Source organism: Phoca vitulina, unplaced genomic scaffold (genome assembly GCF_004348235.1).
Source record: "Phoca vitulina isolate PV1807 unplaced genomic scaffold, GSC_HSeal_1.0 scaffold15, whole genome shotgun sequence".
NCBI lineage: Eukaryota > Metazoa > Chordata > Mammalia > Carnivora > Phocidae > Phoca > Phoca vitulina.
Window position 1 is genome coordinate 14443875 of NW_022589718.1, and position 72089 is coordinate 14515963.

The window sequence follows — 72089 nt, forward strand, 5'->3', positions numbered from 1 at the left end:
CTTACCAGGGACAAGATGTATCACAAAACCATAGCAAATCAAACAGTGTGGCATGGCGGTAAAAGAGCAAATAGATCAATGATAGAGGGCAAAGAGCTCAGAAGCACATCCGTGCACAGCATGGAAACTAGATTTATGATAGAGATGGCTTTATAAATCAGTGGAGGAAAGGATCTATTGTTGAATAAATAGTATAGGGACACTTGGTTTTCAAAACAAACAAAAACTTGGGGTGCCTGGGTGGCTCAGTTGGTTAAATGTCCAGCTCTTGATTTCTGCTCAAGTCATGATCTCAGGATTGTGAGATCAAGCCCCGGGTTGGGCTCCACACTGAGTGTGGAGCCTGCTTAAGATTCCCTCTCCCCCTCTCCCTCTGCCCCTACCCACCTCTCTCTCTCTCTCTCTCTCTCTCTCTCTCAGTCTAGAAAAAGAAATTATCCAAACCTCACAACATACATACATACACAATTGCAGATAGAATAAGGTTTTAAACAAGAGAAAAAAATAAATTTAAGGCAATTAGAATAAAATGTAGAATATTTTTGTAATAAATAATATAAGGAATAATTAATACAGTAAGTAATATTAAAAGCATAAGCTCTAAAAAAACTTAAAATTTGACTGCATCAATACTGTAGAAATCTTTTGGTATCAAAGACATCATCATAAAGTGAAAAGGCAAGACATAAATTAGAAGGAAATATTTACAGTTAGACAAAATATTAGCATCTGGAGGACCACTGCCCAACAGAAAGCTAAGGAAAGCCATGCATACTTTTTCATTGTGATAAAAGATCATGTAACATGAGATCTACTCACTTATCAAATTTTTAAGTGTGTAGGACAGTATTGTTAACACTGTATACATTTTTGTACAGCAGATCTCTAGAACTTTTTCATCTTGTGTGGCTGAAACTCTATACTCACTGAATAAGAACTCCCCATTTCTCCTCCTCCCACCCCCTGTCAACCTCCAGTCTACTTTCTGCTCCTATGAACTTGACTACTTTAGATACCTCATATCAATAGGATCATGCATTATTTGTCCTCCTGTGACTGGCTTATTTCACTCAGCATAGTGTCCTCACAGTTCATCCATGTTGTAGTATATGACAGGAGTTACTTCTTTATGAAGGCCGAAAAGTATTTAATTGTATGTATAAATCACATTTTGTTTCTGCATATATCTGTCAATGGACATTCAGCTTGTTTCCACCTCTTGACTGTTGTAAATAATGCTGCAATGAGCACAGGAGCACAAATATCCTTCAAGATCTTGTCTTCAATTCCTTTGGATAAATACCCAGAAGTGGGGTTGCTGATCGAATGGTAGTTCTATTTTTTTTTTTAATTTTGGGAAGGAACTCTATGGTGTTTCCCCCGTGGCTGTACCAAATTTATATTCCCACCAACAATGCACAAGCATTCTAATTTCTCCACATCCTTGCCAACACTTGTTGTTTCTTGTTTTTGATTTTAGCCATTTTGACAGGTGTGAGGTGATACATCTCATTGTGGTTTCGATTTACATTTCCCTGATGGTGAGTGATACTGAGCATCTTTTCATATTACCTGTTGGCTATCTCTATATACTCTTTGGAGAAATGTCTAATCAAGTCTTTGCCCATTTTTAAATCGGATTATCTCTTTCTTGTCACTGTTTCTTATTTCTACAAAAAGTGCCACTGGGGTTTTGATGTAGATTGAATCTATAGATTGCTCTGGGAAGTATGGACATTTTAGTCCAATATTAAATCTTCGGAACAATGAACACAGGATATCTTTCCATTTCTTTACATCTTCTTTAATTTCTTTCAGTAATGTGCAGTTTTCAGTGTGTAAGTCTTTCACCTCCTTGGTTAACTTTATCCTAAGTATTTTATTATTTTTTGGATGCTATTGTAAATGAGATTGTTTTCTTACTTTACTTCTTGGGTTATTCATTATTAGTGTATAGAAACATGACTGTATGTTGGTTTTGTATCCTGCAACTTTGCTGAATTTGTTGACTAGTTCTACTAGCATTTTTGTGGAATCTTTAGGGTTGTCTTTATATAGGATTATGTCATCTGCAGTGATACATCTACTTCTTTCTTTTGGATTTGGATGACTTTGCTTCTTTTGCCTCATTGCTCTTGTAGGACTTGTAGTACGATGTTGAATAGAAGAGGTGAGAATGGGCGTCCACCCTTTGTTTCTGATCTTAGAGGAAAACCTTTCAATTTTCACCACTGAACGTGATGTTACTTGTGAACTTTACATATATTATTTTTATTATGTTAAAGTAATTTCCTTCTATTTCTATTTTGTTAAGTGTTTTTATTTTTATAATGACTGGATGTTGAATTTTTCCAAATGCTTTTACTGCACCTATTAAGTTGACCATGTAATTTTTATTCTTTGTTCTGTTAATGTGGTGTTATCTCATTAATTGGTTGTCTTGCAGATGTTGACCAATCTTTGCATCCCAGGGATAAATCCCACGTAGTCATAGTCTATGATTGATATGCTGTTGAATTAGACTTGATAGTCTTTTGTCGAGGATTTTCGCATCTATATTCACTAGGGCTATTGGCCTGTATTTTTCTTTTCTTGTAATGTCTTTGTTTGGCTTTGGTATCAGAGCAATGAAGGCCTCATAAAATGAGTTTGAAAGTGTTCCTTCATCTTCAAATTTTGGGGAATGTTTGAGAAGGATTGACATCTTTTTTAAAACAATGTTTGGTAGAATTCTCCACTGAAGCCATCTCGGCCCTGGTGTTTCTTTGTTGGGAAATTTTCGATTACTGATTCAATCTTCTTACTCAATATGGGTCTGTTCAGACTTTCTATTTCTTCATGACTCAGTGTTGGTGGGTTCTATGTTCTAGAAATTTATCTATTTCTTCTAGGTTATCCAATTTGTTGGCATATAATTATTCATAATAATTTCTTATAATCATTTTTATTTCTGAAGCATCAGTTGTAATATCTTCTCTTTCATTTCTGGTTTTATTTATTTGAACTTTTTCTTTTTTTCTTAGTCTAGCTAAAGATTTGTCAATTTCGTTGATCTTTTTAAAAAACTCCACTCTTAGTCTTATTTATTTTTTCTATCGTTTTTCTAGTCCCTGTTTTGTTTATGTCTGCTGTAATATTTATTATTTCCTTTCTTCAGCTAATTTGGGCTTAGTTTTTTCTTACTGTTCTAGTCACTTGAGGTGTAAAGGTAGGTTGTTTATTTGAGAACTTTCTTCTTTTTTAATGCAGACATTTACAACTATAATCTTCCCTTTTAGTACTGCTTTTTGCTACATCCAACAAGTTTTGGTGTTTTCATTTTCATTTGTCTCAAGATATTTTTAAATTTACCTTTTGATTTCTTCTTTGACCCAGGGGTTGTTCAAGAATGTGTTGTTTAGGGATGCCTGGGTGGCTCAGTTGGTTAAGCATCTGCATTTGGCTCGGGTCATGATCCCAGGGTCCTGGCATCAAGTCCCACATTAGGCTCCTTGCTCAGCAGGGAGCCTGCTTCTCCCTCTGCCTGCAGTTCCCCATGCTTGTGCTCTCTCCCTCCCCCATCCCTTCTTCCCTCTTTCTCTCTGACAAGAAAATAAATGAAATCTTAAAAAAAAGAAAGAAAAAAGAATGTGTTGTTTAATTTCCACATTTTTGTGGATTTTCTGACTTGCCTTCTGCTATTGATTTCTAGTATCGTTCTATTGTGGTCAGAAAAGGTGCTTGGCATGATTTCAATCTTCTTAAATTTGTTAAGACTTGCTTATGATCTATGTGATCTATCCTGAGGAATGTTCCTTGCATGCTTAAGAATGTGTATTCTGCTGCTATTGTGTGGTATGTTCTCTGTGTTAGATCCATTGGGTCTACAGTGTTGTTCAAGTTTTGTTTCCTTATTGATCTTTGGAATGGAGATTCTATCCATTATTGAAGGTGGGGGTGTTGAAATTTCTACTGTGTTGCTGTCTATTTATCCCTACAGTTCTGTCAATGTTTGCTTCTCATATTTGGGTGCTCTGATGTTGGGTGTATATACATTTATAAGTGTTATATCTTCCTGGTGAATTGACCCTTTTATGATTATATAATGTCCTTCTTTGTCTCTTGTGACAATTTTTGATGTAAAGTCTATTGTGTCGATATAAGTATAGCCACTCCTGCTCTCCTTCAGTTAACATTCGTATAGAATACTTTTCTCCATCCTCACACTTTCAACCCATGTGTGTCCTTAGATCTAAAGCGAATCTCTTATAGACAGTATATAGTTAGATCTTCTTGTATGTTTGGATGTTCTTCTATCCATTCAGCCACTATATATTTTTTTGACTGGGGTGTTTAACCCATTTACATTTAAAGTAATTATTGATAGGGAAGGGCTTAATATTGCCATTTTGTTAATTTTCTGTCTACTTGTAGCTTTTTTGTCCTTCTTTTTGTCTCTTGCTATCCTCCTTTGCATTCTGTTAATTTTTTTTGTAGCAACATGTTTTGATTTCTTTCTCAATTTCTTTTATGTATTTCCATACTGTTTTTCTTTGTGGTTCCCCTGGGGCTAACATAAAACATCTCATAGTTATAAGGATCTATTTTAAGCTGATAACAAATTAACTTCAATTGCTTACAAAAACTCTACTTCTTTACCCTCCCCTTTTGTTATTGATGTTACAAATTACTTCTTATATTGTGCATCCATTAACATATTTTTATAGTTATGGTTATTTTTGTATTTAACTCTATACCACAATTAAAAGTGATGTATGTACCACCATTATAGTATTACGGTATTCTGTATTTGTTGAGATATTTACCTTTGCCTGTGAGCTTTGTGTTTTCATATGCTTTCATGTTGATGTCTAGCATCCTTTCATTTCAACTTGAAGGGCCCATTTTAAGCATTTCTCATAAGGCATGTCTAATGGTGATGAATTCCTTCCGGTTTTGTATCTCTGGGAAAGTATTTCTCCTTCATGTTTGAAGGACTGCTTTGCTAGATAAAGCATTCTTTGTTGGCAGGTTTTTTCTGGAGGTTTTTGTTTGTTTGTTTGTTTGTTTTGTTTTGTTTTTTTTCTTTTAGCACTTTGAATATATCATCCCATTCCCTTCTGGCCTACATTGTTTCTGCTGAGAAACTGGCAGTCTTATGTGGTTTCCTTGTATGTGGCAAGTTGGTTTTCTCTTGCTGCTTTTAAAGTTTCTCTTTGTCTTTGACTTTTAAGAATTTGATTGTGATGTGATTCTATGTGAACAATTTGGGGTAAAATATACTTAGAGTTCTTTGGACTTCTTGGATCTGAATGTCCAGTTCTTTTACTAAATTTGAAAAGTTTTCAGCCACTATTTCTTCAAATAGGTTTCTACCCTTTCCTCTTCTTCTGGAACTTTCATAATGTATGTGTTTATCCACATGATGGTGTCCTAAAAGTCCCATAGATTTCCTTCACTCTTTTCCTCTTGTTTTTCTTTCTACTCCTTCTCTGACTGATTAATTGCAAATGACCAACTTTTGAATTTACTGATTCTTTCTTCAGTTTGATCAAGTCTGTTGAACCCCTCTAGTGAATTTTTTTAATTCAGTTGCTGTATTTTTCAGCTCCAGAATTTGATTCTTTTTTAAAAATATATTTTCTGTATTTTTGTTGATATTCTCATTTTTGTTGATGCATCATTTTCCTGAGCTCATTGAGCTTCTTTACAACCGTTATTTTGAATTATTTTTCAGGGAATTTAAATACCTCCATTTTTTTAGGGTTGGTTTTCAGAGATTTATTTTGTTCCTTTGATTGGATCATGGTTTCCTGTTTCTTTAGGTGCCTTGTAACTTTGTGTTTGTATTTGAAAAAATAGCCACCTCTCTTAGTCTTTATGGATTTACTTCATACAGAAAAAGACCTTCACCAGTCAGTCCAACTAGAGATTCTGGAGGCCTCTCAAACCTTTTCTGTGAATGCATCCTTTCTGGACTTATGTCCAATTCCAATTAGTTAATTTTCAATTAGAAGGATTTGCCAGTCTCTTTTTTCAGGAGCTCATAATCCCTTACTCTGGTTCTCTGGAGGTTCTCTGGAGCTGCCACACACTGCCCAGCTTTCTATTGTTCTCAGCAGTCCTCCAGCTTCTGGAGCATTCCAACTCTGTCAGTACTCTGGGTCAGATGACACAGAAATCAGTCCCTCGGGGTGCCTGGGTGGCTCAGTTGGTTAAGCGACTGCCTTCAGCTCAGGTCATGATCCTGGAGTCCCAGGATCGAGTCCCACATCGGGCTCCCTGCTCGGCAGGGAGTCTGCTTCTCCCTCTGACCCTCCTCCCTCTCATGCTCTCTGTCTCTCATTCTCTCTCTTGCAAATAAATAAAATCTTAAAAAAAAAAAAAAAAAAAAAGAAATCAGTCCCTCAAGTAGCCTGTGAGAAGCCAGAATGTTGGACACATGCTCCACTCTCTTCTCCCCTCCTTCCACTCCAGAGAGAGGCCCCTGAGCTGTAGCAGTCTCTGTCTGCTATACAATGGGTCCTTTGGAGCTGCGGCAGGCTACCCAGATCTCCTTTGTTTCCCACAGCCCCCAGGCATCTAGAGTATGTAGGATTCCATCTGTGCTCTGAAACAGGTGTATCAGAAAGCCGTCCTTTGGGAAGCCCTCTGAACAGGTGGGGCATTAAATGGGTGCTCCCACTCTTTCTCTCCCCAAAGACAAGCTACAGTTTAGAGGTTTCTTCCACTTGCTCTGTGCTGATCTGAAGAGAGGGGCAATGGCAAGTGAGGGAGTGATAGCCCAAACCTTCGCTTTTGTTCGCAGCTACCACCAACTTAGCACCCTTTCCTGTTACATGCTTGGATTCAGGCAAAACAGGAACCAGTTCCTTAGGCAGCCCCTGGAAAGTCTGAACGTTAGATACGTACATGTTCCAGTCTTCTATTTCCCTTCCCCAGGAGAAGCCAGGAGCTGGGAGTTTCTCCTGTTTGCACTAGGCTGAGCTGGGTGGGAGGGAATATGGTGAGTGATCGCCCTGCATTTTCCTCCCGGCTTTGGTGTAACTAGTTTCACATTTGCCTGAGATGCAGGGGTCTCTGAGCTATTTTCTAGATTCCTCACAAAAGGAATTGGTCCATGTATTGTTGAATTAGTGTCTCCTTGGGAGGCAGGAGGGGATGGGGCTCCTCTTCCCCCCATTTGCTCACCGTGTATATTTTAAAATTTTCTAGTAACCATGTGAAAAAGTAGCTTTAAAAAAAATTATTCTAGCAGTCCCTTGTGAGAAGAAACAAGTGAAAGATGGCGGAGGAGTAGGAGACCTGGATTTCGTCTGGTCTCAGGAATTCAGCTGGATAGGGATCAAACCATTCTGAACACCTATGAACTCAACAGGAGATCGAAGAAAAGAATAGCAGCAACTCTCTGAACAGAAAAGCGACCACTTTCTGGGAGGTAGGATGTGCGGAGAAGTGAATCCAAGGTGATATTCGGGAGGATAGACAGCTGGGGAGGGGGCCTCCCTCGGCTGCTTCTGGCAAGTGATAGAGCCACGGAGCACAAAATTGGAACTTTTAGAAGTCTGCTCCGCTGCGGGACATCGCTCCAGTGGCTAAGCGGGGGGTGGAACCCTTGCAGGACAGTGTGGTCTCAGGACCCTCAGGGTCACAGAAAGACCAGGGGTGCCTGAGTGCGGCAGAGCTCCCAGGTATCAGAGCGGGGAAGCCGGCTGCAGAGACGGAGCCGAGGCATGGGCTCTCAGCTTGGGGTTGTCATAAACCGTGATCCACGGCACAGTCAGGCCACTGCTCCTCCAGCAGGGACCCAACAAGCAGCAGATCCGGGGACACTCCCCTTCCTCCCCTGGGAGGAGCAGCGCGGGAGCGCACTGCAGGGATCTGCTGGGTTTGGAGACTCCACACGGGGTCGGGTGCCAGAGATAGAAACACTCAGTCACAGGCCGGGTGAGCACAGAGTGCGGCCGGAGACCGGGGAGACGGGAGTGACTGACTGCTTTTCTCTGGGGGCTCACTGAGGAGCGGGCCCCAAGTTCTTGGCATCTCTGGGGAAGAGATTGGGAGGCCGCCATTTTCACTCTCGGCCTCCAAAGCTGTACGGAAAGCTTGCAGGGAACAAAAGCTCCTGAGAGCAAACCTGAGCAGATTACTTAGCCCGGACCAGCAAGGGCGGGGCAATTCCGCCTCCGGCAAAGACATTTGGGAACCACGGCAACAGGCCCCTCCCCCAGAAAATCAGCGAGAACAGCCAGCCAAGACCAAGTTTACCCATCAATGAGAACGGCAGACCTCCAGAGCTAGGGGAATAATGCACATAAAATCCATGGCTTTTTTACCATGATTCTGTAGTCTTTCAAAGTTAATTTTTTTTAACTGTCCTTTTTTTTTTAATTTTTCTTTTTCCTTTCTTCAACCAACATCTTATCAATCCCTTTTTTAAAAAATATTTTTCGGGCGCCTGGGTGGCTCAGTTGGTTAAGCGACTGCCTTCGGCTCAGGTCATGGTTCTGGAGTCCCGGGATCGAGTCCCGCATCGGGCTCCCTGCTCAGCGGGGAGTCTGCTTCTCCCTCTGACCCTCCTCCCTCTCATGCTCTCTGTCTCTCGTTCTCTCTCTCTCAAATAAATAAATAAAATCTTAAAAAAAAAAATATTTTTCATTTTTCATTTTTAGAGTCATATTCTATCCCTTCATAGTAGTTACCCTTATTTTTGGTATATATATATATAAGTTGTTCTCTCTTTAAAATTTTGAGATACAGTTTCTTTTAACAGATAAAAATATACCCTAAATCTCTAGTGTATGGCTTTGTTCCAGTCTCCTGCCTGATCACATTCTCTCCCTTTTTTTTTTAAATCCTCTTCTTTCTTTTTTCAACCAACTTCTTATCTTATCAATTCCTTTTATAAAATCTTTTATAATTTTCATCTTTACAGTCATATTCCATCCCTTCACCGTATTAACCCTTATTTTTGTACATATATAAGTTTTTCTTTCTTTAAAATTTTGGGAGGCAATTTCTTCTAACAGACCAAAATATGCCCAAAATCTAGTGTGTGGCACTGATATATGCACCAGCCTGATCATATTTGATCATATTCTGTTTTTTTTGTTTTGTTTTGTTTTTGTTTGTTTTTATCTTTATCTTTTTTTTTTTCTTTTTCTTTTTTCTTTCTTTCCCTTTCTTTTCCCCTGGTTTCAGGTCTTTTCTGATTTGTTTAGTGTATATTTTCTGGGGACGTTTTTACCCTGTTAGCATTTTGTTCTCTCATTCATCTATTCTCCTCTGGACAAAATGACAAGACGGAAAAAATCACCTCAACAAAAAGAACAAGAGGCAGTACCAACTGCCAGGGACCTAATCCATATGGACATTAGTACGATGTTGGAACTAGAGTTCAGAATGATGATTTTAAAGATACTAGCTGGGCTTGAAAAAAGCATGGGAGTTATTAGAGAAACCCTTTCTGGAGAAATAAAAGAACTAAAATCTAACCAAGTCGAAATCAAAAAGGCTATTAATGAGGTGCAATAAAAAATGGAGGCTCTAACTGCTAGGATAAGTGAGGCAGAAGAGGGAATTAGTGATATAGAAGACCAAATGATGGAAAATTAAGAAGCTGAGAAAAAGAGAGATAAACAACTACTGGATCACGACGGCAGAATTTGAGAGATAAGCGATACCATAAGACAAAACAACATTAGAATAATTGGGATCCCAGAACAAGAAGAGAGAGAGGGGCAGAAGGTATATTGGAGGAAATAATAGCAGAGAACTTCCCTAATTTGGGGAAGGAAACAGGCATCAAAATCCAGGAGGCACAGAGAAACCCCCTCAAAATCAATAAAAATAGGTCAACAGCCCAACATCTGATAGTAAAACTCACAAGTCTCAGAGACAAAGAGAAAATCCTGAAAGCAGCTCGGGAGAAGAGATCTGTAACCTACAATGGTAGAAACATTAGATTGGCAACAGACCTATCCACAGAGACCTGGCAGGCCAGAAAGGACTGGGATGACATATTCAGAGCACTAAATGAGAAAAATATGCAGCCAAGAATACTATATCCAGCTAGGCTGTCATTGAAAATAGAAGGAGAGATAAAAAGCTTCCAGGACAAACAAAAAGGAATTTGCAAACACAAAACCAGCCCTACAAGAAATCTTGAAAGGGGTCCTCTAAGCAAAGAGAGAGCCTAAAAGCAACATAGACCAGAAAGGAACACAGACAATATACAGTAACAGTCACCTTACAGGCAATACAATGGCACTAAATTCATATCTTTCAATAGTTACCCTGAATGGAAATGGGCTAAATGCCCCAATCAAAAGACACGGGCTATCAGATTGGATTAAAAAACAAGACCTATCGATATGCAAGAGACTCATTTTAGACCCAAAGACACCCCCATATTGAAAGTGAGGGGGTGGAAAACTATTTACCGTGCTAGTGGACACCAAAAGAAAGCTGGGGTGGCGATCCTTATATCAGACAAATTAGATTTTAAACCAAAGATGGTAATAAAGATGAGGAAGGACACTATATCCTACTTAAAGGGTCTATCCAACAAGAAGATCTAACAATTGTAAATATCTATGCCCCTAACATGGGAGCAGCCAATTATATAAGGCAATTAATAACAAAAGCAAAGAAACACATTGACAACAATACAATAATAGTGGGGGACTTTAACAACCCCCTCACTGAAATGGACAGATCATCTAAGCAAAAGATCCACAAGGAAATAAAGACTTTAAATGATACACTGGACCAAATGGACGTCATAGATATATTCAGAACATTCCATCCCAAAGCAACGGAATACACATTCTTCTCTAGTGCCCATGGAACATTCTCCAAAATTGATCACATCCTAGGTCACAAATCAGGTCTCAACCAGTACCAAAAGCTTGGGATCATTCCCTGCATATTTTCAGACCACAATGCTTTGAAACTAGAACTCAATCACAAGAGGAAAGTCGGAAAGAACTCAAATACATGGAGGCTAAAGAGCATCTTACTAAAGAATGAATGGGTCAACCAGGAAATTAAAGAAGAATTAAAAAAATTCATGGAAACCAATGAAAATGAATACACAACTGTTCAAAATCTTTGGGATACAGCAAAGGCAGTCCTAAGAGGAAAGTATATAGCAATACAAGCCTTTCTCAAGAAACAAGAAAGGTCTCAAGTATACAACCTAACCCTATATGCAAAGGAGCTGGAGAAAGAACAGCAAATAAAGCCTAAACCCAACAGGGGAAGAGAAATAATAAAGATCAGAGCAGAAATCAATGAAATAGAAACTAAAAAAACAGTAGAACAGATCAATGAAACTAGGAGCTGGTTCTTTGAAAGAATTAACAAGATTGATAAACCCCTGACCAGACTTATCAAAAAGAAAAGAGAAATGACCCAAATAAACAAAATCATGAATGAAAGAGGAGAGATGACAACCAACACCAAAGAAATACAAACAATTATAAGAACATATTATGAGCAACTATATGCCAGCAAATTAGATAATCTGGAAGAAATGGATGCATTCCTAGAGATGTATCAACTACCAAAACTGAACCAGGAAGAAATAGAAAGCCTGAACAGACCCATAACCACTAAGGAAATTGAAGCAGTCATCAAAAATTTCCCAACAAACAAAAGCCCAGGGCCAGATGGCTTCCCAGGGGAATTCTACCCAACATTTAAAGAAGAATTAATACCTATCCTTCTGAAGCTATTCCAAAAAATAGAAATGGAAGGAAAACTTCCAAACTCGTTTTATGAGGCCACCATTACCTTGATCCCCAAACCAGACAAAGACCCCATCAAAAAGGAGAATTACAGACCAATATACTTGATGAACATGGATGCAAAAATTCTCACCAAAATACTAGCCAATAGGATCCAACAGTACATTAAAAGGATTATTCACCACGACCAAGTGGGATTTATCCCTGGGCTGCAAGGTTGGTTCAACATCCGCAAATCAATCAATGTGATACAATACATTAATAAAAGAAAGAACAAGAATCATATGATCCTCTCAATAGATGCAGAAAAAGCATTTGACAAAGTACAGCATCCTTTCTTGATCAAAACTCTTCAGAGTATAGGGATAGAGGGTACATAACTCAATATCATAAAAGCCATCTATGAAAAACCCACAGCCAATATCACTCTCAATGGGGAAAAAACTAGGAGCTTTCCCCCTAAGGTCAGGAACACGGCAGGGATGTCCACTATCACCACTGCTATTCAACATAGTATTAGAAATCCTAGCCACAGCAATCAGACAACAAAAAGAAATAAAAGGCATCCAAATTGGCAAAGAAGAAGTCAAACTCTTACTGTTTGCAGATGATATGATACTTTATGTGGAAAACCCAAAAGACTCCACCCCAAACCTGCTAGAACTCATACAGGAATTCAGTAAAGTGGCAGGATATAAAATCAATGCACAGAAATCAGTGGCATTCCTATACACCAACAACAAGACAGAAGAAAGAGAAATTAAGGAGTCGATCCCATTTACAATTGCACCCCAAACCATAAGATACCTAGGAATAAATCTAACCAAAGAGGCAAAGGATCTGTACTCAGAAAACTATAAAATACTCATGAAAGAAATTGAGGAAGACACAAAGGAATGGAAAAACTTTCCATGCTCATGGATTGGAAGAACAAATATTGTGAAGATGTCAATGCTACCTAGAGCAATCTACACATTCAATGCAATCCCCATCAAAATACCATCCACATTTTTCAAAGAAATGGAACAAATAATCCTAAAATTTGTATGGAACCAGAAAAGACCCCGAATAGCCAGAGGAATGTTGAAAAAGAAAAGCAAAGCTGGCGGCATCACAATTCTGGACTTCAAGCTCTATTACAAAGCTGTCATCATCAAGACAATATGGTACTGGCACAAAAACAGACACATAGATCAATGGAACAGAATAGAGAGCCCAGAAATGGACCCTCAACTCTAGGGTCAACTAATCTTCGACAAAGCAAGAAAGAATGTCCAATGGTAAAAAGACAGTCTCTTCAACAAATGGTGTTGGGAAAATTGGACAGCCACATGCAGAAGAATGAAACTGGACCATTTCCTTACACCACACACAAAAATAGACTCAAAATGGTTGAAAGACCTAAATGTGAGACAGGAGTCCATCAACATCCTAAAGGAGAACACAGGCAGCAACCTCTTCGACCTTAGCTGCAGCAACTTCTTCCTAGAAACATCGTCAAAGGCAAGGGAAGCAAGGGCAAAAATGAACTATTGGGACCTCATCAAGATAAAAAGCTTTTGCACAGCAAAAGAAACAGTCAACGAAACCAAAAGACAACCGACAGAATGGGAGAAGATATTTGCAAATGACATATCAGATAAAGGGCTAGTATCCAAAATCTATAAAGAACTTCTTAACCTCAACAGCCAAAGAACAAATAATCCAATCAAGAAATGGGCAGAAGACATGAACAGACATTTTTCCAAAGAAGACATCCCAATGGCCAACAGACACATGAAAAAGTGCTCAACATCGGGGCGCCTGGGTGGCTCAGTTGGTTAAGCGACTGCCTTCGGCTCAGGTCATGATCCTGGAGTCCCAGGATCGAGTCCCACGTCGGGCTCCCTGCTCGGCAGGGAGTCTGCTTCTCCCTCTGACCCTCCCCCCTCTCATGTGCTCTCTCTCTCTCTCTCATTCTCTCTGTCTCAAATAAATAAATAAAATCTTTAAAAAAAAAAAAAAAAGTGCTCAACATCGCTCGGCATCAGGGAAATCCAAATCAAAACCTCAATGAGATACCACCTCACACCAGTCAGAATGGCTAAAATTAACAAGTCAGGAAACGACAGATGTTGGCGGGGATGCGGAGAAAGGGGAACCCTCCTACACTGCTGGTGGGAATGCAAGCTGGTGCAGCCACTCTGGAAAACAGTATGGAGGTTCCTCAAAAAGTTGAAAATAGAGCTACCATACGACCCAGCAATTGCACTACTGGGTATTTACCCCAAAGATACAAATGTAGGGATCCAAAGGGGTATGTGCACCCTGATGTTTATAGCAGCAATGTCTACAATAGCCAAACTGTGGAAAGAGCCAAGATGTCCATTGACAGATGAATGGATAAAGAAGATGTGGTATATATATACAATGGAATATTATGCAGCCATCAAAAGGAATGAGATCTTGCCATTTGCAATGACGTGGATGGAACTGGAGGGTGTTATGTTGAGCGAAATAAGTCAATCAGAGAAAGACACGTATCATATGACCTCACTGATATGAGGAATTCTTAATCTCAGGAAACAAACTGAGGGTTGCTGGAGTGGTGGGGGGTGGGAGGGATGGGGCAGCTGGGTGATAGACATTGGGGAGGGTATGTGCTATGGTGAGTGCTGTGAATTGTGCAAGACTGTTGAATCACAGATCTGTACCTCTGAAACAAATAATACATTATATGTTAAAAGAAGAAGAAGGAGAAGAAGATAGCAGGAGGGGAAGAATGAAGGGGGGGAAATCGGAGGGGGAGATGAACCATGAGAGATGATGGACTCTGAGAAACAAACTGAGGGTTCTAGAGGGGAGGGGGTAGGGGGATGTGTTAGCCTGGTGATGGGTATTAAAGAGGGCACGTTCTGCATGGAGCACTTGGTGTTACATGGAAATAATGAATCATGGAACACTACATCAAAAACTAATGATGTAATGTATGGTGATTAACATAACATAATAAAAAAAATAAAGTGAACTACAAAAAAAAAAAAAGAAGAAACAAGTGAAATTAGTTTTAATAATGTGGTTTAGTGAAACCACTATATCCTAAATAGTATTATTTCAACAGGTAATCAATAGAAAATTATTATAAGATATTTTACATTCTGTATTTTGTACCAAGTTTTTGAAACCCAGTGTCTATTTTACACTTGGAGCACATCTCAATTTAGACTAACCACAGTTCAGGTGGTCAACAGGCATTAGCAGCTACTATATTGGACAGCATTGATTTATAATATAAAAGTTACTCCTATGAACAAATTTTAAAAAGCCAACCAAAATGATAATTTCAGGCCATTCAGAAAGCAGAAAATCTGAATGACCACATATGGAAAGATGTTTTTCTTCCATGGATAGAGAAATACAAATTAGAGCAATAAGATACTCTTTTTCATTTACTGGATTATCAAGGAGTTTAAGGGAGAAAAAGCATTGTGGAACTTTTGTGTGATTCTTTCTGTGGCTGCCTTTTTTCCAACAGAAAGGAGCATTCTTTCCCCCTTCCACCTGATAATGAGCTAATCTGCATTTACATCTTTATTGGAAAGTAGTGATAAGATGGTCATATTACTTTCTTGTAATTGCTGATGAGTCTCTGATTGTATCGTTTGATCCATCAAATTTCATCAACATCTAGTTTTTTAAAAACAAAAATACAGTTTAAATTTGACTTTAAATTTCTCTCAAAATTAGATTTTCTTCTTTAGTAAAATTTCCACCCATCTTTAATTGTAGTGAATGATCTGTAAGCAATTGCGTACAGGAATCAGTCTTGGGAGAATTCTTTTTGTAAGCAATCCCTTTAAATGCTATCATAATCCGTTTGAAAATTCAGGCTTCCACAGAGTGAGTATTTTTAGACAGGGGCTCACCTACAATGGGTAAAATGTATCAGGCTACCAGCTTTAAGATCTGTCCATACATCTGCCTGTGTTTAGTCTTAGTCAAGCAGAGCCATTGATGAGAACAAGAATTCCTTTTGGTGGTTGAATAAAAGGAGGAAGGGAATTGCCCTTAAAGTAAAGACAAAAAGAAAAAAAGAAGGGAAATGTTTTATCCCCTGGGTATTGTCATTCGAGAAGAGACCAGAATACAACCATGCTGAAGAAAGGATGTCATTGAAATAAGAAATCTGGGCCAGACCAGCCCGGGGCACAAGGAATTGTGGGAATCCAATGTTTCTGAATATCACTTAAAAGGGCTCCACCAGGCACACACACCTTAAAATCATGTTCCTAATTGTTCTTCCTTTTCTTTTTTTCTTTCGCAAATCACAAAGAAGAAGGGGGAAAAAAGCCCAGCAGGAAGAGCCAGCTGCTGAGCCTGTTAGGAGAAGAAAGAGCATGGATATGATATTAATTTTGCTTCATTATCTCTCCCTCTACAAACGGCTGGCTGGCAGGTGAACACTCTGCCCAGAAAATCTGGGAAGTTTTGATCAGGAATAGCAGTCTGTCTGGTGAGGCCATATTCCCTAAAAATCTCCATGAGCAAGGATAGGAGAAAGAAACAAAAGCCTATATTATTTCCATCAATTCTCCACGGCAATGGCTTGCCAGTAAATAGGGGCAAGATAACAGCTCCGCTCTCCTCAACTGGGGACGTTCAGCTTCCAGAATGCAGGCACATTAAAGAGAAACTGAAACATGTACTGTGATTACTTCTGGGGAAGAAAACAGGCTTCAAGCTGTACATACATCAATATGTGTAGCAAGGGAGGTCTTTGCACAAGCTATTGTACTTGTCTCCCTCTCTCTGCCAGTCTGTGACACGCACGCGTGCACACACACACACACACGCACACACATGCACGCACATGCACAGAGGACCATGAATCATGCTCAAAGCACAGAGATTCTGATCTGCCACTCCTGAAATGCAAATGATGACACTGGGGAAGAGCCAGGGAATGAGAATTCCTGTTTATTTTTTAAAAAGATTTTATTTATTCATTTATTTGAGAGAGAGAGAGAATGAAAGCGAGCGCAGAGCATAGAGCCCCATGTGGGGCTTGATCCCACGACCGCAAGATCATGACTGGAGCTGAAGCCAAGAATCGGGCACTTCAACCAATGGAGCTGCCACCCAGGTGCCCTGAGAATTCCCCTTTTAAAGCAAAAGGCAGAGAGTTCATTTTTCTGGGAACATCCAATCTCCCTAGGAAGACAGAAAGAGTGGTCCACGTTTTTTTTGCTTTTACCAGCTAGAAGTGCTCTGACCACATATCTGGCCCAACCAGCTGCCTTTGGGGCCCTTTTAAGTGTTTGACTGAAAATTATGTCATGCATACCAGCATTTCCCTGTTTTAGACAGCTCGCACATGCTACCACCACTTTTCAGCCCAGACAACCACCTCCTCTCCAAGGGTTAAACGTCATGGCCCCAGGTCCCTTCTGGCCGTTCAGTAGCTCAAGCTTAGCTAGCAATGCGCCTTAGGGCTCTGGTCTTGCACTTGATTTTCACGGGGCAAAGTCATTGGCTGGGGGAAGGAAGGCGTTATCCGCTGCCTCTGCTGGCCTGGTAAAGATCATGCACTCTCAGTTCTACCTCCCTCACTAGTCAGTCATGATGGGGAGACAAGAGTCCATTGCTAGAGTGGGCACATTGGTTGGTGGGGTCCAGGATGAGAACTGCTGCTATAAACCCATTCGCTCTCCAGAGCCCCAGGCACCTGCGTGCCTGCTGGGTTGAAGACATCCCTTAATTCCTGAGATGCTGACTTTCCCTATGTCAGAACCTTGTAGGCTGTTTTGTTTGTTTGTTTAAAGATTTTATTTATTTATTTGACAAAGAGAGTGAGCACAAATGGGGAGCAGCAGAGGGAGAGGGAGAAGCAGGCTCCCCGCTGAGCAGAGGGCCCCATGTGGGACTCGATTCCAAGACCCTGGGATCATGACCAGAGCAGAAGGCCGATGCTCAACCTACTGAGCCACCCAGGCGCCCCTAGGCTGTTGTTTTGAATGCAGATCCTTGGATCTCACCTCAGCTTTATTACCCAGATAAATTACCCAGAAGAAACTTCTCATGCCATAAGGATGGGACTAGAAATCTGTATGCTAACAGAAAGAGAATAACCTAGGAGAAGGAGTCTAATAATGATTAAGAACTCAAGCTCTGGTGGGGAAATCGGAGGGGGAGCAAACCATGAGAGGCTATGGAACCTGAGAAACAAACTGAGGGTTCTAGAGGGGAGGGGGTGGGAGGATGGGTTAGCCTGGTGATGGGTATTAAATAGGGCATGTTCTGCATGGAGCACTGGGTGTTATGCACAAACAATGAATCATGGAACACTACATCAAAAACTAATGATGTAATATATGGTGATTAACATAACATAATAATAAAAAAAAAGAACTCAAGCTCAGGTGATTACCTGTTCCTTTCCTTGATATTTGTGTGATCTTGGGAGAAATTACTTAACTTACCTCTGCATCATCTGTCAAGTGGTGAAAATGGCCTAATACCCACCTCAAAGAAGGATTTAATTAGTAAGTCCATTTAACATGCCTAGAACAGTGCCAGCTACATAAGAATGTTTAATACATGCTAGCTGTTACTACTATTATATAACTAGCACAATCTGTTTTTGCTCAGCCCTACAGAATCGACCTAGGTTTGGAGCTTTGTGTTGTTCCCCCAACCTGTTTTCCTCAAACATAGACCCTCTCAACTCCTGTCATTCCAAGCCTTCATTGGGTACCAGGAACAGGTGTCTGACCTGGTTGCTGCCTGTCCTTCAGGCATAATGGGCTGGTCATTGAGAGGAGGGATGCTGCTGATTGCCTGAGGAGTGCCTACTCTCCATATGGGGAGAAAGGAATTTTCTGTCACTGGGGCCCAACTATAGAAGTGGAAGTTCCTAGTTGTTCAGTATAATTCAGTGTTGATAACCATTCAATCCTCGCAGAAGCTTTGAGGCTAGTTTGGACATGCACATTAGAAAAAGGACCCTTCTCTTAAACACTTGCCCTTTGGGTGACCAGCTGTCCCACTTTCTCCTGGATTGTCCTGGTTCTAACACTGAAAGTCCCAGATCTCAGGAAACCCCTCTGTCCTGGATAAACCAATATGGTTGGTCCCCCTGTGTCCCATAGATACTAGGTTGGGTCTCCAGGAAACTACATAGAAATGCTCAGTTGGACTCCCAGCTGTGAGGCAGGGGCTTAACTGGGGCCTGGGTCCAGCCATACTAAACTTCAGAAGTATAAAGCTCAAGACAGGAGGGCCTCGTGACTATGTTGGTTTAGAGCACCAAGGTGTGGAAAACACACTAGCACTTTCTGTTTGCAAGGCTGACATAGAGCAGAATGATAATGAATGCTTCATATTTTCTGTGACATGATAGGCATCTGAGGAATTCCACAATATGGTGCTTTGTGTAAGGCACTCAGAACTCGGATCCTCCAGTCTGTCATGTTTTCTGATGCGAATAATAGCCACAGCTATAAATATCAACGTTTCCCCGGGCCTGGAGATTTATATGCTGACTGCATTTCAGTCAGAAAACGGCAGAAGGGTTTGCTTTCCTATTTCCCCAGAAGAAGAGATTTGGGAGGGAGAAAACAAGGATGTAGGTTTTATAGAGTTGTAGAAATTACAAACGTTGCCAAGGTAGTTAATCAACAAACAAAGCCAACATAAAATCTCATCCTGTGTCTGCGCATATATCCCTCTAACCCCAGTGGACGTGAGTCATAATATCTAAATGAAAAAAATTACCTGAAGGATATTGCCTGAGTGGGACTGCTCTAACGGGAGGGTAGGGCTTACTTAATTAAGGCACAGTTTAATTATTGCTATAACTTAAGGAAATGAAGTGCCATGCAATAAGACAAGGGTAGGAGAGGTTTGGGCCCTGTCAGATAACAATTAATTTCAAATAGTTTGGGGAGGGGGGGAGGCATGATTAAATACAGGAGCAGCTGACAAGTGAATCATCAGGGAAGTGCATTTCTAACTAAATGGAAATGAGTCTAAGAGGAATGGGGGGAAAAATCATGATAGCTTTGCTGGGGAGAAGAGGGAGGATGATCTCTGGGTCAGAATAGGAGCCCAAAGGCTGAGCTCTGGGCTCTGCCTCTTTAATGGAATCACCGGTGCTCCTGGGGACAGGCCAGGAAGTGGTGAGCCCACAACAGCAGGGCTGTTCTCAAAGGCCCGGGAGTCGCCTCTGGTCTTGGGCTCGCACTGTGGTCCCCGTGGTCACCAGGGAGCCACGGGGCCCTAGTGCAAAATCCAAATGGGGCCTGCCCTCTCCCAGCAAGGATGCTCTCTACCTCCAGTTTTTCCTTTTCTTTCATTCATAAGGATGGGACTTGTCAACTGGGAAGGAAAATTCTCATTTCTTACCTACCTCAAAAGAAAACTAGACTATGAAACAACATACAAAGCTACCAGCGAGGGAAGAGAGTTATCTCGCTAAGGATGAAAATGAGAATAAGAATATAAGGTATTGCTCTTTCATTTAAGAGAATTGTCCTAAGCAGATGAGAACGAGAAGAAAGAAGGGAAAGATCTTAATTCACTCAGGAATATATGTATTCCTAAATTTAAAAAATAATTAAATTAAATTAAAAAAATATATATATATATTTTCAGTTTAATTTATTATTTTGAAAGAATTTCACAGCTACCAGAAAGCTCAAGAGCAATTCAGAGGATTCTCATATACTCTTTCCCCCAAATTCACCAGTTTGTTAATGGGGTGCCTCATTTGCTCTCTCTCTCTCTCCGCACACACCACACACACGTCACGGGGATGACATCACTGTGCTTATTACTTCAATGTGTATTCTCTGGAAACACAGTTATCCTTTCATGTAACCATAATACAGTTACACAATTTGGAAATGTAACACTGACTACTACTTTATCAGATCCATATTCCAGGAATTGTTTCTCAAGACTTTATCTTTCATTTTCATAACGCTGGCATTTTTGTAGAGAAAAGGCCAGTTATTTTATTTTATTTTTTATTTTTTAAAAATACATTTTATTTTTTTTTTAAAGATTTATTTATTTGAGGGGGGGCAGGGAGGGGCAGAGGGAGAGAGAATCTTAAGCAGTCTCCACGCCCAGCACAGAACCAGACACGGGGCCCGATCTCACGACGCTGAGATCACGACCTGAGCCAAAATCAAGAGTTGGGTGCTTAACCGACTGAACCACCCAGGCGCCCCAAGGCCAGTTATTTTATAGAATGGTTTTCAATATGGGTTGGTCTGAAGTTTCTTCACCACTAGATTCGGTTTATACACCGAAGGCCAGAATACCACAAAACTGAGACTGAGTCGTCCTCGGGGATTGTATCCGGAGGCCCACGAGGCCCCTCTGCCCCTCATTACCCATGTCACCAATCCAGTTTCTCCACGGTGTAATTATTATTTTTCCTCTTATGATGAATCAATATTCTGTGGGGAGACATATTAACACCAAATACATATCCTGATCTCATCACATTCCCTTTCTACCCCTCAGATTTCACATCTATTGATGATTCTTGCCTGAAATAATCTTTATTGTGATCATTGCAAAACAGTGGTTTTCAACCCCAAAACTCCCACACATTTATCGGTTGGCCGGGCTGATGCAGTTAAAAAATCACTATTTTTAAAGAAAGGCACGAACTGTGTAAATTTCTACATGGGGACATCAGCAGCTCTAAGTAAATTATTATCACATATGAAAACTCAGGGGTATAAGAGAGGCGCCCCGCAGCTCACAAAACCCCACTGTCACCGTCTGACTCCTCAGAAGAGTTTTTGAAGCACTTATTTCTTTGACTTTGATTTGAAATCACTGTCACTCAGTAGTGCTTCACTATGACCCTTGTGGGCATTTGATGGATTATGACATACCAGTGGGTTGGTGAGGGAGACCATGGAAACCCCACTGTTGCCAGGCAATGGAGGTCACGAGGTCAGTAACTTCTCCCACCACGGATCATTAGGTACAAAAGGAACCTATGTGCATCATTCCAAGGGATCAGGGGCTTGGTCACAAAGGAGTGAGCTCTTGAAATGTTGGATGTCCAGGGTTTAAAACAAAGGTTCTACAAGCCCTGTGACACCCGAGGGCTGTGGATCTTGGCTTTGAATTCATGAGTGGTAGTAATTTCTCCCCTCCACTGTGGGTTTTGAGTGATTGCCTTATCCACTCATTCCTCTCAAGAAATTCTACTTGCTATCTCCACTTCTTTCTCTTATTCTTTGCTCTTTTGCCCAGTGGTTTCAATGCTGGCTTAGAATCAGACATACATGGATTTAAATCCTTCCCTGCCATGTCCTAGGGGTGTACCTGGTGCCCCTGGTTCCTTGACCGCAAAATGGGGATGCTATTGGTAGCGACTTCATATGAAGATGACACAACACATGTAAAGAGCAGTCCAAAGTGGTTGCTATCTTGATCGTGAAGCCTATTAAAGAAGCTGTTTTTATTATTCAAACTCGCTATTTTTAAATTTGTCAGTGGCACAAGTTGTTAGAGTAAATTTGGGAAACATGATGAAAACAACCGGCAATGATCCCATTAGCCAAAACAATCCACTTTGGTCATTGTTGTATTTCTATTCATTCTTTTTTTAAAAATATGTTTTTGAACTCTACTTTCATTCCTTTGCATTTTTGCATTGAACTTGTTAATGCTACAAAATAGGTTTTTAATTACTATTTTTAATGACTGCGTTAATTTCATTGACAAGATGAAATGTGATTTGCTCATTGGTTGACCTATCAATGAATATTGAGGTGATTTTAAAGTTCTACTGTTAGTAATATCTCTGCAATGACCAGTATTTTTCAGTCTTCTTTCTTGGTGTTTGGATAATTCCTTAAGATACACTTTTACAAGTAGAATTACCAAGTCAAAAGATACAGACTTTTCTTGGCTCTTAATATATATTATAAACAGTTTCACTGAAAAGATTATTCCAATTTGCAATGTCACCAGCCACAGATAATTTGGAATTGTTTTTTATGACAGAGGGTTTCTTTCTTTCTTTGGTTCTTAAATGTTTGAAAAAATTTAATAATAAGAGCACTATAGTTTGAGATAGTATATTACATCTAGCCGTCTGATAGCATTTCTCATTTTTCTCTTGGTTACTTGTCTACTTAGTGGCAGAGACTACTGATTGGGCCCTGATATTCATTCTCCTCTTCCTCCTTGGTGACAGAGTTTATGACTTTTAGCCCGGCATATGGCTGATGAGAATAAAGATGATACTTCCCAGTTTTCTTTGCAGCTGCTTCAGCATCTCTCACAAAGCTGCAATCAAGGTGACCGTTAGGGCTGGGGTCTCTTCTGAGGCTTGACTGGGGAAGGATCCACGTTCAAGTTCATGTAGTTTTTGGCAGGATTCAGTTCCCTGTGGACTTGAGGGCCTCCGATCCTTGCCAACTGCTGACCAAAAGCTACCCTTGGTTCCTTGTCTGGTAGACCTCTTTGAATGCCAGCTTCTTCATCAAAACCAGTAAGGGGGAGTGCCACTAAAGAGTATGAAGTTATGATCTTCTATAACAGAAATCATATCCCATCACCTTTGGCATGTTCTATTTGTTAGAAATAAATGATAAGTTCTACTCACTCTTAGGGAAAAGAATTTACATAAAGGTGTGAATACCAAAAGGTGGGGGTATTTGGGGACCATTTTAGAGTCTGTCCATCACAAAGTAGGCGCAAAAGTGACATGCTCAATTTCAGGAAATTGTCCTTAAAAGGAGAGTGTGTGCTTTTCTCCATACTTGCTAAAATATGCATTTGATGGCTGGAGCCTAAGTAGCTATTTTGTACCACAAAGAGGTAACTTCATATTGAGGATGGCAGAACAACATAACAATAGAATTAACCCTGGATTTTTAAATGTGTGTGTGTCTGTGTGTGTGAGAGAGAGAGAAACAGAAAACACTTCACTCTTATTTTGGATTTCCAGTCACTTGAAACCATACCAAATCTTAACTGATAGACTATTTATTGTGCCAATTTAGTCATTATATATTTTTATAAAATTATTCTGTTAAGATCTTCTCAAGTATTATGTATTTTTACATAGTATAGCTTCTATTTTAAAATCTCTGTGTCAGGCATAAGATTATATTTATTGTTATATTTTTTGTTCATGAAATTTTTCTGAGTTGTATCCATTATACAATTTTTTTTTCAATGACCCAGCCTGTGGCTTATTTATTCATGTGTGTTTATATGAGTGTAGGATATTAGAAAGAGCATACTTCAGGGGATGGAATATAGTGGAAATAGGGCAATGTCTGGAGTCAGACAGACCTAGCCTCAAATTCCTTTCACAACTTAAAAGCTGTGAAGACTGGGACCAGTTCCCCATCTTCTCTTATACTCAGTTTCCTCATCTGTAAAATAAAATAATAAAACCCTATTTGTAACCTTGTAGAGATTAGAGAAAGTACATAAAAGAACCTGACTTATAATAGTCACTTATTATGAGAAAGATTTCATTATTTCTGCTCTTAACTTTATTATTTCTTTCCTTGGGACAATTTTTTTTTCTCAAAAATCTGGAGAGCGTCATGTATTTTTTCTTCTTTAATTAAACAATTAGTGTTTATGAATTTATTTCTAAGTCCCGCTTGGCCTCATTTCATGCTTCGATATGTATTCATTATTTTCTCAATGATACGTTATTGTATTACAGATTTATTCCTTCGTCCAATGGTCACTAGAAGATTTTTTTAAAAGTTCCAAATGGCTGGGTTTTGTTGTTGTTGTTATAAACAAATTGCTTTTAGTTTTATTGCATTGTGATTAGGGAATGTGGCCTACCCAGTTTCTACTCTTTTGAATTTATTGAGATGGTCTTCGTTTCCAACAATATGATTAGTACTTGGGATATGTTCTATGATCTCTCACAAAGATCTAATTTCTGTAGAAGAGAACAGTAGCAGGGGTCCCAGTGAGATGAAAATTCAGGTTCAATAACGCCAGAGCGGGAAATTAGGCAATACCAGCCACCAGCCGTGTGTGTGGCAAGAAGCCTGTGGGCAGCCTGAAATCCGTCCATAATGGGCTCCAGTCATATGCAGGCACGCTTACAGGATTGAGGTCCATCCAGATTGCTGGGTGGAATGAGTTCAAGAAAAGCGCTCTACAAGAGAACAGCATCAGGCATGTGGGCTGGATTCGGCATCAGACTCTGACCAGGGAACTGCCCTTTAGAGCAGGTGTTACCAGGTGCAGGCGCCCGGGGATGTTGGAGTGCCCGAGAATTTAGATAATGTTCCTCGGAGCTCCTTCTATGGCTCCATGGTCTGGGAAGCGGAGGTTAAAATATTGTCACCTGAGTCAAAGAAATGCATCTGTTTCCTTTTCTTCTTCTCTCCTCTGCAGAAAGGACATCTAAAGGGAGGCTCAGTACTGCAATAGGGCAGACACATAACTAACAGAAATCAGTAAAGTTATAGAACAAGGGCATGAACTGTACTCAAGGCCACGCCCCTCCTCCATCAGAGGAGAGACCCAAGCACTGGCCATCCGCGGAGGAGGCAATGTTGGGATGCTGATGGTCAAGGTGGTCAGGGCTGATGTGCATTGAGCACCTACCTTGGAGCAGACCCTGTGGTCGGCACTTTGCATGCATTATCACAGACAGCTGTCTTTATTATCCCATTTTACAGATGAGGGAACGGAGGCTCAAATAAATGAAGTATTTATCTTCTTAAGATAACCGAAGAGCTGAGAACTGAAGACTGATTCTAGAACCTTACCTTTTATGCTATGATGTTTCCTTCCTAAAGACACACAGACGAGCCATTGCAGGACCACACCAAGGATCCCATCCTTGGAAAGATGATAAGTACATACATGTTTGCATATACATTTATGTAAATATATTCAATATTATTTTTAAAGTTATATTACTCAAATACATTGTTAAATTTCAGGGGCACCTGTTTGCTCTCTCATCAGCTGTTGTGGCTTATAAAAATGGTTGCAATATCTCCTATCATTCTCATGGTTTTGCTCTAGGTCTTTTGTTACTGCTTTTTTTCTTTTTTATCCAAAAGAAATGACAGTTTGTTGTTGCTATGTCTTTAGTTTTTTTCTTGTATTTTTTATAGAATTGTTATTTTACACACTGACTGTATGCTACATATCAAAAGTACACACATGCATGCACACACATTTGGAGGTTTTTCCACATTGCATCACTCCTGTACTTACACGCTATCACAATTGTGTGGACTCTTGGTCAGGTGTGAGAAGATCGTATGCCATCTTGTACTCTAAATATAGAGTAAGCAAGAGAAATAGTATTTCTCCGTATAAGCTCTGCTGTCTTTTAAAATGTGAACACTTATTCATTGTCTCTAAAATCTGACTCATTGTTCCATAAATATTCATTTTAATGCTTTTTATCATGCTTTTCAGTGGTTCATGGTTAAATGAGGGACCTTTGGATAATAAGGAGACCTTTGGATGATTTGGGGTGTTGGGATATAGCAGGGAAGTTTCAGGTCCTGAAGTAATTTCATATTGCCCCATAACATTTGTATTAAAACATATTTACCATCTTCGAACATACAATGGTGGCGAAGCTTCAAATACTTCCTACAATGCTCAGAAGTCAGGATCTATCCAAGTAAGTTATTGAGCGAGTCAAGATGTCCAAAACACCACACCAGGTTCCAAAGAAACAATTGGATGATGATCCACGAAGTCTGCCACTGTTCTTGCATGATAGCCTTCATTCTCCAATAAGCTTTCAAGTTTGTTCCATGCTATCAATGGATGAAGATATGGAACAGGGATAGGATCTGGGCTCGGGAGGTGTCATTCTAATCCTAAAGACTCTGTAACCCCTTGTCAAGTAGCTGGTGGGCTGCCTGTAGGAAGGAGCTTCTGTCTTCTAATATCTTCCTTATCCAGAGGGTCCTAACTACTAACACTCCTGGCCATTGGAAATACTGAACACTTCGCCAGAGCTGTTGTTGCTCTGTCAGCAGGGATGCGAATGCTTCAGGCACATGAATTTTCCTGCCGTTTAGAAGTGCTATGTGAATCAAAGTTCTCTTATGTGTCAAGACCAGAGGCCGATGCTCAGATGCAAGATTGCCTTGTCTGACCTGACAAGGAAGACAGAAAACGCCTATTTTCTGTAGATGGACCTGACTTCAAAAATTATCTTCCAGAATATCTTGGATTTTTGTTGAAATGTTCAGAAAAGGTAAGAAGATTTCGCCCGCATAACAAGCATGTCGTATTGAGATGTGAACCATCTGCTGTCCACCTGCCTTCATTTTCTCACCATAGACAAGACGCAAGTTTCACACCGAGAGGGACTTGAGATGAGAGCCTCTGCTGTGTAGTTCTGGAAGATATTTTTGTATAATTCTTGTTGTGTAAAGATGCCACTTTTGATATATCAAGTAAGGCAAACGTTGATAGGGATCCTTCTAAGGAAGCAGAACTTGCCAGGCTTGTTGAGTTGAGGCCAATTCCCTCATCCCTGAGGGGGCCCCCATCTCTTAGGAGGAGGCCACTGCTCCTACCTCATGACAGACATCTTCATCTGCAAACGAGGTTGACTCAGCATCCTGGGCCCCCGGGGAGGTACACATGGGGAAACTTGACTACCATTTGCTTTGGCTTTCTCTGCAGCTCCTTTTCCAGTGCGAGAATACTGTTTCTTAGAACATCTAGGTTAAATACTAGCTTAGTATCTAAAATAAGTGAAGGTGATGAATGGGTTAATGTATCCTGAGATTCCTCCCTAAATGGGAAAGTAAATGAGAGGCTGGGGGAGCCCAGAGTCTGTCCCTCCGTCCCTGGTGTTTTTTGGACAGCTTCTAGGTTTGGCCAGTCTCACTGGTCTAGGAGAACTGGGAGGAGGCTAGGACTTCAGCATGCCTTGACCAATGCTGGACTTTTCTTCCTAGTTAATTTACGAGCACATGTCCGATGGAAATCAGTGCTTGATGTCCGACTCATCAAAGGACTGCTGACGCTACTCAGATTCATCACCATTTCTGCAGCTAAATCACACCTGGTGGATGGGGGTGAAATGCTTTTGCTGTCATATTCCTCCCCCCCCTCCTTCTTTTTGCTGTTTTTCAGTCTCAGCAATCAAGAGAGAGAAAAGGGATCAAATTCCGTCGCAACATCTGTTTTTTTTCAGAAGGTTTTGCTGAAAAGCTGCCAGTCAGATGTAGCAAAATCCCACGTACGGAATTATCAAACCTAGAGAATAAAATTCCTTTAGCATTTTGTTCACATCTTTTTCCCTTACCTGGAATGCCTTCTGTAGTTTGCCAGGTAAACTCAGGCTCGGAGGGGCCACAGCCTGTCATCTCCAGCAAGCCTTTAAGGAAACTTCCTTTCCTTTACTCGGCTCCTGTCTGCTACTGCCTAACCCCTGCATTAGGAAGCCTCTTTTCTTCCATGTTTTAGCATGTTTTGTACATACCGTTATTATAGTCCTTATCACAGCGTATCATGGTTAACTGTAAACGAGTCCTGTCTTCTCGCTTCCCAGATTCTGAACTTCTATGGCTGTCTCGTTCTTCGCTTTATCACCATGAGCTGGCTCTGAAGTTGGCATACTGAGCATTTGCTCACAGATGTTTGTTGAGTGGCTATCTGACTACGTGGCCCAGGGGTTTTCCTCCCTGATCCTGAATGGAGATTGTTGACCCCAAGACCCAGGGTTGCCTGCGTCTATTTGCATGAATGAATGGTACGACTTTAGAGAAGGAGATTTTCTGAGCATGCTCCAGATTGGAGGCAGGTGCAGACAGGGGGGAGGAGAGAAAGGTGTCTGTTCCCCTAGTTCTAGGCTTGGTCACTGTTCAGAGAGGAGCTGCAGGTTGAAAAGGAAAGAGCTGTTCCCTGAGGACACTGTAAGATCCTGGGCACGGGTGTGTTCGCCTGGGACCTAGAGGGCATTGTGCAGCCCAGGCCCGGGGGGGGGGGGGGTCACCCTCTTCTACACTAAGGGCACAGAGATGACCGCAGGGAACATCATGCCATTTGTCCCCCTGAGATGCAGCCTCCCAGAGACAGTGCTCTTAGAAGAAGAAATCTCACAGATCGGATCGGTACCCCAAAAGCAGGGGTGTGGCAGAGGCCAGGCTTTCTTGAAAATGACTGGGAGGCAGCAAACACTAAAAAAGAGGTTGGAGGAGAGGACTCTGAGCACAGGGGAGATCCCCTCCCAGGGCTCCCAGGACAGACTGGGGACTTGGGGACGGAGGCTGAGGGCCTGCCTGCCTGCAGGTGGGGCTGCCCAGCCGGCATCATTGGGTTGAATGATAACATAGAACCTAATTTGTATTGTCTGATAGGCTTAGGAAAGCTTGGGTTATAAAGACATAATAACTAAATACTCTTGAATAGAGGACATGTATAAAATGTGAAAAATCACCTGCTGGCCAGGATGAGGATGTGATTAGGTGGTTTTGTAGCCATGTCAAAACATGGACTGGGTAGCTCGGGGTAGGGGCAAACTTCCCATTTCCTGTGTTTGTCAGCATGGAATCGATCATCTGAGTGGGCATTGGACATGGAGTGTTCACCTCGAAAGATTAAAGTCCCGGAGGAAAAATGTGTTTGAGAGGAGGTAGGGAAGGAAGTCCTGGCAGTCCCACTGCCAGACACTTCAACGGGGAATTTACCCTGGTGATTCAACCACAGCCTCTGGTCTGGCCTTTAGCGTTTCAGGTTCAGAAAACTGAGAAAATTGGTTCTGTCAGCACACAGAGGTAAGATCAGTTTATCGGGCCCTTAGTCATCCAAACCAAGTTCATAAGAGACAGATGTGCAAATCAAAACGCCATTTTATTAATTTACAGTGACAAGTAAAATCGGCCAGGAGATCAGACACACATTCCGTCTCAAGCACATCCTCTCCCCGTGGTGAAATCTACGTGGGAAGTCAAATTATCATCGGAAGACAGCCAGGCGAGGCTGGGATCGCAGCAGGAAGAGGGAGCTGGCTGCCTGCTTGGAATGTAAAATGAAGCCCAGTGCTTCACTCTGCACCAAAGGGATGACTCTAGAGGGGACCAGAGAGATCTCGATCTCGGGACAGGTCACCCGCTTTGGGCGTGCGCAAGAGCCGGGCGTGCACAACTCCTTCTTCCTATTGGACCCTGAGTGTCCCGTGCTGGCCACACTCTGGTTTGACCCGCTTTCTCCAGCCGCGTCTCTTCCACGGACTCGGTTACAGCCCGGTTCTTTCTCTTCTCGGCCTTTGCTTGTACCCCTGCCGACCCAGGGGGTCCGCAAAATGGACCGTTATCCCAGGGTGACCCCGACCTAGGGTCCACAGTGCATGTCACGTTCTGCCGAGGGGAGGAAGCCTCAGATAGTCAGGCGTGATCAGTGTGGAAGCCAAACCGCCCCTCCGGGCTTTGCCTGTCAACCTTCAGGCCAGATCCAGTGGGGCAGAGGATGCTAATGAATTGTTAATGAAGGGTGATCAATGCCTTTATCCCGGGAACAGGGGCTGCCTCTCCTGGGCAAACCATCTGCTGCCTCCGTTGAACCCTTAGGAAGCTGCTGGTGGGAGCCGTAGATGAGAGTCGGCTGCAGTCCTAGAATCAGAGGCTCGTTCTCTCCATCAGCAGGTGGGAAATGCTCAGGATGTTAGCTGACACCTTTGTGAAAGGAAAGGACTAGCCTACAGGTAACAGCTCTGGTTCGGTTTGTGGGGTAAGAGACCTTCACTGCATTCGCTGCCTTGGGTGCTGCCCTTGGGTCCAGCCCCCCGTTGTCCCTTCTGTAGGGACCTCTCTCACAAACAGAATGACCCATGGGAGTCTTCCCTTTACTTAAATCCCATTGAATAGGTAACAGTTACTGAGAGCTTGTCCCGTGCCAGACTCTGTTCTAAGCCCTTTACCTATTAATTCATTTCATCTTTACAACAATCCTTTGGGGTTGGGTACGATTATTATCTTCAGGTCGTAGAGGAGGAAATGAGACACAGTGCCCGAGGTCACTAGCTAGTAAGTGGCAGCCTCAGAATCCAAACTGGTGAGTCTGATTCCCAGCCTGCCCGTTCATCTGCGGTGTCAACCAGAACAAAAAGGTTTCTTTAAATGTCGTCAACCCTCCCTATAGAATTGTTTACATTGCAGCCGATATACTAGCTCTTACTATCTGAGTTTCTAGGAATCTGCTTAAAACTTGAAGTATCTTGGGGCGCCTGGGTGGCTCAGTCAGTTAAGCATCTGCCTTTGGTTCAGGTCATGATCCCAGGGTCCTGGGGTCGAGCCCCGCATCGGGCTCCCTGCTCAGCAGGAAGCCTGCTTCTCCCTCTCCCACTCCCCCTGCTTGTGTTCCTGCTCTCACTGTCTCTCTCTCTGTCAAACAAATAAATAAAATCTTAAAAAAAAAAAAACCTTGAAGTATCTTAACGACTGATATTTAATTCTACCAGTCGTACATCCCGGCAGAAGTCACTTATCTCTGTGGCATTCAGTTCATTTAAGATGAGAAGGGGTAGGCTTCAGAATCTCTCTGCTTCCTTCCAATGCTGACTTTCTGAGTTTACCACCATTACTACCACCACTGCTTTGATTTGTAAGGATTTTAACAATCTATCTAAATTATTTTATTTTTCCATTAAATGACCATTGAGTCAAGAAATAATACTCGTTTACCTTCGTATTTCCAGAAATAGCTATGACAGGGTTGGGCATTGTAAGTACTGTTTATACATTTACTAACTTGAACTGATTTTCTTCTTTTTTTTTAAAGATTTTATTTATTTATTTGTCAGAGAGAGAGAGAGCACACAGCAGGGGGAGCAGCAGAGGGAGAGGGAGAAGCAGACTCCCTGCTGAGCAGGGAGCCCGATGCGGGGCTCAATCCCAGGACCCTGGGATCATGACCTGAGCTGAAGGCAGACGCTCAACCAACTGAGCCACCCAGGTGCCCCTTGAACTGATTTTCATAATCGTCCTGGAAGATGGGCAGGCAACATTATCATCTTTACTTTACAGAAACTGAAGTTTAGAGAGCTTTAATAAATGACCCCAAATCACAGAGTTCACCCTGTGCCCTTCCTTGTTTCCATCCATCCCACAATGGTGGTATAAATGCACCTGTCCTCTTAGAGGAGCAGATTCTCAAGTAATAAACAACAGTCTAGGGGGCATTTCCTAGGCCACTGTCTGCCTGAGAAATAAGAAGATTGTGCTTGGCATAACGTAACTTTTCTAGCTACTCATTTAAGAAAACAAATTGTCCTAAGATGGGTTTTGTAGAGCAATGGATCCAGTGAATACTGTAGGCACATGTCATTTTGAAATTGAGTAATTGGTAGCAAAAGATGAATATTTGAATGCTTTTTGCTGACTGAATTAGAAATCCTCGTGTGGAACAATGACTCACACAAAATCACCCAGGAGTTTAAACTGAGTGACTCAGACTTCAACATTGTAGAGTATGATCGCTCCTTGTTATGGGCAAAATAGTCCCAATTTCTGCAAACCACAAATCTAATGGAGATGAAAACAGCTCGTCAAGAGTTGGATTCACACTTTGATTAATTAGGGTTTTATATGCGATCATTAATGACTTTTGCCACCAAAGGTTTTCCAGAGAGTTACTCTTCGAGCACGAGGGAAAAAGAGTGCTAATGATCTGAAGATCAGGCTCAAGTTTTATTCCCTGAGGCTCTGTTCTCTGGGAGCTGTTCGGTTCCTCCAAGGTTCAAATTCTCCAGACTTCAAAAAGAAATATTGGCTTCAGATGGGATGATCCACTGCAAAAATAGAGTCCCATAAATACATCAATTCTAATTATCAATGTGGCGAATCTTCCTTGGAGAAGCTTGAGTGTAGTCAGGATTGGGAAATGTATGGCAAGAGGAAGGGGCTGAATGAGACGAGGAAGTCAGAGTCACTGGCTGGAAAGCAAATGTGCAGCTTGAATTCCCATGGCCCATCCATTTGGATGGCCAAATGAGGAGCCTCGACATATGTCTGGCTCTGGGAGCATGCATGCTTGCCTTTCTTCCTCGTGAAATAGCTAGCCTCCTCTGCAGCTCCTGTTCTTTTTCAGCAGTGCCGTGGAGGAACAAGAAACAAATATATAGACATAATTATGATAGGATATTGTTTATCCATTCACCCGCAGAAGTTGTCATACTCATCCAATGGATCAGGAGCAACTGGAGGGCAGGGGTATTTTGTTTTACATCTCAAGCTCTTTTTCTCTCCTCCCCTCTGTCCTTACTATCTATAGGCAGGTTCACATTGTTTCTTCAATGAACCTCCAGTGTCGTCCAAATAATTTTTTAAATTAGAAAATAGTCTGTTTTCCATAAATAACAGAAAGTTTAAGTTCAGAGGACCAAGATCTGCCGAGGGGTAATATGTCTAGGTATTGTATGGCTTTTGTTGCTCTTGCAAATGGGTTTTTCCCCACATTGTATCTTTTAATTAGTTATTTCCAATGGGTAGGAAACAATGCATGTTTAGGTTTTGCTGCAAAAATGCTGCATAATAAAGCACCTCAAACACCGTGAATTACAACACTCATGTTTTCTCATGGTCTGTGGGTCACATGGGGGTGGCTCACATCGACTGGACTTGGCCCTTCTTTGAGCTGAGGGCCCATCTGCCTGGGGCAGCTCTACAGTTATTCATCCTTGGGCCTGGGGTGAAGGGCAGCAGTGATCTGGGGGAGCAGCTCTTTCCCTGGTGATGGCAGAAGTACTAGGAGCCCAGCAGAAAAACCACATGCTTTCTAAGGCCTGTGGTAGGTTGAATTATGTGCCCCCCAAAGATATGTTGAAATCCTCATGCTCCCCCTCTCCTACCTATGAATGTGGCCTTATTTGGAAATCAGGTCTTTGCGGATGTCATCAAGTTAAGATGAGGTTATACTGGTTTGAGATAGATCCTAGTCCAATGAGTGGTGTCCTAAAGACAAGAAAAATCTGGACACAGACACACAGGGAGAAGACCATAGGATGATGGAGATGGGGACTGGAGTTAACTCCAAGGATTGCTGGCAACTGCCAAAAGCTAGTGGAGAGACGTGGGGCACATTCACCCTTTGGGCTGGCAAGAAGGAACTAATCCATCCTGTGCTTACCTCGATTTTGGACTTCTGGCCTGCAAAACTCTTGAGAGAATAAATTTCTGTTGCTGTGAGCCACCAAGTTTGTAGGAATTCATTATGGCAGCCCCAGGAGACGAATACAAGGCCCCAGCTTGTCCTTTCTATCCACATTTTATTGACCAACGCAGGTCACAGGGCCAAGCCAAAAGTCAAGGGGCAGAAAGAAGATGCTGAAGCATTATGAGGCCATGACAGGGGGGAGTTTTGGGGTAACTATTTAATCTAGCACCCATAAGATTCAGAAACCCTTGTATTCTGAAGTATCTTGAAGCAAGGTGGTAGCGTCTAATGATTATCAGTGTGGGTCTTGTATGAAGAAAGTTTTGGGCCTGCATCCTCATTCTGGCACTTCCTACTGGTGTGATCTCAGGCAAATTACTTAACCTCCAAGCATCATTTCCTTTATTTGTAAAATGAGAAAATTAATACTGCCTGTCTCACAGGACTCTTGTTAAGGTTACGTGAACTGATGTTGGTGAAGTGCTTCAGCTGACATATAGTAGGGGCCGATCAGCGTTACCTGTTACATTATTATTGCTGTAATACAGCTTACAAATACAGGCAGTATTTTTCTTTAGGGACTTTAGAAGTGAGATGAAGATGGGCTTTGCAAAGGTTGTGAGGTTTGAAGTTTGATTTATGAAGCAAGTTTAAGATATGTTAATGACCCTTTGGGTAGGCATGGGTTGTATTTCACCAGGAAAGAGAAGAGCCTATTTGCCTGAAGAACAGCCAGTTCATTTGAGATGACATTAAACTGAGTATAAAGGAGGGGTGAGATAAAGTTCCTAACCACAGAGCAATAAGGGGCTTTGTCAGGGAATTCACATGAGACAACGCTGAAGGAGGGGAGGGGGGGGCGACACAAAATACTACGTGGGGCTTTTGACATCTACATGTTGCAAAGCCTTGGAACAAAGTGGACATAACATAAAGATATAATCTCAGGAGTCGATTGCCTCAACCGGAACTCAGAATCTTAGTGGGGGAGGGGCGGACATGCTTTTTTTCAAAGGGAACCAGCTTATGTGGAAGACGTATGGAGTGACCCTATGTATCCAGGAATATTCACCTACTGGGCTTGCCACACCCCGGGGAAGTTGGTGGAGAACCTGTGGGAAGAGGTCAAAGAAGAGAGACACAGAGGGCATTCTTACTGAGTTTTATTTACATCATATGATTAGATGAACAAAGGGTATTTGGTTGTCTTTAGCAAAGGTCAGCTAGGATAAAGGGAATAGTGGGAACATGTGAAGAAACGGAAAGCACTTTAACTTCCAGAACATTGGAGGTTCCTCATTAGGCTGAAAGCAGCAGGAACAACCAGCTTCTGACCTTCCTTAGAAAAGATGAAGCAAACAAGGGAACTGCTATTAGAATTTTATTTTTGCAGACAATGAGGCATTTGTTGGGGGAAGCGTATTATATTGATAAACGATAGCTAAATCTCATTGAGGACTTATGATGGGTCAGCCACTGATCCATTCATTACATGCTTTATCACATTTAGTCCTTGCAACGACTTTATGAGTTAGTACCTTTAATCTTCATTTCACAGGTGAGGAAAAGAAGCTAAGCCAATTGCTGAAGGTCACAGAGGAGGTGGCAGAACTGATTTCAGAGCACATGCTCTTCCCCCTTGAGTCATGCTGCCCTCACTGCCTAGAGAGTGGGTCAGTCACCGCTATCTTTATGAGCATGGGAGACTTTTGGAAGAAGGTGACCCCCAAGGGTCTAGTGGATGGTGACAGGAACGAGCCAGCTGGTGCCAAGGGACCAGGAAACCTGAGCTCAAGTGGCCTATGATGTAGGATTAGGAAATGGGCCAAAATGTGCATTAGCAAATCCATGCTTTCACCCACTGAACGCCTTTGTTTAAGGAATGACAACTGTCCTCTTGTTATGTACTGAAGTCATCATTTCCTGAGCCTATCATGCAATTTCATACTTTTGGACCTTTGAAAAGCCTGTTCCACTGCTTGGAATATCATTCCGCCTCTCCTCTACCTGGCAAACTCCTATTCTTCTTCCAAGGCTCAACTCAAGTGGCATCCCCTCTTCTGAAGTCTCCTCTGTCTCCTTGACTAGCTGTGAGCCCCTGGTGACAGAGACCGTGTCTTCCTCACCATATCTGCACTCTCTATCTCTAGCATAGAGCTTGGCGTAGTTACGTATCAGTGCACGTTGGGTGGATATACACATCAACGTAAGTCCATGTGTTAGTCACCATAAAATGATCAAAATGATATAAGCAGCACACAGGGCTATTTGTCTAGTATCTTGGAGACACGCTATTGCCTATTCTAATTGGAAGGCAAAAGTTAAAGAAGCATGCAACCTATTTTCTTTTGAAAGAAAATTTGTCTTGCTGTTTTATGTGAGCAGGTAAAATATGCTCATAAAACAATCTGTTCTGAGAGTGGCAAATGGTTCAGGAAAATTCCAATGGAATAAGTTCTTTGTGATTTCATTACCTAACCCTCTATACAAATGACTGGAAAGACAAAGATGTACATGAGGGAAATGGTTCCAAATATTATAGAAGGAAGCAGAATAGCTGAACAGAAATTTGTTATTAAGAAAGATTTATGCAAATCTCAAGAGTGCCTTAAAAGTTAATCTTAAAAAAAAAGCCCTCTAGTCTGAGCAGATTATGCTTAAGAAAATCTTTTTGAAGAAATCCATGGAAAAAAATATTTCATAATTTAAAGGAAAATAGCATACACTTAGAATAGCAATTTAGGATTAATTGTTTTAGGTAAAGTCACACCAAAAATATTTCTCATTGATATATCTTGCTTACCTGTTTTCTAGGTTATTTGTGAGAGTTCTTATTTCAGCTAAAATGTGTTAGTTACAATGAGTCAGCCGGTTCATTTTTCAAGCAAGATAATATATTAGAAAAGAGAACTGTTCTCTTTGGAGATGAGCCAATGAAATGTTGGACTGTCAGAGTTCATGGAATAGGAAATGATGGGTCCAAATATATTATTTTCTCAGGTGGGATAGAACAAAGCAGTTACAATAAATAAATCTCATTACTTGTTGATTCATACCCTTGCTCTAATCAACTAAGAAGAAAATGAGCCACTAACGTGTAGAAATGTGAATTTTAAGCATTTATGTATCTCATGGTCCCTGTACAAGGTTTGAAAGGAGTGAACAACAATTTTTGAGTCCACACCAGACATGTGTGCCAAACATGGCCTCCTCAGGGCCCAGGCAGCTCTGCGCTGTCGTCTCTTCTCTTTGTTAGGTATTTGTATGTAGACCTTAGAGACTAAACTGGTCTAGATGTAGACATTTTAGAATTGGAAGGATCTTTAAAGATTATTACAAAAGCTACCATTTACTGAGTGCTTCCTCTGTTCCCGTCACTGTGGAAAGCACTCCACATGCATTATCTCATTTAATTCTCAGAGCAACCCTACAAAGTCAGTATGATTAGCTCCAGGCTTACAGATAAGGAACCTAAGGCTTAGAGAAGTAAATGCTCCAAGTCTTATAGCTGGGAAGTGGTGGACCTGGAATCAGGAAGCAGGTCAGACCCTGGGGTCTCCCTTGGACATGAACACTGTAATTATTAGATGCTACTACACATTTAAATTTCTCTTACAAAAATCCTACTAGGTGAGCCAGCCCATGTTTGAGTACTCTCATGATACTATGAGCCCTGTAAGGTCAGAGATGGTGGTATGTATTTTTTCTTACGATTGCACACACTATATATAGCAATACAGCCTTGCCCACCAGTCATATTTGTTGAAAGAACAAATCCCCTTACTTGCATATCAAACTTTCATGTGTTTAGAAGTTGAGAGAATCTGTATGATTATATCATTCTTCTGCCCCATTGAAAAACATAGCTTTTAACAGATGGGAAAACCTAAGTCTAAAAGGAATGAATGAGTTGACCAATATCGTACAGCAATGGAATATTACCTCAGGTCACCTCTCTCCAGCTCTACTCAAGGGGCCAGAAGACGTCTCTTTACTCTGTCTCTAATCTTCTGCAGCTTCTCCCTCGGTCTCTCTGTGTCTCCCTGGCTTTCCATCCTCCTTCTCCATGTCTCTCTGTTATAATCCAGAGAGCAGAGACTGTACCATTTTACATGGCTTTACCAATCTCTGTATCCCAGAATCCAGAAGACTCTTGAAAATATTGATTGATTAGATGGATGAATCACAAAAATATGTCATTTTTATCCAAAACACCGTTATCCTCTTTTTAGATCTGAGACCACTCTCTGCGTTATAAATTTCTGTAAGCCACACTTTCATGACACAATGAGAAAGCTACAGAAAAGAATAGTCACCTGATGTAATTTAACAAACTCTTAAGTCTGGCGTTGTTTTTATGTTTTAATCCCTGAGAAATGGGATCTGTTGTAGCTCATTTTCTTCCTTTCCTATTGATTCATATAGGTGAGGGTACTGTTCAGGACTCTGCCCTTACATCAGTCTTCTAGAGAACCCCTAAAACATTCAAGGGCAATGCACACGTGGAGTGAGAATGTGTAGAATTCCATCTTTCCTGAGAACAGCTGACAGTCTTAGACACAGAGCTCCTTGTGTTCTGCGGCAAAATGAAAGGATTTCCCCCCCGGCAAATCCCAAGGCCTCCATTCTGTAAAAAAAAAAAAAAAAAAAAAATGCAGGCCATGTTCAATAGCAGGTGCAGAATTGCTGATGGAATTCCAGCTCTAAGGGCCATATTGCAGGGTTTTCATGCCTGTAAATGTGCTGCTTTACTCTTTAGGAAGATTTCAAGGCTAAATTTGGGAAACACGGGAAGGCAAACACCTCGTGCCCAACTAAATGGGCTAATATGTGGGCTCTCTTGGCATAATCCCCTCCTTGTTTTGGCCACGAGGTGGTTAAAGCACCTCGAATGAGTCTGGCCATGTTTTATCCAAAAGTATGATTGCGGGCAGCACCAGACACTGCTGTGAGGCCACGATCCTACGTTAGCTATAGGGATGGAGAAAGCGTCTCAACAGGACACAAATTCAAGACAGTCTCAGAGCCACCTGACCTCGCAGGAATCACCGGGAAGAGACATTCCAGAGTTCCATGCCCACCAGCATCTTCCCACCCTACCTGATTACAGAGACAACTGTGCCGGCAGCCTGCACACACGGGACTGTCGCAGGATGTTCCATTCTCTCATGTGAAGAGCTTTCAGAGATGACAAGCATGGAGTCTGCTCTTTGTCCCCAATCCTTTTAGGTTGCACCAAAAAAAGGAAAAAAAAGAAAAGCAAAAAGAAAGATAACCAGCCCTCCCACCCCGGAAGGGTAGCGGGAGGAACAGAAGGCAGGAAGAGCTGAAAGCTTGTGTCACCCAGAGCTATGGGAGAAAGTGGTGAAGGTGAAGAAGGGTGAGGTGAGGTCCTTAAATTGTCCCATTCACACAGTGTGGGCTCTAATACCTGTATTTATTAGTTCTCTCAGCCCTCGTTATGTTTGGGCTTCACTTGGCTGGGAAGAGGTAGTGTCCCTGCTCTGCACAATTTTTCCAGGTAATTCTGATTCTTAAGAAGATCTTCTAGGTCATGGGCATAATGGGCCATTTTTCTTCATAATCCAGAAAGCTGCATTATGTTCTCTAGTCAACATGCCAGGAGGAGGTGGACATATAGTTACCGAAGTCGGGGGACCGGGGACCCATCATTGCTCAACACTTAACAGTTTAAAGGGGCTTTCCCACTTTATGATTTCTTTCTCCTGGAGGCCCTGTGAGAGAGGCGCCACATGAAGTCTGCCTGTTTTATGGAAGAGGGAAGAGAGCGACTTTGCTGGGACCTCATGAGGGGTGCATGAGGGGCAGAGGGGGCCTGAAGGCAGGTTTCCCAACCCAGCCGTCCTGCTCAGCCTGCTCTCCAGGCTTATTTCCCTAACAAGTTCCCTTTGCTTCTTGCTAGGGTGGTATGAAGGTGTGATGGCGGGTAGGACTGCAAAGGAAAAGCAAGACCATGCAACTGCAAGGGACTATGGGTCAAGAGTTGGCTCCTTTCATATGTGTGCTCCCCACAACCAGCAGTCCGGGAGCTGCCCCTCTACCCCCCCAGGCTCACTTTGGGACTTTGGGAGCTAGGTGCAGCTCAGCCCTCAAGTGAATACTCTACGTTTTGTCATGCTTATCGCTTTACTAAGCCCACATCTTCACCAACATCACCCGCTGAGTCTCTGAGATACATGGTGAGTCCTTCTTTCTCTGAATAAAAATTCTATTTTTATTCAATTATTATGCTCACTGGCTTTTAAAATAACCATAGATCACTAAGAGGATCACCTTGGGAGGGGGGATCAGTTTCTGGTCCCACCCCCTCCCTCTCTAGTTTCCTTTTCTAGAAACGAGCCCTTTTGAGGGGGGAAAGATGGTGGAGGAGTAGGGGACCCTATTTCAACTGGTCCCCGGAATTGAGCTGGATATCTACCAGACCACTCTGAGCACCCACGAAACCAGCCTGAGATGTAAGAAGATCTGGATCTCTACAAACAGAATATCGCAGGCGGTTGGTTTTGAGGTACGAAGCAGAGAGCCATGATTCTGCGGGCAGATATCGGAGGATAAACGGCAGCGGGAGGGTGCCTGGACGTGGGGATCCTACACCGCCGGTGAGTGACAGCCTCGCGCGCTGCGGACGGGGCACAGACTCGCAGACCGGTAGCGTCGGGAAAGGACTTTAGGGCAGCCCCCGGGGTGGAAAACCAGTGCGGCGGGGTCCCGCCTGCGAACTGCAGCCCCCAAGGCGGAAACCCGGAGTGGAGGGGTCGTGCGCACGAACTGGGAGCAGCTGGCAGTTTTAGAAGCACAAAGGGCAGAGACGTGCCCCGACCTGGAGGCAGGACTGGGAGCGCTGCGGAGGGGCGCACAACCCAGGATACTGCAGTTTATAGCAGCACGGACAGAAACGGAGACAGTGTGGCCTGGAGAGCTCACTGAAGAACAGACTGAGATCTCTCTGCTCTGAGGCAGAGGGTTGGAAACGGTCTCTTCTGCTCTGACTCGCGGAAGAGATGCCGAAAGCCGCCAGGGAAAGCCGCCAGAGAACCAAAACCCCAAAAAATGATTCTCACTGAGCCCATCCCCCACCACAGGGGGGCAGGGCAACTCCACCCGAACAGGGTTGCCTGAGTAACAGCGCGGCAGGCCCCTCCCGCAGAAGACAGGCTGGGGAAACAAGAGGCCAGCAACCCTAAGGTCCCAAGAAAACAGGTGCATCTTGTTTGGTTTCTGGTCAATAATTTGGACTCTATACCTTCCCTCAAACACCCATCAACAGAATGACTAGGAGGATGAGCCTCCAAAATAGAAAAGACTCAGAGATTATGACTTATGCTGCAGATTTACAAATGGATGCAGATATAACCAAGATGTTGGAGATGGAATTCAGGCTAGCAATTGTGAAGACAATGGCTAGAATGGAGAAATCAATTAATGGCAACAGAGAGTCTCTAAGGGCAGAAATGAAAGGTGAATTGGCAGAACTTAAAAATGCTATCAATGAGATCCAATCCAATCTAGATAATCTAACAGCTAGGGTAACTGAGGCAGAAGAACGAATAAGCGACCTGGAAGACAATATAATAGATAAAAAGGGAAAAGAGGAGGCCAGGGAAAAACAACTCAGAATCCATGAAAATAGAACCAGAGAAATAAGTGACACCATGAAGCATTCCAATGTCAAAATAATTGGAATCCCGGAGGGAGTGGAGAGAGAGAGAGGGCTAGAAGATGTATTTGAGCAAATCGTAGCTGAGAACTTCCCTAATCTGGGGAATGAAACAAACATTCAAGTCCTAGAGGCAGAGAGGATCCCTCCTAAGATCAAGGAAAACAGGCCAACACCCCGGCATGTAATAGTAAAACTTGCAAATCTTAGAACCAAGGAAACCATCTTAAGGGCAGTTAGGGGGAAGAGATTCCTTACGTACAGAGGGAAGAACATCAGAATAACGTCAGACCTATCCACAGAGACCTGGCAAGCCAGAAAGGCCTGGCAAGACATATTCAGGGTACTAAATGAGAAGAACATGCAGCCAAGAATACTTTATCCAGCAAGGCTGTCATTTAGAATGGATGGAGAGATGCACAGCTTCCATGACCGGGAGAAACTGAAAGAATATGTGACCACTAAGCCAGCCCTGCAAGAAATATTAAGGGGGGTTCTATAAAAGGAGAAAGACCCCAAGAGTGATATACAACAGAAATTTACAGGGACAATCTATAAAAACAACGTCTTCACAGGCAACATGATGACAATTAATTCATATCTTTCAATAATCACTCTCAACGTGAATGGCCTAAACGCTCCCATAAAATGGCACAGGGTTGCAGATTGGATAAAAAGACAAGACCCATCCATATGCTGTCTACAAGAGACTCATTTTGAACCTAAAGATACATCCAGACTGAAAGTGAAGGGATGGAGATCCATCTTCCATGCCAGCGGACCTCAAAAGAAAGCTGGGGTAGCAATTCTTATATCAGACAAATTAGATTTTAAACTAAAGTCTGTAATAAGAGACACAGAAGGACACTATATCATTCTTAAAAGGTCTATCCAACAAGAAGATCTAACAATTGTCAATATCTATGCCCCCAACATGGGAGCAGCCATCTACATAAGCCAACTGTTAACCAAAATAAAGAGTCATATTGATAACAATACGTTAATTGTAGGAGACCTCAATACTCCACTCTCAGCAATGGACAGATCATCTAAGCAGAAAATCAATAAGGAAACAAGAGCTTTGAATGATACATTGGACCAGATGGACGTCATAGATATTTACAGAACATTCCACCCTAAAACAACAGAATACTCATTCTTCTTGAGCGCACATGGAACTTTCTCCAGAATAGACCATATACTGGGTCACAAATCAGGTCTCAACTGATACCAAAAGATTGAGATTATTCCCTGCATATTCTCAGACCACAATGCTCTAAAACTGGAGCTCAATCATAAGAAAAATTTGGCAGAAATTCAAACACTTGGAAGCTAAAGACCACTCTGCTCAAGAATGTTTGGGTCAACCAGGAAATCAAAGAAGAACTTAAACAATTCATGGAAATCAATGAGAACAAAAACACATTGGTCCAAAACCTGTGGGATACTACAAAGGTGGTCCTAAGGGGGAAATACATAGCCATCCAAGCCTCACTCAAAAAAAAAAAAAATAGAAAAGTCCCGAATTCACCAACTAACTCTACACCTTAAAGAACTAGAGAAAAAGCAATAAATGATGCCTAAGCCACGCATTAGAAGAGAAATAATTAAAATTAGAGCAGAAATCAATGAATTAGAAACCAGAAACACAGTAGATCAGATCAACGAAACTAGAAGTTGGTTCTTTGAAAGAATTAATAAGATCAATAAACCACTGGCCAGACTTATCCAAAAGAAAAGAGAAAGGACCCAAATTAATAAAATTATGAATGAAAGGGGAGAGATCACGACTAACACCAAGGAAATAGAAACAATTATTAGAAATTATTATCAACAACCATAGGCCAATAAACTGAGCAATCTGGATGAAATGGAGGCCTTCCTGGAAACCTATAAGCTGCCAAGACTGAAACAGGAAGAAATTGACAACCTGAATAGGCCAATAACCAGTAACGAGATTGAAGCAGTGATCAAAAACCTCCCCAAAAACAAGAATCCAGGGCCTGATGGATTCCCTGGGGAATTCTACCAAACATTCAAAGAAGAAATAATACCTATTCTACTGAACCTGTTTCAAAAAATAGAAACAGAAGGAAAACTTCCAAACTCATTCTATGAGGCCAGCATTACCTTAGTCCCCAAACCAGGCAAAGACCCCATCAAAGAGGAGAATTTCAGACCGATATCCCTGATGAATATGGATTCCAAAATCCTCAACAAAATCCTAGCTAATAGGATCCAACAATACATTAAAAGGATCATCCACCACGACCAAGTGGGATTTATCCCCAGGATGCAAGGGTGGTTCAACATTTGCAAATCAATCAATGTGATAGAACACATTAATAAGAGGAGGGAGAAGAACCATATGGTCCCCTCAATTGATGCAGAAAAAGCATTTGACAAAATACAACATCCTTTCCTGATTAAAACTCTTCAGAGTATAGGGATAGAGGGAACATACCTCAAGTTCATAAAATCCATCTATGAAAAACCCACAGCGAATATCATCCTCAATGGGGAAAGCTGAGAGCCTTTCCCTTAAGATCAGGAACACGTCAAGGATGCCCACTCTCACCACTGTTGTTCAACATAGTACTAGAAGTCCTAGCAACAGCAATCAGACAACAAAAAGAAATAAAAGGTATTCAAATTGGCAAAGAAGAAGTCAAACTCTCTCTTTTCGCAGGTGACATGATACTTTAAGTGGAAAACCCAAAAGACTCCACCCCCAAATTACTAGAACTCATACAGCAATTCAGTAATGTGGCAGGATACAAAATCAATGCACAGAAATCAGTTGCTTTCTTATACACTAACAATGCAACTGTAGAAAGAGAAATTAGAGAAACGATTCCATTTACAATAGCACCAAAAACCATAAGATACCTCGGAATAAACCTAACCAAAGAGGTGAAGGATCTATACTCTAGGAACTACAAAACACTCATGAAAGAAATTGAAGAAGACACAAAAAGATGGAAAAATATTCCATGCTCATGGATCGGAAGAATAAACATTGTTAAAATGTCTATGCTACCCAGAGCAATCTACACCTTCAATGCCATCCCGATCAAAATTCCAATGACATTTTTCAAAGTGCTGGAACAAACAATCCTAAAATTTGTATGGAATCAGAAAAGACCCTGAATCGCCAAGGAAGTGTTGAAAAAGAAAAACAAAGCTGGGGGCATCACGTTGCCCGATTTCAAACTATATTACAAAGCTGTGATCACCAAGACAGCATGGTACTGGCACAAACACAGACATACAGACCAATGGAACAGAATAGAGAACCCAGATATGGACCCTCAACTCTATGGTCAAATAATCTTTGACAAAGCAGGAAAAAACATGCAATGGAAAAAAGACAGTCACTTCAATAAATGGTGCCGGTAAAATTGGACAGCCACATGCAGAAGAATGAAACTCGACCATTCACAAAGATAAACTCAAAGTGGATGAAAGACCTCAATGTGAGACAGGAATCCATCAAAATCCTAGAGGAGAACATAGGCAGTAACCTCTTTGACATCGCCCACAGCAACTTCTTTCAAGATACATCTCCAAAAGCTAGTGAAACAAAAGCAAAAATGAACTTTTGGGACTTCATCAAGATAAAAAGCTTCTGCACAGCAAATGAAACAGTCAACAAAACAAAGAGGCAACCCACAGAATGGGAGAAGATCTTTGCAAATGACACTACGGATAAAGGGCTGGTATCCAAGATCTATAAAGAACTTCTCAAACTCAACACCGAAGAAACAAATAATCAAGTCAAAAAGTGGGCAGAAGACATGAAAAGACCCTTCTCTGAAGAAGACATACAAATGGCTAACAGACACATGAAAAAATGTTCATCATCATTAGCCATCAGGGAAATCCAAATCAAAAATCCAAATCCAAATCACATTGAGATACCACCTTACACCAGTTAGAATGGCAAAAATGGACAGGGAAAGAAACAATAAATGTTGGAGAGGTTGTGGAGAAAGGGGAACCCTCTTACACTGTTGGTGGGAATACAAGCTGGTACAGCCACTTTGGACAACAATGTGGACGTTCCTCAAAAATTAAAAAATAGAGCTACCCTGTGACCCAGCAATTGCACTCCTGGGTATTTACCCCAAAGACACAGATGTAGTGAAAAGAAGGGCCATATGCACCCCAATGTTCATAGCAGCAATGTCCGCAATAGCCAAACTATGGAAAGAGCCGAGATGCCCTTCAACAGATGAATGGATAAAGATGTGGTCCATATATACAATGGAATATTACTCAGCCATCAGAAAGGATGAATACCCAACTTTTACATTAACATGGATGGGACTGGAGGAGATTATGCTAAGTGAAATAAGTCAAGCAGAGAAAGTCAATTATCATATGGTTTCACTTATTTGTGGAACATAAGGAATAGTATGGAGAACATTAGGAGAAGGAAGGGAAAAATGGGGCGGGGGGAATTGGAGGGAGAGATGAACCATGAGAGACTATGGACTCTGAGAAACAAACAGGGTTTTGCGGGGGGGGGATTGGTTAGCCCAGTGATGGGTGTTAAGGAGGGCACGTACTGCATGGAGCACTAGGTGTTATATGAAAACAATGGATCATGGATCACCACATCAAAAACCAATGATGTATTGTATGGTGACTAACATAACATAAAAAAAAAAAAAAAAGAAAAGAAACGAGCCCTTTAATCTCTTGTAGGGAAGTCATCTGATATATATCTCCATGTTTTCTATAAACTATGCATTTTCTGCTATTTCTTAGTGCATGGCATCTATGACTCTGTTAAGGTGGGTATGGATTTATTCTCTTACATCTCCACCTGTTTACCCTCCCCCTTTCTCCAGTACAGTTCTATTATAATTTTTTAACATTATTATAAATGTAATACATAAATAAAGCTTACCACTGAGTCAAATACTGTGATTCATTTTTGTATTCATTATCAATTGCTACAAATTACATAAAAACCTAGCAATAAAACAATATTTAACATTTATTATCTTATCTGTGGGTCTTAAATTTGGGAACAGCTTAGCCAGGTGGCTATGGCTTGGGAGCTCAGTCAAGATGTCAACCCAATGACTCACGTCTGTCCCACATGCAAAATCCACTGGCTCCTCTCCCAAAGTCCCTCAAAGTCTCATCTAACCATCAGTTAGAAGTCCAGAATCTCATTGTTGAAATCAAGCTCAGGGAAGATGAATCTCCTCAGGGGTAGTTCCTTGAAAATATTTCTTCAAATGCAGCTCCTCTCAATCTGAAGACCTGTGAACTAAAGAGACAAGTTGTCTGCGGGCCATACACCCAACATACATTGGTGAGACAGGTATATAATAACTCCCCTGTCAAAAAGTGAGGGAAGAGGAGACAGGAGTCAATGGTCCATAGCAATTCTTAAATTTAGCACTTGACAAGATGCACTTGACCATTCCTTGATTAAGACTCAGAGCCTGGGAAGAATTCTCCTTGGCTCTTGGCCTGAGCATTTCTTTCTAGCTACTGTGTCACTCTTCCATTTCCATGATAGGTAGACTTTGTTTGCAGGTGAGAAGCCGTCTTTATGATTTGTTCTATTTCTATTCCTTCTATTCCTCAGTCCAAGCTGGAGGTGTTTTTGCCAATACAGTTCTCATAAAAACTTTATAGATCTCCTGTGAACCTTACTGGAGATTCATGCCATGGGACAAAAGCCACCTCCAGAAATCCCTTTGGGATTAGCTCTTTTCTACCTTGAGATTTTGCTGAGATAACTGAGGGACAGAATCCCTATGTTGCTTGGAGGCCTTCTTTTACTGAACAGTTTTCTGAGGCATTGCCTTAGATATTTCTGAAGTTTTACTCCTTTTTTGTTTGTTTGTTTGTTTTACAACCACATATTCAGCTTCACGTTTATGCTGACTTACTTTGCTTTCCTGACTTTGCCTGGATTTGATCTTTGCTTGGGAACCATTTCATAATTGTAAAATCATTAGCCATCTGGAGATGCTGGGAATTTCTGGACTAGCGAGTACCATCTCTTTTTGGTTTAAACAAAACAAAAGCTATCTCTCTACTCTCACATGTCACTCCTGAGCTAGACTGCATACTTCATTAGATCCATTTTCCATATTGCCCCAGGCAACAGCATTGTTAAACTTTCTGTTCCTATGTAACAAGAGCTGCCTTTCCTCCAATTTCCAATTATAGTTCCCCCACTTTCTTTTAGGTTTTCCCCACTATCCTCCTCAAAGGCAATCATGCTTCTACTAACAGTATCTTTCATATCTTCTAGGCTTTCACTAACATTCCCCTGAAGGTCCTTCCAGCTTCAGCCAAAGTCTAGATCCACACCCACATTTTTAAGGTTTTTATTATAGCTGCACCCCACTTGCAGGTACCAAAACCTTCATAAGCCAGACTTATCCTAAAACCTAGTGCCTTAAAGCAGCGATATGCATTTATTATCTTATATAGTTTCTGTGGGTCAGGAATTCAGGAAGAACTTAGGCCAGAAGTTTGGGCTCAGGGTCTCATGAACTTGCAGTCAAGGTGTTGACTGGGTAATGAAGTCATCTGAAGGCTTGACTGGAGCTGGGGGAGCTATATCAGTGAAGGCTCACTCACGTGATTGGCAAGTTTTGCGGGCTGTTGGCTGTCTCTTTGTTCTCAGGCTGCTTAAGTGTCATGGAAGCTGGCTTCCTGCAGAGCAACTGATTTCAGAGAGTAGGCTAAAAGTCTCAGTGTCTTTTATGACTTAGTCTCAAACTCACTTGCCATTATTTTTGCAAAATCATGGTTGTTACATGATTATTCCTAATGAATGAGGGAGGAGATTATACAAGGGGCGTGAAAACCAAGAAGTGGGGATCAATGAGTACCTCTTGGAAGGTGGCTATTACTATTTTTTTCCTGTAATTAATAATTACCTAATTTGTTTATTTGTTTAATTTTATATGTATTAATCTCTATTTTTCCCCAAATGTTTCAACATCTTTCAAACACCTAGGAATTTTTTTTCCAAACTTCAAAATATATCAGATTATGTACCACTTACCTTTTTTTCTAATATGGATATCTGCCTTCCACATCCCTCTATCTTTTGGCTCCATCTGGGCTAGTTCTTTCCTAGGCTTGATGCACAGTTTTCCTCCTAGGACTTCCCTTCACCATTATTCTACATTGCAACTCTTGTGTTCTGGATCCCAGGTCTTTCTCTTTGTTGAGTTTCTCTTTCATTTCACCAGAGCACAGGCTCCAGGAGTTTGGGAAACAGTACGTTAGAAATAAAGTTTTTGAGTTCTGTGTGTTTGAAACTGTCTCTGTTCTACCGTCACTCAGTCCTTGCCTATCCACTCCTACTTAACATCAAAGAGCTAGGGGCACCTGGGTGGCTCAGTCGGGTTAAGCATCTGACTCTTGATTTTGGCTCAGATCATGATCTTGGGATCATGAGATAGAGCCTCGAGTCAGGCTGTGCACTGGGCATGGAGTCTGCTTAAGATTCTCTTTCCCTCTCCCTCTGCCCCTACCCCCCTCTAAAAAAAACCAACACAACACAACAACAACATTGAAGGGGTAAAATGATGACTATGACCTTGGCTCATGTGGGTGGAGTTTGTCAAATTGTAGGCTCCTTTGGTGGGTGTCAGGGAGCAAGTGGGCTTTTGTTTTCCATTGCTAGATTCTCATTTTCCACTGTGCAGACATCATTCCTCTGGGGCCACTCGGGTTCTCCAGAGAAGAGTACTCCAACCTCCTCCCTGGGGTAGAAGGGGGCATGTACCCCTGACTGCTGCATTCTGGGAGCAGGGCCAAGGCAAAGAACTGAGGGCTTCACATGTACTATATAGGCCCATAATCATCCCACTTGTAGCACCAAGCTTCCCTTGCCCTAAACTGTGCCTTGGGCCACCCATCTTCAGCTCAATTTCTCCAGAAAACAAAGCAGAATCCCCCCTTTTCTCATTGGAGAGTGAGTAGAGATGGGGTTATATGACTCTTCAGAGTAGGATGGGTCCTGTCGGTTCAACACCTTAATGTTGACCCTTTTAAAGAGCTCACCTGTTCACCAGGCCCCATCGCCAACCTGGCTGCAACCTTCTACACCTACGTTCCTCTTCCAAGCTAATTCAGTCCCTCATGGGTCAGTCTGCTCAGGCTACCACAACTAACTACTATAGACTGGGTGGCTTACATAGTAGACATTTATTTCTCATGGTTCTGGAGGCTGGAAGTCCAAGATGAAGGTGCCAGCATGATTAGGTTTTGGTGAAAACCTTCCTGGCTTATAGGTGGCTGCCATGCCATGTGCTCACATGACCTCTTCTTTGTATGCACACACTGAGGAGAGAGAGATCTCTGGTCTCTCTTCCTCTTCTTATTATGAGATATCCGATCAAGGCATACTCTTAGGACCTCATTTAACCTTAATTACCTCCCCAGAGGCCCCGTCTCCAAATGCCACCTCACTGGAAGTTATACTTCAGCATATGCATTTTGGGGGGGGGACACAATTCAATCCATAGCACCCCATCTGCTTTCTTTATCCCCTCAATTTATAGAAATCTTGTAGCTTTTTATTTTTACCCTTTCATTTTTATTCTTTTTGCCTATGGGTTAATGTCTATTTTCAATCGCTTTTTTTTGTTTGTTTGTTTTATTTAAATTCAAGTTAGTTAATGTAGTATATTATTAATTTGGGGGTAGAATTTAGCGATTCATCCACTGCATATAACAGCCAGTGCTCATTCCATCAAGTGCCCGCCTTTCAATTTCTTTACTATTGTTTTAATTGAGGTTTTAGAAACGAAACAAAGCTGAACACATTTGGTCATTTCTCCATGTGTAACCATAAGTCCAAGCAGAGCATTCCAACTCGTAAAACAAAAACTGTGGCACAAAAGCTCAAAACAAAAGGAAGCCAACCTATAAACACCCCAGACTTGGGGAAACAGGGGAACCTAATGAGGTTGCCCCAAATGAGCGTGCCCTTTTCCAGCTCCAGTCTTGGAGAAGATGAATCTTTACGCCTTCACCGAACAGGAAAGTGCTGTCTCTTCTCCAGCGCCCAGCTCCCTTTCAAGCATCTGTAGCCTGTGTTGCCAGCATGGGTGCGAGAGCCAAGGAGAGCAGATGGTTTTCGAGCCCTGATTAATCACTGCTCTTCCTTCACTTAGCTTTCCAGCTGTGCTTCACTTTCTCCTTCCTGCCGTGGAATCATTTCTGCTGGTTCCTTTTCTTCCAGGGAAAATGTAAGAAGCACTCCTGTCTTTTACTAAATCTCTTCTGGCCACCAGCTCCACGTTGCCCATGGTCAGCACTGTTTTGGGGCTTATCTCAGAGCCCTCCGTAGGCTATAATCTTCTTCTATGGCATGAGGAAAATCTATTCTTGTCTAGCTCTTTGGCCTCTGATGGGAATGGCATGGCCAACAGCAAGCAGAAAGTCAAAATAAAGGAGCCCTCCATGGGTCTGAAAAGGCTTTCTGTATGTCTTCTAGAGCTGGACACAAGAAGGAAGGCACCTCTAAGCTTTTTAGCTCCCTTTTCAGCCTTATTTCTAAGTCACATGGCACATTAGAAACCAAAATGGAGTCATCAACGATGAAGCATTAGAGTCTGGCAATTGGTTGATTAGATTTGTTAGTGCTGAAATAGTACGTTTTGGCACATGGTTTTGGTGGTGGAGTAACCTCTCTCAGCTCTTTTCTCTATGCAATGGTTCTGAATCACAGACGTGCATCAAGATCGCCTTGCGGGGTGCGTGGGTGGCTCAGTCAGTTAAACGTCTGACTCTTGATTTCAGCTCAGGTCATGAGAATCAAGCCCTGCATCAGTTCTGTGCTCAGCACAGAGTCTGCTCGAGAATCCCTCTCTCTCTCTCTCTGCCCCTCCCCCAGCTCACACGCACAAGTGTGTGCCCATGCTCCCTCTCGCACACATTCTCTCTCTGTCTCTCTCTCTCTCAAATAAATAAATAAAACCTTTAAAAAAAAGTCACCTTGGGAATTTTGTCATAAGACAATATGTCCACATCACACCCTAAGAGTTTATTAGAGTCATTTGTGCTTTGGAATAGCTTTCTAGGTGATTTTGGTTAAGAAGCATTGCTCTAAAGAAATATCTTTAAAGTGAAATAGGCAGCACAGTTGAATAATTATTAAAAAATATAAACTCTGGATACCTGTGTACAGGTTCTGGCCCCAGCTAAGTTGCTTCTCTCATTAGTAGGGAGATCATATAATTTATTGTCCACATTAGGATACATTTGAGAGTAGAAGAGGGAGCTATTAATAACTATATCAGAACAAGAGGCATAAATTGAAACTGTCCGGACAAACCGGTCACCCTACTCATTAGCCAAATGAAAGATTGGAGTAGACAACTCTGAGGTCCCTTTCAGATTTACGATTCTATAATTCATGACCACTGGGACAAGCGCAAAATATGTTTTCATTGCAAATGCATGCAGGACAGAGTTGTTTAGGTCATCTAGGCTCAGGGAAACTAAAAAGGCAAACACACTCAGCTTAGAGGCTGGAGCCCTGGTCAGCACGGAGGCTAGCAGGCCAGGTGGAGACAGCACACAGGACTGAGTGACCCTCCCCCAGCAAAGGCACCGCAAGGCACGCGGCGGCGGGGGCAGATTCACAACCAGGGTTTGTGGGAGCCAACCGCTAACTGCCATCAGAACCCCAAGGATAGAAACGAATGTCATTTGAGGTCTCTTGACATTTGTATGCACTTCCGGGTCATATTCCAAAATGACATTCTGAGACATTTAGACACTCTGCTGTATTATCTTCCAATAAGTTCCACAAGGAGTTTATACTTCTATTTCCTTGGTGCCTCACATGTGACACAATTAGGAAAAACGGCCCTTAGGTCAATCAAATGTTCTGGTTAATTATATGTTAGCATGTAGGGCACCTGGGTGGCTCAGTCGGTTAAGCGTCCGACTTCGGCTCAGGTCATGATCCTGGAGTTCCAGGATAGAGACCCATGTCGGGTTCCCTGCTCAGTGGAGAGTCTGCTTCTTCCTCTCCCCCTCTGGTTGTGCTCTCTCTCGCTCTCTCTCAAATAAATAAAATCTTTAAAAAAAAAGTCAGCATGTAGACTGCACACAGCAATTAGACTACACACAAATTACCAGTTTTCTAAAAATCACAATAATAAAATAATACCTCCCCAAAACCCCTCAAACTCTGATCATTTTATCCGTCGTATTTTAGAAAGCACTCCAGGACTCTGTATTGTCATCCTAAGGATGTCACACTGTAGCTGTGACAGGTCAGCCTAATGGAACCTGGGATATCGACAAGTTTCTTACGTTGGTGCTCATCCATCAGGAGGATGTTTAGGGCGAGGTGTCAGACAGGGAGCAGAAGCGAGCAGAGGACACTACCAGCACGCAGCCGGCACTCTGTGGTCTCAGGGAAATGGGCTGAACTTGCTTGTTTGCACGGTTTGGGCATCATGGAGTTGGCAGAGACGTGGGGACAGAGACACACTCAGATAAGATGGAAGGCAGAAAAAGGGAAGTGGGGGTAGAGGTAGAGGGAGGGGGGAAGCAGGGAGGAAAAGGAGAGGGGACAGAGAACGTGAGAGAGAAAGAGACAGACAGACAGGGAGAGAAAAAGGAGGAGGGGGAGGGGACAAAAGGAAGGAGAGGCTCGAACATAGAAACAGAGAAACAGAAAGATGGAGAGAGATACCAGCGAGGGGAGGGGCCAGGTACGGGAGCCAAGTTAGGTGTCCGTGTGCGCACACACACACACATATTAGTGTGTCTCTGGGGCAACAAGAAGGTAAAGCCTAGGTTTGAATTTTTAGTCAAAACCTCAAAAGTCTTGTGTCGGAACATAGGAAATGGCCCGGCTCACATAGTTCGCTGAAGCTATTTTGATGACCACAATCCAGTTCATTTCACGTAGATGCAGGCTCATGCTGCCTGGAAGGAAATTGCACATTGCGACTCTGCTTTCCTGGTGTAATCAGTGGCACCGGCATTGATGGAAAGCTTCTCGCCGCTGCCCTAATAGGAAGCCAGCCGATTGCAAACAGCTCTGTTTCCACGACCTCGGCTGTGTCGTTCATTTGTCAGAATGCGTGCCCTGCATGCGTTTCGGATGTGAACATGCTTAGCCAAGGATTAGAATTCTCCTGGCTGCAAAATGGTTTTTGCTTCTTACTGATTCTTACCTGTGGCGGAGAACAGTAGCACAGCAAGGAAATATGGCTATTGTCTGGCTAGGAGTCGTTTTCAGAGAGCCTTGGAGGAGTGCCTGTCCCTGAGAGAATGGAGGAGGAGAAGGAAGCCAAGAGGTCATCATTTGGCTCATCAGCTGACAAGGGTTTGATGTGACCAGAATGGCCAGCATGAGGCTGGTGTCTTCAGGACAGGCTTTGAAAACAGATAACAAAACACTCCCTTTCACCTGAGGAAATGCATACTTCTCATCCCCATGTACTTCAAGAAAGGCCCAATGGAACTGGAGGAGGTCCAGGGATGAGCCAGGGAAATGGCCAGGGGACTGGAGGACTGGGCAGGTGGGACTGTTAGTCCAGAGCAGCAGAAGCAAAGAAGGGATGGGACAGATCTCTGAAACAAAGAAAGGTGTAGGGATGGAGACTGTGGGCTTGATCGCGAGATTCTTGGATGTCAAACCCTTGAAGGTTTAGAAAGGTCACGTTAGGAAAAAAGAAATAAACGCATGAAGTTTTGGAGGGAATGGTGAACTTAGGGAACTTGTAGGTGGTTGCTAAATACCACTAATCACCACCCCATAGATGCTCATTGGCTTTGGGCATGAACTCTCCTGATTCAATCCAAGCAGGTGGTTATGAATTTGTCTCTCTGTCAGTGCTTAGTCTATACCCTGGTATTTGCCCTAGGATATAGGATATAGGGAATTTGCCCAACAAAATTTGGACACCTGGTGAAAGGTGTCACGCTGCCAAATGGCAGGTACAGAGCAAGAGAAAGGAAGGGCAGTGTCCTGAGAGTGAGCTTAATAAATGTCATGCAGAAAGAGCCAGCACAGACCAAGACAGAGAATCAGGGGACGGTGGCACAGGAAAAGGTTCTAGGGAATCCCTGAGTCGTCACGGAGGCCGAGGAGGATCCCCCTCCTCGGACATCTCCGACCTGGGAGGGTTGGGCATGTTCGAGATACTTCATGTCATTGCAGTGTTCCTAAAAATAGAAGATCAAATGTATCCAAATCCTCTTGCTTGGTGAAGCTATTCAGGAAATAGAATGATGAAGCATTGCAGGGAGCACAAGATAGATATGATGGAAATCACCATTCTGGAGTAGATGGGCCTCCTCTGTCTCCCCCTTCTCCCAGCCCTATGGCCTCCTGACACTTGCCAGGCTTCCTAGTCTGTGTATTTGTCCGACTGTGCCGCTAGATTGTGAGCTCCACCATGGCAGAAGCTCGGTGTCACTCATTAACAAATTCACTTGGCTCATCTCGGGGTTGGATGAATAGACCGCTGTCACTCTGGCTCTAATTGGGACATGCGGTTGTCCGTGTGCCCTCCATAGGCTTTATCTGTCCTTTCTAGGGCACTTAGTGCCCTCCCCGAAACTCTTCCATTGCTCTGTCCTCAGGCACAGAAACATCCCTAGAGAGGATCAGACAAGCGTTTAGAGAACACGGAAGTCCCCATTTCACAGAGAAGAAGATGGAGGTCCAGACAAGGAAAGTCAAGTCAAGCCCAAGTCCATCCCATAGGGAATCTGTGCTGCCCGGAAGATCCGAACTCAGACGATCCCTGCATCACCGCTCTTGTTGCTAGGCAGCGCCCCATCAGATGCTCGATGGTTGCCCAAATTCTCACAGACCACATTAATTGATTTAGTCACTTTTAACTTTGTGCGAGAGGGAGGGCGGAGCTGAAGTGCAGAGAGTTCGCGCTACGTCAACGCTCTCAGAGATAAGCTGTCCCACCACGTTAGTGTCAATGACGGTTGTGGAGGGTGAAGTGGGCGGCAGGGAGAGACCTGGAGGGAAGGAGGCAGGCTGCAGGGGAGGGAGGAGCCGAGCGGGCCTGCCCAGGGCTCCTCGTTGCTCTTGGCTTACAAAGTTCTGTGTCAACTAGCAAGCCTCCTTAGCCAGACGTTTCAGGTCCTTTCGGATCTGTGCCCAGCCTGCTTTTCTAGCCAGACTTCTCCTAAACGGCGGTGTTAAGAGCACATGCGTTTCTGCAGCAGATCAGAATTCTCAAATAACTTTCACATCCACTATTTAGTTTGATTTTTCTGGGGACTCTATGAGGGAGGAAGGGGTGCCGAGAAAGGAAAAGCTGGGGCCTCAGCAGCCTGTTGACTTTGCCTAGGGCCTCGTGCAGGGTTGAGGCCGACACCACCTCTCCTGGCTCTTGTCTGGTGCTCTCCCTGCACGCGTGTCCCCTCGCTGCCTTGTTCACACACCCCTGTCCCTGCCTCCACTCAGAATTCCCACCCCTCTCTGGCCCGCTCAGTGAATCCCTTTCCCTCAACTCCTGATTCAAGGCCCACTTCCTCCACGAAATCTTCCTTGAAGTCTCCGACCCTTTGCTCTCCCAGTCCTGGCACCTTTAGCCTGCTCAGGTGGCCCCTAAAATGGGCTTTCTTAGATTACTAGAAACTTTGTTGTGTTCATGTCTGTCTCACTGGAGGGTGTGGGTACAACATACCTCTGTTTACCCACAAAGCCTCCCCCAGGGCCCGGCTCTTGGTCAGAACTTGTTGGTGGCCAACACCTCCCCCAGGGATGTGACAAGAAGTGTGAGCCCAGCTGGTGTGTCTCAAATGTAAAGATCCAGGCAGCCCCTGCTGCCCACCTTCTAGAGAAACCACCCCTGAGACGGGGGCCTCAGATTTCATTAATATTTTCCACTAAGAGCACCAGTTTCCACTGATATTTGGAGGGCAACTGATTTCTAGAAGTACAGCCCAGAGGAGGGCTGGTGGAATTATGGCAAGGGGGAAGCAATCTCATAAAACTTCTCACTGAGCTGTCACAACTGAAAATACCTCCAGTTACCTGGAGACCTGTAAGGAGATTTGACTAGAGCTCAGGTGAATGATATTTGATGAGCCACCAGTCTTTAGAGGAAAAGCCATGCTTGGATCAGCACAGGCTTGCCCAAGATAAAACAGAATTCCAAAAACTAGATAATTCAAAGAGTTCTGAGTCAAAAGTTCAGATAGTTCCTAGACTTTGAATCATGCCCAAAGAAGTGCCTTAGAGTTTGTTGCTTTTGGAGAAGAGCAGGCTTACAAATAGGATGGAGGACTTCACGATGTTTTCTTATTTTATTACTTTCAATCCACTGATGCGATTCATTTCTTGATTTCCTTGTTCACTCAGCAGTGATATTCTCCTGCGTTTTCTCTGTGCCAGCATTTTCTCTGCTCAAAAACTTGAGGTACAACTTGAGGGGGCATTATCCTTGTGCACAAGCAACTCTTGTTCTGGTAGGTTGTTCTTATGTGGTGAGCAGAAGAGATTATTTCTGTTTTACAAAAGAGGAGACACAATTTCAGAGAAACTTGGAGAATTTCCCTTGTCACATCTCAAATATATAATGAAGCTTTTAAGAGGTTGCTGTGAGAACCCTCTCCTCTTCTCTCAAACCTTGACAACAGTCCCCAAAGAGCTGTAATTTATCATGTAAACAAGTAGTTCTGAACTTGACACCTGTATTCTCCCTCCCTGAATCACAGTAGATCTTAAAGCCCAGAATAAATTGAGGGCTTGAATTCAGGTCTGCACAACTTCACAGAGTTCAAAGTTGTATGGCCAAACTCTATTGCCTCCCACAGTGCTTGTGCGGGACAAGACTTTTAGCCTGAGAACCAGCACGTCCCAGGTCTAGGTACACAAGTCAGTTTCTATAAAGAAAAGGAAGACTTTCTTGGCTACAAAAGAGCCAATCTTAAGGTCGGGGATATTCCCGAAGAGCCTACCCAACACAAGTCTGGAGTGTTGGGTAGTTCATTTTAAGGTCATTTGAGACTAATTTATACCTTCCTCGAGTTTAATTGGTTCATTCATTCCCACCCCATCCCAACTCCCTGAAATGAAAGAAGCATCTATTACTGACATAGAGCAACAAAAGGATATCTCCTCCAATTTGATGTTCTGTTCTGTTCTGCAAATGACAACAGGAGAATTAACCCCCGAAAAGAGAAAAATCAACCCGGCCCTCCTCTGAGGGATGCCGCACCCATATACAGGAAGAGATGGAACTGTCTCTTTAGAGGATGCACATGTTGATTTAAAAGCGGGCTTTTATCCCAGGGTCCTGGGATCGAGCCCCAGGTCGGGCTCCCTGCTCAGCGGGGAGCCTACTTCTGCCTGCCACTCTGCCTACTTGTGCTCTCTATCTCTCTGTCAAATAAATAAATAAAATCTTAAAAAAATAAATAAACAAAAGCGGACTTTGTCCATGTTGTTGCCCTAGACAGCACATGGATTCAATGGAGCACTGCCTTGATTTGCCCGATTCCCAGCTCTGTTTTCATGCTTCCAAGTGGGAGATCAGGAGGCCTGGTGGAGGGAAGCGCGACTGTGTTCCCGGATGATGACTTACTGCACGCTGTGTAATGGGATCGTTTCAGAGGCTGGATGCCTGATTGATTTGTCCTTTTCTTGTCTTCAAGAATTCATGTATAAAATGTTTTCGAGGATTGCTAATGTCATGCTGATGAATCTCTTCAAATGCTCTCTTCTTTGGGGGAATAAATAGCTATCATCTCCTCTTGCCACGATATTGCTCTTTTCCACTGGCATTTTGTGGAATAAATGGGCAACATTTCTCTTCGACTTCCCTTATGCAGACACACGCATGCACGCACACACACAGGTGCACGCATGTGTGTGAGCACACACACATACACACACATACACACACACTGGTTTAGAATTTTTTTGCCCTCTAGTCCACTTTTAAAGGAGTATCTTTTTTAAGGATGGACTTTTAATTTTTTACAACCTGACCTGTCAGTCAACTCTCCTCAAATACATTCCTTTTGCAGAACGACAGGGCTGGAAGTTCAAAGGCTTTTTATCTTAGCACACTGCTGGGCATAAAGCAGGCAATCAAACTATTGGCTAATTGAGGTATTCACGGTGGGGAGAAAGCATTCCCTAAGCCATGGGCAGGGGATATCTTCTTCCTGGAAGAACAGCAAGGTAATTTGGGGAAGACTGTCAAGGAGGAGAGATAACTCGGTCCACAGACAGGTCTTAAGGAATTACTGTTCAGACCACGAACTCTGGAACCAAGTAGAAGGCAATTCTAATCCTATCTCTGCTGTTTACTGACACTGTGACCTTGAGCAAGCTGCTTAACATTTCTAGGCCTCCACGTCTTCATCTGTAAAATGGGGACAATATGACTACTTACTCCACAGAGCTTTTGTGAGAAGGTCATGATAGAAGTGTGTACAGGGCTCAGCATGGTGCCTGGCATCTAGAAAACACTCAGTTGAGCCCTTATTATTCTCATAATTGCTAGAGTAACACAGAGACCGCCCAGTGGGATGGAAGGATGGTTCCCTCAGGAGCCAGAAACCTGGGAACCTGCATTTCCAGTCTCGTGTAGAAGGGAGCTGTGCCCGTCACTAATACCACACCCAGCTTCTCATTCTCTGGTGCTGCTCAAATGGCAGGAGAGTTGCACATGCTCTCTTCCCACAAGAATCCAAGAAGCAAAAAGCCAAAGTTTGATGAAGCGTGTTTCTGTTTAATTGATGGAGTAGGCTACCTTTATGGGCTTTTCTTAAAATGCTTGGGGCTGAGTTGGAGAAAAGCCATTAAGGACATTTTCGGAGGAGAGATGTTCAGCAAGCTTCACTAGAAGAGATTGGAAGATTGGACCATCTTTCTCTTTTGAAAAGCTTTTTGTGAGGAGCTACCGACAAGCCACAAACAACCAGATCCATCACTTTGGCAGGATGGTTTTCCCAGGGCCCTCGAGCACCAGCTGTAACCCTAAATGGCGATCTCTACTTATCTGGGACAATTTCATAGAAAAACAGGAGAAGCAAAACCACTTTTCCCAACGTTTCACTTATTAAGTCTGTATGAAACAGTCAAACAACTTGAGAGAATAGGATAATATAACATCTCAATCGTTTCAATGAGGATTTCCTTCCATTCTTACTGATATACCCTCTCTTTTTACCTAGCACAGGTGCGCTAAGGATGACTATTTCCAACTTCCTTCTACTTAATATGCTGTATGTATGCTCTCACGAGCTGACACGGCTTACAAACTCATCATCTGTAACATTGCTCAGCTGTGGGTTTTCTATCTATATGTCGTAAAACTAGAACTATAGAATGATAGAGCTGCAGAGGTCTTGGAGTGATATTAATAAGAGCCAATTTATACCAAACCTGTACTGTGTGCCAGGCACAATGTGCTAAGTGATTTATACATTGATTTCAACATTCCAATAATCCTGTGAGGTGGGTTCTACTCAACTCTCTATTTTACAGGGGAGGATGTTGGGGATAAAGATGTAAATGTCTTGCTCGGAGTCATGCAGCTGGTAGGGCAGAGATGCAAACATAGGCTTGACGGAGTCTATACCATACTCAACCACTGCGCTGTGAGCTGGGTACCGTGCGGGCCTCAGTTTTCAGGTGAGGATCCTGGACACCCAGAGGAGAAATGCAAGTTCACTCAGAGTCCTTTAGTTAGTGGCAGTCAGGGTTGGAACCCAGCTCTCTGGTCTCCCAGACCCCCGTCCCTCCATTATATACATCACTCTACCTCCTGGATAGGAGGATACAGGTATAGGATACTCCTGTATTGTTCTGGAACTCTCCTTTCTTTGTGTTTGAGACATTCACACTGAGTGCTTCGATGTAATTAAAAATTAAGTGTTTATATAAGCTGCTTTAAAAATGACATAGTTTCTGTTTTCCAGCCCTCCTCTTCTGGTCTCATTCTCTTGGGGCAATCTAAATTTGCAGAATTGGGGGTGCCTGGGTGGGTCAGTCGGTTAAGTGTCTGCCTTCGGCTCAGGTCATGATCCCGGGGTCCTGGGATCGAGCTCCATGTGAGGCTCCCTGCTTAGTGGGGAGTCTGCTTCTCCCTCTCCTCCCTGCTCATGCCCTCTCTCACTATCTCTGTCTCTCTCTCTCAAATAACTAAATAAAATCTAAAAAAAAAAAATAAATTTGCAGAATTGTTAGATTCAGAAAATTCTCTTCGAAAAAGCCGTCTCCCCCTAAACACACTCCCCAAGAACTCTTTCGGATTCTTTGAATAACAGCTCTGAGGCACCAGGTTCCTTGGGGCTAGAGAACACACCATTCAGCTGTTTGGTGGTTAGCCTTTGTCTCTTCAGAAAGCAGAATAAAAGACACGTGTCCTGCCCACAATGGAACCTATGAAGAAAACGATCAGATAAAAGATGCGCCCAGATTCAAACTTAATTTTATTTGGCTTATTTTTAGCCTGTTCCTTGTGGTCTAGATATAGCCCTGGTACATCCTTAAACAAATGGTCTCAACGTTTATTCCACACACCTGTCAAATATCTCATTAGGACTTATCAGATCAAGGGATCTCTGCTTGGATCCCTAGAGCAAAGTGATGGATGAAATCTGCTCCTTGTGTGTGTGTCACTGTTTATTTACTTTCTGGATGATTTCATATTACAAGAAGACTCTGGAAGGGTTGTTAATTATCCCTGTAATCTAATTTATTGCTTCAGGCACCTGATATGTTCTATACTTTAGATAATGTTAATTTTATTCTTTTGTGAACTGAGCCTGGTGTTCACGGGAAGCTATAAGATGTAATTTATTTCTCCCCACTTGCCTTCTAAATATTAACTCTATTGGAAAATGATTAAATAGATTATGTAAATCATGGTCATTGCATCCACTTTAAAGGTTAATCCTGCCATCATGTAGCCAGATAATTAATTTGAATTTGTTCCCGAGCAACAATTCTCAGGGAAGCCAAGGTGTAATGGGTTGCAGTGCCCTATTACGGATGTTACCGCATGCTCACCTGTGATAAAATTTGGAAGAAACAAATCTCGAAGCTCTGAGAACAAAAGTTCCTTAGGGCCATTGAAAGGCCCAGTGCATCACGGGACTAGACCTACCCTTTCTCCAGAATTTTGGGAGATAGTTTTACGGACCATCCTTGTCTTCTTTGAGTTTTCTCAAGTGTCACTTCCCTTCTTGGGAAGCCAGACCTGGATTGATTTAGAAAATTCTGGACCAGCTCCTCTGCTTCAAACAGAAAACCTTACCCATTTTCAGAAAATTCCAAGCCTGGAGAGGTCTTATCAGAGGCTTTGATAGCTTCAGCTGTCCAGGGCCATACTCTCTGCTTGAGCACACCCACTGAGCTTGAGCTTGAGCACACCCACTGACTAGTCCCCTCTCCCCTCCCTGGTAGGGAGTCAGCCACCAGCCACAGAACTCTCTCCTCCCTGGTTGATAAAACTGGCCCCGTGAGTCCTTTTCATTGTTTCATGGGAAACCTACTGCTAATACCTCTTCTGAACCCACCTCCTCACTCAGGAATGGGGCCAGGTGATAGGGAGCCTGAAGCTTATCTAATTCCTCATGGGCCTTCTTTACGAAAAGGAATATAAAAATATAAATTCAAAATGAAAACACAAACAAGAATATGTCTTTAGAATGTGAATAGAAAGCACAATCCGTCATAAATTTTAAAAAGCCGACTGATAGCATAAGCATCATGAAAGTCATAAAAAGAACAATATTTTTATTATTTAATCATCTGAAACCCTTTTATAATACATTCCTCCTGATTTTTCTGGCTGTCTACTCTTTGATCACTTCATATGACAACAGTTTTGCAATGATTTTTCTATAGAGAGAATAACAAGATAGTTTAGTCCTCCCTGTACCACAGGTCATCAGAATTTGTTTCTTATTTATGAGAGTTGGATGGACTAAAAGATACCAACTTCACCCACAGACATGCTTGCAGTGTATAGTACTGCTTCGGGTTTGGGTCCTTCGGACATAAGATTTCTGATAAATTCTATTTTGTTCAATTCCCATCAAAAAAGAAATAAAAATGTAAGGTGAGTTTATAGTTTGTATGTTTATATATATAGGCATATAGTTGTATATGTGACATTACTGAGAATATTCCTGACAAAGAGAGCTACTGTTTTGATTAGGCTTTGATGAGAACCAAATCCTCTGGTTCTATTCATCTGATGATTAGAATTTTCCTAGCCTAGCTCTGGCTCCACACATTTTAAAGGTTATTTCTTCCCCACGATCCAGATCCTTTCCTGCCCATCACTGGAGAACTTGTTCATATCTTGGTGTGACCTTTGCCTTGCATGTTTGTGCAGCACCCATGTGATAGGTATGTTCTAGAAGCCATCCCGACATGGAATGACTGACTATTCATGGAAATGACTGAAACCCATATTAATATGTCTCCTTAGCCAGATCCCCCAGAAGGACTTTGGACATTTCAGGGCCACCTGACATATGGGCAAGTAGAGCAATGGAATAAAGAGAATCATCAACCTTAATTAATTTCAACACATGTCCCCCCTAGTATTACCAATCATGCGATCATATGAATACCTTGTCGGTGTACTGTGTAGGCTCTTGGAAAGGGGCATTTGGGGGTGAGGGCCCTCAGCCTTCTGCAGCCCTGTGTATGTGCTCTCTCTGCCCGTGGCATCCGCTGGGGCAGCATCTTCTCCTTCCCCCCTGCCAGCATCTCATCCTGCTCTTTGCCAGCTCATAGTACTGGACCATAGCTTTGCCTCCTCGGAGTCATTTCTGTTTGTGTCTTCTCTTGGGTTATTTCCCCCTCCCTCTCTGGGACCCTTTCATCTCTCTAAGGATCCAGAGCATGCAGAAGGATCTCCCAAATCCTTCACCTTCTCCCAAGTCAGGTGTCCGTGGCTTCACGTCCACAACATCCACGATTGGTGAATGTCTCAGGCAGAGTGACACCTCACAGACCTGTCTGCTAGTCACTGGCATGTTCCTGCACGGTTTACTCCTCACGGGCCCAACTGGAGCCCTCTGGTTTGGTCTCAGGAAACTGCCCAGCATGTGCCATTTGGGCTCCAGGAATGTCCCCTTAGGCCCGTGTCTCCCCTCTCTGTTAGTTATAACCCATCTAAGAGGCTATTCAGCAAAAAACACTGACTTTCCTTCCCCCATAGTCTTTCCCAACCTCCTTCACAGGCAATGATAGCAGAGTAGAATATTTTAAACCTCTCTCCTATTCCTGCTTTTTTGCCTTAAGAGATCATTCCTTTCCTCCTGGGTTTTCTGACTGTAGACCTGCTCTGGTCTCACCAACCTCTTCAAAATTGCACTCATTCTTGGACACAGTAGAGCAGAGTGCAAAGAGCATATGTCTGGAGGAAATAGTCCTGAGAAATCCCTCCCGTCATTGCTTGGCTGTGTGTCCTTGGGTAAGTTACATAGCATCTCTGAGCAGCAGCTTCCTTGTCAATATCATGGAAATAACAGCAGCTGTGAGGATTGCATGTGATGTGTGCAAAACTCATAAAACAGCATCCGGTGGCTAGTAGTTGATCGTGAAATGCTGATGATGGTGGTGATGATGCTAAGATCTCAGTGTTCCGTGGTGTGGGGGGTGGGAGGGCTGTCCTCCCATTGCCCTTTTCCTTAAAAAAAACCTTTAGAGGCAGGATCCCACACCCCACCATGCCCACCCCTCTCCCTAGTTTCATTTTTGTGAAGTGTATAAAATACTTCTCTGGTCCTTTGTGTACAAAAACAGCAACAAGATCTACAGATTGAAATCTAAAAATGTTCTGAGTCAGGCTGGCAGGCAGAGTCCTGTCCGTTCAGCCAAAAAGGACTGTTGTCTGACTACCTGGGATAAATATTCTCTTCCCTTAGTTTTAAAAGTTGTTATGATTGTGAACAGTCCCATTGGTGACAGCAAAAATCTCAGCGTTGTCTGCTGGGTGAGGGGGGGATTCACAGCAAATGTCCCAAGGATTCAAATGCAAATGAGCGCGGGGCCAGCCTGTACTTACTTTGCCTCTACTCTCAGTAAACCTGGTTTCTCCCTACCGCACTCACGCTATGCACAGTTAGGATACTAATTTATTCTGTCAAAGTAATTTCTTTCCTTTTTGACTCTGCCCGTATTCCCCACCTTTGCAAAAACCAGACGTTCTTTCACTATGTCGTTTCATTTCTGCCCCTGTGGCCAAAGCTCCCCTCACGTGTGCTCCTGCCAACTCACCCACTCTGCCTTCATTCTGTGCCCAGCTCACTCTGGATGCTTCTCCCTCTCCTGTGGCTTTTATAGCTATTCTCCTTTTTCTTTTAAGTTTATTTATTTATTTTTTGTAATCTCTACCCATAACATGGGGCTCTAACTCAAGACCTCAAGATCGAATCGCATGCTCTTCAACTGAGCCCGCCAGGCGCGCTCAGCCATTCTCTTCGTGTCCTCCTCCCCTCCAGACCTCTTGCCCTGGTCCTGCAAAAAAGCACACAGGAGGTAGCAGACTGTGGGCACCTGTGGAAGACCAGGAAAATTAGATGTGCCAGGATGTGATCTCAGATCTTGAGGTTTGCAAATTTTACTGAAGTCTAACATACATACAGAAAAGTATGTGTAGACCATACGTCCAGAGCTCAGTGAGTTTTCACAACATGAGCACACCCGTGTAACCAGCATCCAGACCAAGAAATGGAACATCAGAACACGGCTAGAATCCCACAGCCCTCTCCCTCATGATCTTTTCCAGTCCTTACCCCTTCCTCCCAAGGGTAACCACTATCCTGACTTGTAGACCATAGTTTTGCCTAATATTGAGTTTGACATTAATAGAATCATAGAACATATACTTTTCTGAGTCTTGCTTTCTTCCATTAGGTTTGTAGTAGTTATCCACATTGTTCATTTTTTGTTTTGTTTTTTTAAGATTTTTCTTCTTTTAGGTAATCTCTACAGCCAACATGAGGCTAGAACCCACAACCCCGAGATCAAGAGTCGCATGTTCTACTGACTGAGACAACCAGGCGCCCCATGTTGCCCCATGCGCCCCATACAGCAGAGAAGTGCACTTCTTCTGCTGTATGAATATACTAGCATTTGTTTATCTATTCTGCAGTAAACGGATATTTGCGTTGTTTTCTGTTTGGGGCTATGAACATTCTGTCACATATTGTTTAGTGAATAGATGGGCGCATTTCTGTTGGATACATGCTTGTGAGTGGTGCCATGGTCTCATGGTGTAGCATTCTTGGCTTTTAATGAGGCTATTTGGAGAACCAGGAATATCTGGAAGTGGGCTGAAAATCTTGGTAACTCGGTGTGAACTGAATGGGGTCCTCTCAGATTTATACACTGAAGCCCTAACCCCAATGTGATTGTATTTTTGAAGATGAGGCTTTTAGGAGGTAATTAAGGTTAAGTGAGGTCATCTGGGTTGGGTCCTAGTCCGATGGGACTAGTGCGCTTATAGGAAGAGGAAGAGGGACCTCTCTCTCTCTTCCTGCACATACACCGAGGAAAGGCCACGTGAGCATGCAGCATGAGCAGGCAGCCATCTGCAAACCAGGAAGAGAGCTCTCATCCGAAACAGACCCAGCTGGACTCTTATTGTTCCAACCCCTGAATCCAGCCATGCCTGCAGTCTACCCTTTGGACTTTCACTTATATGAGCCAGTGATTTGGTCTTTTATAAAAGAGCTAGTTGTTGCGTTTCTGTCACTGTACAGTGAAAAGGTCTTGACTAATTCTCCTACCCTCAAGAATAACTAATGTCAGTCAATACAAGGAAGTATGTTTTTTTTTTTTTAAAGCTTTAGAGAAGAGGGCTCTTGCTCTTTTACCTGTTTCAGTAGTGAAAGTCCTCCTTCTATCGATTCCTCTAAATCTCTCCTGTAGCAATTTAACTAGGCTTCCTTTGTTCTTTTCCCAGGAGTGAATGCGCAAGATAGCTGGTTACCATCTTCCACACAGCAATCTTTGTAGACACTGCGACAATTAATGGGTTACTTTGAAGCCAGTTCCCTCCAGGCTGAGAAATTCTAGTAGCTTATGTCTATCTCAAAGATCTTTTTTAACTCGTTTCTCTCTGAATTACAGAATTTTGAACTTTTTCATTTGATCTGAAGGGGGGAAGGTTTCCAGAAACCAAAGGTTTTTATTGAAAAAAAAAAAAAATTACTCCAGCCATAAAAAAATCCTATTACTATAATTTCAATACTTAACCAACTGAGCCACCCAGGGGTCCCCTATCATTTCAATACTAAATAAATGTTGAAGTAAACAAGGTACAAAAAATTTCAGGGAGAAAAAAACTGTAAATATGTGTATGTACAAACCACTTTTTGGTTAGATGGCAATCTTCTGGGCACCTGGATGACTCAATAGGTTAAGCATCTGCCTTAGGCTCAGCTCATGATCCCCGGACCCTGGGATCGAGTCCCACATCGGGCTCCTTGCTCAGTGGAGATCCTGCTTCTCCCTCTGCCGCTCCTCTTGCTCATGCTCTCTCTCTCTCTCACACACAAAAATAAATAAATAAAATCTTTTAAAAAATAAATAAATAATAAAATAAATAAAAGTAGGTGGCAATCTTCTGGGAATGCAGTTAGCCACTGGGTTTTGCCATCCCCTCAATGTGTTGTCCAAATGAAGGAGGTGAGGGAACCTTTGATTCTGTGGGGTGGAGGCTTTCTGTCGCTCATCACTGCCCGTCTTCGTCCTCAAAAACAGAGAATTGGTTGCTCCGGGTCCCTTTGGAAATAAGTTTTTAGAGAATCAGGCCAAAGGGACTAGAATTTCTGGGACCATGTCTCATTCCAGGAAACCTTAATTAAAGAGTGGGAGGTATAGATTTCCTTAAAGAAAGACCTCTCTTAACGGTCTATTTTTAACCTTAATGAATGTGCTATTAATTAAAAAGTCTTTGGATAAGCCCTGAGGACTTGCCATGACATTATTGTTTTCTACATTTGACCTGGGAACATAATACAAAATGCTTGTTAAATTTAAAGAGAACTTTCTCTTGGTAAAATAATGTTCAGAATAATTAACTTTTAATTTGCTTTAATTACTTTTAAACATATATATATTTTCAAACACCCCAATAACCCACTGTGCTTCAGGGCATCTTGGGGGGGTGTTTCCCCAAGATGAGCTAAGTCTGTCCCCAGCAACATGTTGTCTTGCGGGCATGTCCACAAAGAAACCACTAAACAAAAACTGCACTCTCCTCTTTTCTGTCCTTTCTTCTCTTTCTCTCACTTCTACATATGTCCAATCATGGGTTTTAGTAATTTAATTAATGGAATACCACCGCTTGCCAAAAGAACAGTATCTATTCTTCGTTAGCAAAATTATTTTGAAACAAATGAAACATTTAGAAAAGCGGTTTTCATCCCTGTCTGCACATTAGCATTACCGGCTTGAAAAAATTCCTGGCATCCTGGCTCCACCCCCAGAGGTTCTGACTTCCTGGGAGTGGGAAGGAGGGTAGGAGCTATTAGCATGCTTTACAGCAGTCAAAGTTAGGATTCACCAATTCAGACCCATCCACAAGCACCTCCCCAGCAAACAGCATGGCTTCATGGAAAGAGCACAGGATTCAGAGTTGAGGATTTTAATCCTCCCTCTACTCTGTCCACCATTTGGACTTGATTATGTACTTGGCGTCTTTGTGCATCATTATCTTCACTGGTAAAATTGGGATAACGGTGCCCATTTTACAGAGTTGTTTTTGAGGAAAAGAAACACCCAGTATATACGGGGGGACCTCTGTAGCAGGAGCCATCTTTAATGTAGCATGAAACTCTGCCTGAAAAAAAGTTTTCTCCTTGTTCCCCTTGTTTACTTCCACTGTGCCAATAGGAGCCCAAATCCACCCTGTTCCTGGAGACCCTGCATTCCCTGAATGTGTGTGAATGGCCTTGGAAGCTGTACTGAGGTTGCAGTCTTGGGGTTTAGAAGTCCAGACACCTGTTACTTGCAAGCTGAAGCAGTGTGGGGCAGTGAAATGAGTCTGAAGGTCTGAGTCCAGCTTTTTCACAAACGGTTACAGGAAAGGTTACTGACTAGCTCCGGATCCCAGCATTTCTTGATTTTTAAGATGGGATTAGATTTGATGCTCTATTCCATTCAACAACATGAGTCTATTGGCTTTAAAGAGCCTTCAAGACTCAAATCAGATAGGCCTGCAAATATTCTTACCTGTCTAGAGGAGAAAACAGTGCCCAAGCATCATCTGCCCAAGAAGAGAGTGGACTCTGGAAAACTGCTTCTTTTGCAATTAGTAGTGGAAAGGGACCCCATCCTGACCTTTGGCTTGGGGACAGCGTGCCCAGTCAGTCTCCATGAGAATAAGTCCTCAGGATTGACCTTAAGGTCTTATTTTTTATTGAGTCCATAGGAAATCTGGAATACAATTGCCCATGCAAAATTTAGACTGAAATTGTTAGTGTTGGCTGGACCTTAGAGACACTCTAGGTCAAAGGTTTTCAAACAGAGTATGCCAAAGTCAGGAATGATGCAGGTCATCTGATCCTGGGATCACACTCTCAGGACCCCTAGCCTAGGTCTTACACCCAAACCTCCTGTGATGCTAAGAATCACATGGAGCACATGTTAAAAATACTAATTCCCAGATCCCTCTACTGAAAAGTCTACTTCAGTAGATTTGCTATGAGGTCCAGGCCATTTGTCCTTCCTTCCTTCCCTCCATTCTCCCTCCCTCCCTCCTTCCTTCTTTCCTTCCTTCCTTCCTTCCTTCCTTCCTTCCTTCCTTCCTTCCTTCCTTCCTTCCTCCCTCATTGCAACAGGATCACTTGGGGGAGCTTTTAACAAACACTGATCCTCTACTCCCACTCGTCAGATTCTGATTCTGAAGAGTAGGGCTGGGAGACTGCATTTTTAAATCTTCTCAGGTGATTCTGAAGTGTAGCCAAGTTGTCTCAGGTTGTAGGTGAGGGTCCCAGGGAGGTTGAGGTGTTGCTCTAGGTGAGTGGCAGAAGCGGTAGTCGATCCTGCAGGGCTGAAGTCCCCGTGCGTGGCTGCACTGCCATATTTCTTTCTTCCTGGCCAGACAGAAGCAATGGCTATTTCTTCGGCCACTGACATTCACACAGAGTAGCCCAAGGAAGTGGCTACTGAACTAAGTTCTGACATTGATTCTCTGACACCAACTGTGTGTCCCCCCACCCAATTTAATTCTGATACCAACTACCTGGAACCAGCATCAGGTCTCACCAGTTAAAAGACAAGGTCCCCAGTTCTTTAAAAAGATCAACAAAATTTATAAACCTTTAACTAGACTCATCAAAAGAGGGGAGGTTGTCTGGGTGGCTCAGTCAGTTGAGTGACCGACTCTTGGTTTAGGCTCAGGTCATGATCTCAAGGTTGTGGGATGGAGACCCACATTGGGCTCCACACTCAGCAGGGAGTGTGCTTGTCCCCCTCTCTCTGCTCCTCCCTTTGCTCATGCATTCTCTCTCTTAAATAAATAAATAAATAAATCTTTTAAAAAGAGACAGAGAGAGGAAGAGAGAGAAGACTCAAATAAAAACAGAAATGAAAGAGAAATAACAACTGACATCACAGAAATACAAAGGATTGTAAGAGAATATTATGAAAAATTATATGCAACAAACTGGACAACCTAGAGAAAATGGATAAATTCCTAGAAACATATAACCTCCCACAACTGAATCAGGAAGAAATAGAAAATTTGAACAGACTGATTGAATAAGTAATCAAAAAATTCCAACAAACCAAAGTCCAGGACTAGATGTCTTCACAGGTGAATTCTCCCAAACATTTAAAGAAGAGTTAATATCTATTCTTCACAAACTATTCCAAAAAACTGAAGGAGGGAAACTTCCAATTCATTCTATGAGGCCAGTATCACCCTCACACCAAAACCAGATAAAGACACTACAAAAAAAGAGAGAACTACAGGCCAATATCTCTGATGAACATAGAAGCAAGAATCCTCAACAAAATATTAGTAAACTGAATCCAACACTTTAAAAAAAATCATTCACCACGATCAAGTGGGATTTCTTCCCAGGTTGAAAAGGTGGTTCAATATTCATAAATCAATGTGATTTGATAAATCACATCAACAAGAGAAAGGATAAAATCCATATGTTCATTTTAATAGATGCAGAAAAAGCATTTGACAAAATACAATATCCATTCATTATAAAAACCCTCAACAAAAAAGTTTAGAGGGAACATACGTCAACATAATAAAGGCCATTTATGAAAAATCCACAGTAACATCATATTCAACAGTGGAAAACTGAGAGCCTTTCCCTGAGAGATCAGGAACAGGACAAGGATGTCCACTCTCACCACTTTTATCGTACATAATACTGGAAGTCCTAGCCACAGCAATTAGACAACAAAAGAAATGAAAGGCATCCAAATTGGTAAGGAAGAAGTCAAACTTTCACTATTTGCAGATGACATGATACTATATTTATAAAACCCTAAAGACTCCATCAAAAAACTACTAGAACTGATAAATGAATACAGTAAGGTCACAGGATATAAAATCAATATATGCATCCATTGTCTTTCTATCCACTAACAATGAAAAAGCAGGAGAAATTAAGAAAAAAAATCCCATTTACAATCACACCAAAAATAATAAAACACCCTGGAATTTAAACTTAACCAAAGAGGTGAAAGACCTGTACTCTGAAAACTGTATAAAATACTAATGAAAGAAATTGAATAGGACACAAATGGAAAGATATTCTATGCTCATGAATTAGAAGAACAAATATTGTTAAAATGCCTATACTAGCCAAAGCAATCTGCACATTTAATGCAATTCCTATCAAAATACCACCAGCAGTTTTCACAGAGCTACAACAAACAATCCAGAAATTTGTAGGAAACCACAAAAAATCCAAATAACCAAAGAAATCTTGAAAAAGAACAAAACTGGTATTATCACAATCCGAGATTTCAAGGTATACTACAAAGCTGTAGTAATCAAAACAGTGTGGTACTGTCATAAAGACAGATGCATACATCAATGGAATACAACAGAGAGCCCAGAAATAAACCTATGATTATATGGTCAATTAATCTTTGACAAAGGAGGCAAGAATATGTGATGGGAAAAAGAGTCTCTTCAACAAATGGTGTTGGGAAAACTGGACAGTTACATGCAGAAGAATGAAACAGAACCACTTTCTTACACCATACGCAAAAATAAACTCAAAATGGATTAAGGGCCTACATGTGAGACCCGAAACCATAAAAATCCTAGAAGAGAGGATAGGCAGCAATTTCTCTGACATTGGCTGTAGCAACATTTTTCTAGATAGGTCTTCCAAGGCAAGGGAAACAAAAGCAAATATGAATTATTGGGACTATCTCAAAATAAAAAGCTTCTGCCCAGCAAAGGAAACCATCAATAAAACTAAAAGGCAACCTACTGATGGGAGAAGATATTTGCAAATGACATATCCAATAAAGGGTTAGTATCCAAAATATATATAAGAACTTGTACCACTCAACACCAAAAAAATTAAATAATCTA

At 42.4% G+C, this 72089-nt stretch overlaps 1 pseudogene; it reads right to left on the reverse strand.

Moving 5' to 3' along the window:
* Window positions 1-23045: 23045 nt before the first annotated feature.
* Window positions 23046-29291, reverse strand: LOC116637708 (annotated as a pseudogene).
* Between the last annotated feature and the right edge of the window lie 42798 nt (window positions 29292-72089).